We start from the raw sequence: 72,089 nt of genomic DNA on the forward strand, positions 1-72,089 counted from the left end.
ATGGTCGGATAGTATAACGGATGATAAAATTAACTATTAAATGAAAGTTAAGGGGGAAGGGTAAAAAACGTCTTCCCCTTTTAACGTGTTAGTTTGAGAAGTATTCTTAAGCCAAAATAATAGGTTGTGGGTATGTCTAGACCAATAGATGGATGGCCCTGCACTTGGGGGTCATTTGGCAGGCAATTTTTTTCTTTTTTTGGTTTCTCACCCGGTGTCCAGAGTTTGCATTGGAGCTCCGATTAAATCTAAATCGCACTGCAGAGCGAGTATGACCTGAAAAGGTAAAAGTTAAATATTTTTTACTGGAGTGTATGCAAAAACTGATTAAACTTTCAGTCATGTATGTCTACATTTTTTTTCATGTATGTTTGCACATTAGTTATAGATGACTGATATACAAATAAAAATATGTTGACCAGACATGTGCATATGTACAAAAACAATACTTAAGTAATGATTTTTGTTTTTCGAATTTCAAACAATTCAACACATGATTCAATACTTAAGTATACTCTAAATAAACTCTGCTTTGATATATAAATTTCATGTATCATATATAATAAAACACAATCAACAATTCATAAAAAACACAACAAATCTAGCAAACTCAGTTAATATCTTTTTATATTTTTTCTCAACTTTAAGCTTTATATAGTCATGCATACATGATTAAATTATATATTAGGTAAATTCAGACCATTAATGATATGCCTTAAAAATTCAAAATTAAAATTAAGATATATTTAAGCCTATTAATCCAAAAATGAACAGAACAAATCCTATTCGAGCTTATTTAAATTGTAAATAAAAAATCTAAACATAAATTTTCATATCCAATCTGAATGACCCGAATGCCCACCCTAACTACAACAACTACTACAATAAAGCCTTTGATTTAATGTATCCACTTGTAAATGCTTTAATCCTAGCTATTGTGCTAAACATGTACTAGTTACTTTGATGATCAATGTAAAAAAAAATAGTTACAAACAATCCAAATACCCAAGAACATACCATTTAAACTAGATCTCATTTCAAGTACGAAAATTAAATAAGAGTAATATTTACAAAAAGGTGATATGAATGAACATGGCATTTCACCTAAATTAGAGGCCAAGAAATTAAAAAAGTTAAAATTTTTTTCCAATAGTACAAGTTACAATGAGAAGTCAAAAAGGATCGTTTGTAATGGGAGCGTGCCCAACTCTCCACGTTAATTAGGCCATATAGGCGTGCAATATGGTGTGTGTGTTTTTAGGCGGGCCTCTTGCTTCTAAAGAAGCCTGATGGCGTGAGAAGGTAGTTTTTTTAAAAAAATTATATTTATCATTCGTGTTTGAAATTCGCATTAAAATTTCGATTAAATTTGGATTGCCATTGCAGGGCACATTCGATTGCACTCCCAAACCTAAAAAAAAGTTCATACTCAGAGCTTGAACTCGAAATCTTTGATTTAGGATGGAACAATCTCACCACCACATTACAACCCATTTGATGAGAAGGTAGTTACAATGCAACATTTCGAACAGAAATTTGGACAACAAATTAAAAGTTCTTTCTTACAAAATGGGAAGAGAAAGAGAGGAAATTCACTTGAAAGGAATTAAAATCTTTATATTTGAAACTCTAGGAATAGGTTTGGAGAATCGTTTTTTTTTTTTTTTTTGTTTCCTATTGATAGTTGTTTTGAGTTCTTACTACATCATGTAAGACCCATTAAAGGAAAATGCCAGATTTTAAAAGGCGGAGGCGTGAGGCGATACGTTTTAAGCAGTACAGGGCAAAGCGTAAGCCCTGAGATACGGGGCGTAAGTTCTATGGGTCTACGGGGTGTAGCCTCATGTATATTCAATTTTATAATTTTCTTACTAAGAAAATAAGCAAAAGTGAAACTTCCAATGATTTTACAACTACTTTTTTTTATAAATAACCTATAATATATAGAAAAAGTATTATGATTTTATTTAAAATAGGTATTAATAATCAGCAATGAAGAAAAAAATAATGATAATTACTATTTGAGAAGTATCATTACACCAATAATAAAAAATATGATATAAAGCAAAAAAGGTTTAAAAAAAATTAAAAACGCTCGGGTCATACATTTTTACGCCCAAGACTAACGTTTTTATGCTCGGGGCTTACGCCCCAAATTCTAGGACTTACACCTTATGGATCTACGTCTTCAATTTGCGCCCCGAAGCGCTTTTGGTACGCCCCACCCCGAGACTCGCCCCAAAAACGTTTTTGAAAACACCGGAAAATGCTTTATGCTAGAGTTTTTCTTTTTCATTCCTAGGCTTGATTAATCCGTGTGGGTGGTTTATGGAATAGTATTTGAATAAACTTAAGGTAATACTTTTCAAACAATAATTACTCCATTTGTTCCCTTTAAGTTGTCACGTTTCGCTTGTCGAGAATCAAACTGTATGGATTTTGATCAATATTTTAAGATGTATAATAAATATAAGAAGAATTGCACCCTATAATATTTTTGATATAGTTTTCGATCATCTAAATTAATATTTTCAAATTTTAAATTAATTTGATTCACTTTAGTTTTGAAGATGCGACTAGTAAAATTGAATAGAGGGAGTAAAAGTTTGTTTAATCCCACAAGAGAAGACGGAAGAGGGTACAATGTACATAAATGTTATCTTATCTCTATTTTTATGGGGATAGAGAGGTTGTTTCTGATAGATATCGACTCGATAGTAATTTTACCAACAAGATTATTTCTTTTAGTTTCTAACAAATTAGTTCTGAAATATTTTTAGAAATTTTTCGAAGTTTAGATTCCTTTTCCGGTTTCAAAATTTTGAATTGATAATCATAGACCAAGATAATTTAATTTCATCAATTTGATCTAATTTTATAGACCAGCTAATAAATTAAGAGTATTCATCATTAAGTAACTTTCAAACCATGAAAGTAAAGCAAACTCAAGTTTAAATCTTTATATCGTGGGATTCAAATGAAAAAGCAAAACCTTTTTAAGTTGAAAAGAAACTTAAAATTTGCTAGGAAAAGGGAAGCGTGTATTAGCTTGTGAATTCTCCATGAATCACAAATATATTAAGAAGATTATGGTGGAGTAATAAGATAATATCTGAGATGGTCATTTAATTAATAATATAATTTTCTTAAAAATAACTCAATTTTAGTTTATAATTTAAAAATTACTCAACTAAGGGTAGTTAACTAGTTATCTTAAAAAGTCAATTTACATTATATTTTTTAACAAAAAAAATCACTCAACTATTAATATTTTAATTAAAGTCATTCATCCAATTTAAATGCATGGATAAAGAGACCCTCTCTCTTGATAGGTCCATGTGTTGTCGACTTGTCGTGCTTCTGATATTTGATTGATGGCATAATCAATGAAAACTTTAATGAAATAAAAGAAAAAAGATGATCCCCAAAACTTGGGATATTGCTAAAATATTTTTGGAAATTAAATGCAGTTGCAATCAACCCGTCTATTTAACAAATCCTGTTTTAATGCAAACATTACTAGTCTATCATGTAAAAATGTCGTGTATGAGAAGTATTATGAGTCGTTTTTAAAATAAAAAAAGTTTGGCAATTATATATTTAATTCATGTAATTTTAGTAGGGTCTATCAAGTGAGGCGAATAATAGGCATATTTTTTTATGTTTAAAATAAATTTTTTATGTCGATAATTGAATGACTTTTGGTTATGAAATCAAATTGAGTAGGCGTTTAACCATGGCATCTTTAATTATTTGCTAGATATATTATCATCAAAATATATAATTTTACTTAAATTCTGTAACAAATAGTGGGTGTTTGATCATGAAAACAAATAAAAAAAATTACCTTTATTTAAAATTTTCGAAATTGGAATTGAAGTTAACATTATGTTTGGTCATACTTTTTGTAAAGAATATTTAGAATTTATATAATTTTTTTCTAAAATACATAAAATATGATTTAAACCTAAAATTTAATTTAAATAAGATCATTTTTATATAAATAAAATGATAAATTTTAAAAAGAAAAGTTCATAAAAGTGAAAACAAATTTTGGCTGCTTTCCAAATTCTAAATACAGTTTCAAAAAAATAAAATCATGACCAAATAGATCCTAATATGTGTTTGGTCTATGATATTATTTTAAGTCGAAAACAAGTGAATTTCTTACTTATTTTCTAGTATTTGGTAAGTAAGAAAATAAATAATATTCCAAAAGCGTTTGTAAGTAAACTACTAAAACATTACCATGATAGAATAAGGTGGAGAGGGGTGGAATGGTCAAGAGATCAGGCTTGAAAAGAAGACAATAAATTCAAGAATTACTTATAAAATTTGTTTTTTCTATTACCATTAATAAAACAATATTTTTCTCAGTTTTTAAAAGTGTATTTTTTCCTTAAAAAAATAAATATTTTGCTAAATATGGAAAAGTAGGAGTAAGTAATATTTGTGGAGATCTGATTCCCCATTTAATAATTATGGAAAGTATAGTTTCCTATAGAGCGAAGGCGAGGGGACCGGGTACGGTGCGTGTGATGTAAAATTACTATCACTACCCCTCTCCCCTCCCCCAGTACCTTCAAAACAAACAAAATCACGCCTCTCTTGTCTGAGTTCTCATTATTTTTTTAGTATTTTGTTTTTGGGAATCAGAAATCACAAAAGCGAATTATGCTTTCAGCTTAGCTTTCGCTTCACTGTCTCCTCTCTTTCAATTTGTTGTTGTAGATCGATCTTCGTTGTTGATTGATTGATTGATGCTATAGAGAAGGAGTTAGTGAAAGAGTAGGCGTAATTTATTAAGGAAGAGAAATGGAGGAAAGCAGGTTGTGTCAGTGGACTGTGATTCGATCCGTACTCGCCATTCTTCAATGGTGGGGTTTTAATGTCACTGTTATTATCATGAATAAGTGGATCTTTCAGGTTTGTTCTTTACATCTCCCGTATTTCTATTTACATATGTAGATTTCTTCGTTTTTTTTTTTTTTGATTAATTTCACTGTTATTATCTGATTTCATTATGCCGTCTGTATTTCTGTATGCCAATAACATTCACTTATGGTTCGGAATTTCCAAAAATGTTGCCGCACTCATGTTGTATTTTTCAAAAAGCACTACTTTTGGAGTATTTTACAATTATCTTTCAACATATTTGAAGAGTTCGAGCAATATAGCTTATGGTAGAAGTATTTTATTTTTTTCAAATTACAATTTGATATCAACTAAAAATCACGTGGGCCGGATTTGGACTCGGGAAGGTGGTTTTTAGGTTTGGGTTGTACCTTGGTGTTCAAAGCAGGAAAATTGTAGCACGATCCTTGCTGGCAATTTGTCTTTGTCTAGAGATTGAACTGTAGCTAACATATTTTTTTTTGTCTGTATGTCTTTTGTTGAACAAGTTTCAAACTTTATCTCTTCTAATTTTAGCTACAAAACAAGTTATTCTTCTATTTGTCGTTTGTATTCGCAATAAACTTGCTTTCCTTATTTCAAGTGCTGCCAATTTTAGGTTGATGAGCGATCTCCTCAGCATTTTTTGTGTGGTGGACTATCTGAAATTTATTTATTGATGAATTTGCTTGAGTGATGGCTGGTGGTTGGTAGAAAGTCCACCTACTTTTGACCCTTATCTGCAAATTTCTACTTTTTGCTTGCTAAAGAAAGTATCTTTCTCTCTAGATGAATATTAGGATGAGGTGGGATAGTAAAAACAAAAGAAAGTATGAATTCAAGAACAAATTCCAAATAATATTTAACTTGTAGAGATTTGTGCTTGAATGTGGTATATAATTTTACCATGACGAGGATTAAAACATTAAAAGAAGGACAAACACATTACAACATCTAGAGTGACAGATAGGATTGAGTTTCCTTAAGGGTTGTCTTTTATCATGCCATCCTCATTCTTCTGGTGATTCAAAGAATTGTGTAAACCTTATATTAGCTGCACTTTCGGGCTTAGCACCAAAAGAGGTGCACATGAATGCATTAAATATACTACATTCCCCTGGAATGGAATACAAAAATCTGATCCTCCTGAAGGAATAAGCACGGCAGAGTCATGGAGTGAACTTCCTGACATCATATCCATAATCATTGTCCCCTCAAATTGAAGAATAACTCAAGTCAAATTGAAAGGCACATTTTCTGTCTAAAGTTATTGTTTGCTTTTTCTCTGTGTCCTTTGCTTCATGAATGCCTGGATAGCATTGCTACTGGTACATTAACAAATTTTTGAAAGAGAATGTCAGGCCGCTAAGGTCCAACATGTTCACAAGATGGTGTCGCAGAAATAAAAATAAAGTAAAAAATTATCGATGTTAAGATGCATGTCCGGTCATACAAAATTAGACAAGCTAAAAATGATTGCATTGGACAAAAGGTGCAAGTAACATATCAAAAGGATAAAATCAGAGACTGTCGGCTTAGATGGATTGATCTTGTCCTATGCAAATATTGAGATGCACCAGTTCGATAATGTCAAACCATGATGATTGAACATGTTAAAAGAAGGACGAGGTAGACCTAAAATCACCCTGAAGGAAGTTGTCTCAAAGCATTTAAAATCGCTTGGAATCCATGCAGACTTTAGCCAAATATAGGGAACAACGCAAAAAAAAGAAGATTTATATATAGGTGGTACCAACTAGTTGAGAATACGCTTAGTCTTGTTGGCACACTTATATTAGTCCAATATATATATATATATATATATATATTTATTTATTTTATTTTATATTTTTTTGATGACAAGGGAAATCCGCATCCGCTACCCTTTGGGTGCGCACAGGGTAAAACCCCCGCTCCTATGCTATAGCTCGCAAACCACATAGGAGAGGTAACCTACACTAGGCAGGCCCGGTGCGACGAGCTCGACCCAGAAGGCAAACCCCTTGCTTTCGTTGGCAAGAGGTTTCGAACTTGAGACCTCCAACATGGAAGTCCCAAGCCCAAACCACTGGGCCACCCCGAAGGGTCTATATTAGTCCAATAATTTCTAGGAGTATTAATCTCGTTGGGGAATTTGCAAGTCAGTATAAACCTATGTTGCTCGGACTCTCTAAAAATTGTGATGGGTGCATGTTGGATGCTCCAAAAATAGTGTATTTTTGTAGAATCCGACAAGATTGTGGCATCAGTTTTGGAGAGTCCGAGCAACATGTAGTGTGGTATGGGATGAGTCTAAATGGAGCTACATCGATAGTAGTTGACTCCATCAACTTGGAATTGAGGTTTAGTTGATGTTGTAGTGTGGATATTTCAAGAATGTTCTTTGCTGTATTTATGATACTCCTGGATCTGTCTCCTGGTAGGGTCTTGTAGATTCGACGCCAAATGTCTCAAAGGTGAATTTTGTTCTGATTATTTTTAGGCTATGGTTATCTTGTAGTACTGATATGCAACTGTGAAGTCTTCCTCCATGCACTCATTCTACTGCAGCAGTAGCAATCTGTTTTTCTTGCCCCTTCTTCTTACTGTGTCGCTTGTTGTGAAGCACTATTCCTAATCAGGTATTAAGGACTTGAAAAGAAGCCTTTCCTGTGATAATGCATACTTCCTCTGAATATTTCCACTTTTCTTTGTTATGGAAATACATAATTTTAGAGAGGTATAGCCTGCATGATGAACATCTCCTACATGCCAAGGCAGTTTCTATCATAAGCTCCCCATTGTTATAACCATGCCAAAAGTTATAACATAAAATTCAAATTATCTTCATCTCAAGTTAGTTAGAGATGATGCATGTTTTACATGTTCAATAATTTGTACTTAATTATCTTTCTGCTGTTTGAGATATTGTTATCTCTATTATCACTCCCATTGTTTACTGTATGAAGTTATTATTACAAATAACTAATACTCTGTTGATCTTATAACCTTTGCAGAAAATGGATTTTAAGTTTCCTTTGACAGTGTCTTGCATACACTTTATCTGCTCAGCTATTGGCGCATACACGGTGATTAAAGTGCTAAAGCTTAAACCTCTTATTGTGGTTGACCCTGAGGATCGCTGGAGAAGGATTTTCCCCATGTCGTTCGTGTTTTGTATCAACATAGTGCTGGGCAATGTCAGCCTGCGCTACATCCCTGTTTCATTTATGCAAACGATAAAGTCATTCACCCCTGCAACTACAGGTGATTTTTGGGTAGAACTTTTATATTTTATTACTCCCTCCATTTCAATTGGATTGTCTTGTTTTGACTTGACACAGAGTTTAAGAAGGTAAAAAAAACTTTTGAATTTGTGGTCTTAAATTAAAGATATGTAGATTACTAAAGATATATAGGAACAAAGGTATGTAGAATGCTATATATACTAAAGATATATAGGAACAACAACCTGCAGGAAGTCAAGCTTAAGTGTATTGTGTTGTTCTGTTTTTGGTGTACAAATGTCTACTCCAATTAAACTGAGTCAATTATAGATGTTTTAGGGTCCATTTAGATTTGGTTCGGCTTTGGGGTAGATTATACTTCCTTTATACTTATTTGTAAATGTGTTTTTTCAGTACCACCTAAGCACGATCTTAAATACAAATGTTACCAGTTTTTTTTTAAAAAGAAGCTAAAGATATGTAGAATGTACCAAAATTTCCTTTAATCTTGTTGTCTTAAGCATGCCATGTGGAAAGTTTAAATTAAAGAGTTGTCAAAAAAGGAAAGAGACATTCTTTTTGAAATGGATTAAAAAGGAAAGTAAGACAAACAAATTCAAACAGAGGGAGTAGTAGAGAATTTATGAGTCAAGCTTGTTGCGAAATATGTAATAGCACACAACAAAACATCTTAGCAATTCTTCATGACCTTATCTTCATCTGTGTGCTTATATGTTTCGGGATATGGATTAGTGTTATTCTTTGTCAAGTCAACTAACAAACTCTTTAATCTCATTCTGCTGCTTTTTCAATTCTTTCTCCTTTAACAATGGAGGGCATCTGACTGCCATGTCTTTGTAACAGTTATTTTGCAGTGGCTAGTTTGGAGCAAGCACTTTGACTTGAGGATTTGGGCATCTTTGATACCTATTGTTGGAGGAATTCTCCTCACCTCCATCACAGAGCTAAGTTTCAACACGTTTGGATTTTGTGCTGCCTTATTTGGTTGTCTGGCTACATCGACAAAGACTATCCTTGCAGAGTCTCTACTGCATGGTTACAAATTTGACAGGTAGTAACCCCCCCCCCCACCCCACCTCTCTCTCTCTCTCTCTCATATACGTACTTTCCCCCTTTGTTTTGCTAAGAAGGTTGGGGTGAGAGGAGGTTTGCAACAAGTTTTAACTTCCTTTTCCACCAGCTTAGGTGGGGATTCCTGTGGTTCCTGCTAGCTTAATTGTCAGCATGAAAGAAGAGTTAAATATGATAATTCCTCTGCAGGGTTCATCACCTTGTTGATGGTTTTACCTTGGCATATCATCACAAAATAGTGAAGAAGCTAAAAAGGAGGAGAGAACTATTTTACTCCCTCCTATCTGGTTTCGACCAAAGATATAGGTTCTATGGCCAGTTTAGGCCATAATTTAGAGTGAAACAACTCAGGATAAAATTTGAAATGCATAATCAGAGAAATTATGTTGCCTTTACAAGGAAAAAGAAAATTAAATAAAAAGGAACAACAAAGGAACTCAAGCTCTTGATTTTTCTTATCTTTTTTCCCCTCAAATTCATCCAATTTGCTCATCTTAGTCTATTTTACTAGCCCTTTTAGGGATAATATTTGTACTGATGATAACAATACTTAAGATTATAATTTAAAGTTGCGAGGGAAAGACCAGGGAGTCTGCAGTTATTCTTAATTTATGTGTTTCATTTATCTTTAGAACTAGAATCATCGGCAGCTTTTGTATCCATTTCCATCGTGATAGTTTATTTTCAAGTTTCATATTCCTATTCATATGGAATATAGGTGTGTGATCCTAAACCTAAATCCTCATCTTTCCAGAAATCCTATGAAAAAGATCGTATGTGCTCCCGAGATAAAGTTGTGTATGTGTTCATAATCAACAAAATGATTGTATTATTTTGGACACTGCTTTTAATTATGGCAATATTATTTTTACACGCAATGTTGAATTACTTTTATGTTTTGTAGCATAAACACGGTATATTATATGGCACCTTTTGCCACAATGATCTTGGCGCTACCAGCCTTACTACTGGAAGGCTCTGGAGTAGTGGCATGGCTACAGACGGATCCTCCATTTCTTTCATCCTTCTGTATTATTTTTGGCTCTGGTGTGTTGGCTTTCTGCCTCAATTTCTCTATCTTCTACGTCATTCACTCTACCACTGCAGTCACCTTTAATGTTGCTGGAAACCTTAAGGTACGGGAGATGCTTTTAGTTTGTTTACTAATGCCTATGGTTATGAAAATAATGCTGTATATATTATCTGGTATTCATACATACAGAGCCAACAATTTTTGTGGCCGGTGATTTTACACTTCCAATAATTTGTTATATGTTAGCTCAATTGACTAGGCATGTTCAATTGCACTTCGGTGGTTTGGTGCCTTAACATTGTTAAGCAACACAAATTTATAGATCTCGTCGTGAATAAATATGCATTGTATACATGTGCCAAATTATCTCAGCAATCAACGTGAGCATATCTGATAGGATTTTGCTTTTAACTGATCTTAACGCTTAATCAGATGTTGACAAACTAAATATTTGATTCATTTCTTCAACATATGAAAGTTGAAATTACAGATTGATGTTCTCAAATTAAGCTAATGTTTAGATAGCCTTGATAGCATGTGAAATAAGACAATACAAACAAATCTCTCTTATGAGTGCACAGCTAAATCTGAACCATTTCAAACACGAGTTACCCACCTAACTTGTCCACTTCTGTTTTATGATAGTCACTCTATTCCTTATTATAATTAGTCACAACAACATCTAGATGTGTTAATTTCTTATTTATGAAGTTCTGCATTTGATTTATTTTGATTCATTACCTTTGCAGGTTGCCGTTGCTGTAACTTGTTCGTGGCTTATCTTTCGAAACCCAATCTCAATGATGAATGCAGTTGGATGTGCAATAACACTTGTCGGATGTACATTCTATGGGTACGTGAGGCACATGCTCTCACAACAAACACCAGGCACTCCCCGTACACCTCGAACCCCCAGAAAAAGTATGGAGTTTGTCCCTCTAGTAAACGAGAAGTTAGAGGATAAAGTCTAATGTCGGGTGTACTCGAAACATGAACTGGCTAAAAGTTTGGTATAGAAGAAACGAACCGTTCATTGTTGTCTAATTACTGTTTAGGCAAATCGAATTGAGAATTTCTTATTTAACTTATTTATTTTACCTTCATCCCCTGCTGCTAGATTTGGTTTTTATTTTGCCTATAGAAGAGTTGCACAGAAATGTTTCATTTCACTTTTGTCTAATGTACCATTTAGATACTTCCGATACCAAATCTTTTATTTGCCTTTCATCCACACTCCAAATTGGCTAGTATTTGGGTTCTTATGTTGCCCACAGCTTTTTACTGTATGCATCTTTCTGAAGCTAGATATAACACCTTTTTAATTATAGAAGCAAAATTTGCAAATAGATCACTCAACCTCAACTTCTGGTGTGGATCATTGTTGTTAGACCGATGTTTGTTCTGGGCCTTCTGCTTCTTGGACTACCTACTTTTTATGATTTAAGTCTAACGATTTTGACTTGATTCAAACTTGACCAGTCCATATATGATGTACCAAAATGAGCAATATGCCCACTCTTGCCATACACAAGGAAGAATGACTCTTAGGTGTTAAGAATTAGGGGCCAATGAAGTTGGGGTAGAATCAAGTAGTTGAGTCCCAAGTCGAGATCAAAAGTCGTGTTCTAGGTTGGGGTCGGGATAGAGAGTTGAGTTCAGGAGTTAGGTCCCATGTCGAAGTCGGGAGCGGGTGTTGGGTCTTCACACCAAACACACCCTAAAATGCCCTTTTCCCTTCATCCAAAAAAACCGATCTATAACTGTCTCATATACTCAGTGTTAAGTATTCAGCCAAGAGAATCAGAATTATTTGTTTACCAAACAGGCATGCCATTTAGCTAAAGCATGATACAAGCATTAAAGTAAGGAGCATAAACAAAGGTACATAACAATTTGGTTAATTAGCTGATAGAAATAGGGGAAACATATATAACACACAATAACAACTTCTCAGTTAGCATTTAGATATATTTATATATATAAAATTACACACCAGAAGAGTAATTTTTGTTTTTTAGGGAATGCTACATAGGAAATACTAGTACTGAAAGCTCTCTACACAAATTATTATCCATATTATAGTGAGTAATATTAATTCCTAAACTAAATTAAAAACTTAAGCCAAGAGCCAGAAATTCTTCTGCCATCTAGTGCTGATAAGGTATCCTCCCATGCCCTGGCTTTGCTTCCTTACTCCTATTGTCAAACAATCCAATGTGTTGATGCATTGTTCCACAAATTCCTCTTCACTGCTCCTCCCACACAGACTGTAGAGTAGTAGTACCAGAGTTGCAAAATTAATTAAATGAAAAATCCTCGTAGTTTGACTGAACACGAAATTTAAGAAATATGAAAAATGTAGTTACCAGCTAAAGAGAGAAGAGGGTTTTTTCTGACCCAAGACTAACACAGACACCTCCAGCTTCTTCACTTGGCTCATTACTGTTGCCATTTTTGGTCCTTGTATTACTAGTGCTTCCACTTCAACCTTAGAACAAAAAGTCAATAAGGTCATAAATGCTAAAAATGAATTTGTTTTGTTTATGGGAAAATAAAAATCAACCTTAGAACAAAAAGTCAATAAGGTCATAAATGCTAAAAATGAATTTGTTTGGTTTATGGGAAAATAAAAAATAAAAATAGGGAAATGTAAAAGCCAGTAAACGAAACTACTGCAATTTTGTTTGGTTGAGAGCCAAAAAAAAAAAAGATCTGAAAACTCTGCAAAGGAAAAGAAGAAACTGTCACTAGTAATGATTTCCCCTCTTTATTATTGCGTGCATCTGAAAGGAACAGAAAATACATTGAACAGTGAGCACGAAAGAGGCGTGGAGTTGGAAATTTTTACAAAAAATATTCAAAAATATTAAAAAAAAATAAACACATGAAGAAGTTGAAGGGCTTCAGCATCTGCAATGTAACATTAAAAAAATAGTGTAATTTTCCGTCAAGGTAGTTCAGATGAACCCTGAACCCTTCTTCACTCCGCGTAACCACCGGAAAATAAACGATGGAAAAACCTTCATCCTTTCACAGAAATGGCTGCCCTTAAGGATGCTTTAGCGTGCATTTGAAAACATTTTCTTTTATATATATGAAAAAATATATAGGCAAAGAAAAAAATAAAGATCAGATGCATAACATCTGCAGAATGACAAATGCAATTTGAGCGCATAATGAGAAGAAAGCCAAAAAGGTGTACCGGCGGAACTTACTTCAGGTTTACAAGCCTTGCACAGAGATCCAAGGGAACTAGCAAGATGAGCAGCAGATGAAGAAGATGAATCAGAAGAAAAGCCCTTATTATTAGCACAATGGGAAGACGAAGAAGACGAAGAATGAGGTACAATGTGAAGAAGAGTGAGTATATCTCCTTTATTAGTAACATGTGTAAGAGCCCACATCATAGCATGCTTCGTATGTGAACTTTGATCCACCACCACCATTACTCTCTTCCTCATAACCAACCCACCATTATACCCATTTCCTCCTCCACACATATTGTTAAAACCAGCTTCCATTTGCTTCCAATTTCCTCCACCCCCACCGCCCCATCTCTTCGACGTCGATTTCCACCCTTCTTTCCCACTCAGTTGCCTCATAAATGAACTCGAACTCATTGTCATTTTTCACTGTATACAAACTCAACCTCAAAACATGTGTATCAACTTTTTTTTGTTCATTCAACACAAGAAAGTGCTATAAAGAGTAGAATAATGAAATGGGGTTACGTTTGGTGATGATTTTAATGTTAATTTATTGTAGGTGTAGAGTTTAGTGGAAGGGGGCAAAAATGGGGGTCACGGCCTCACGGGTATGACTGAGCTAGTTATGGCTGTATACTGGTGAGTGGTGAAATATATTATTTTATTGAAGATGCTGACAGCTTTGATGATGAAATTGGTCGATTCTTTAAGGGGCCTAAAGTCGAATCTTTTGTACAAATGGCCCAATTACTACTGCCACTCTCTCGGCCGTTTCACTTTTGTGTTCAGAAACAAAACAAAGTATTTTATTTGTTCTCAAAATTAGGGTACATGGATAATCAGATTTCGATAATAAGATGAAAGTTTAGATAAATAATCAATCAATTAATAAGATTTTTAAAGAAAAACAAAATGTGTTTGGTAAATAAAAGTCAGTTGTAGTTATTGTTTAATTAACTACAAGAATGAAAAACTTTAAAATTCTGTTTGATCATAGACACTATTAAGGCTGCACAACGGATCGGAATGGAACCATCGGAATGAACCGGTACTGGAACGGGACGGTTTGATCGGTATCGGGATGAACCGGATCGGAATTACCGGGACGAATACTCGGTTCCGTCCCGTCCCACTATATACCGGGATGGAACCGGAATGGACCGGAATGAAACCGGACGACACATCTAGCTATTTCAAAAAATGATAAAAAAAAATTAGTTTTTTTTATTTTTTTACGAAAATATGAAATTTTTTTTTTATTTTTCTAAGTTTAAACTTTAAATTAATAGTTTTGAAATTTATAAATTATAATGTAATTTTACTTAAGTTTATTTTAAAGATATTTTTTGTAAAAATTTTAACTATTAAGTTTAATAAAAAAAATTAGCTTAGTTTTCAAATTTTAAGATTTGAATCTTTTGAAGTTTATAAGTTATTACTTATTAATATGTTATAACTTATAAGTTATATTTATAACTTGTAATTTAAATAACTTAAGTTTGTAATTTAAAAAAATAAATAAAAATAAGGATAAAACAATGACACAATCACACAAATTTTAAGAAAATAATAATAAAAAATTGAATCTTGTAGATTTAATTAAAGATATATAGAATATATCAAAACACATTTTAATCTTATAGTCTGAAACGTGTCATATGAATTGTTTTTATAAATTTATTTAAAGATATATAAAATATATCAAAATACATTTTAATATTAAAATCTTAAATATGTTATACGCAATTTTTTGCTAAAAACAAGAACATTAAAGGAAAGAAAAACAAGCCATTTTAAAACGTAGAAAGTACTACTTAATAAATATATTATTTCATGTTTCTCACTCAATGCGTTCGATATGTGTTTTGAAATATCAACTAATTTGAATTTACATTGCACAAACTCATTAAAAGTAAGGGTGGATCAATATCATTGATAATCTAAAGCCAAATTGCAATTTATTTTATTTTTTTCAAAGAAAAATTATATGTATAATTTTATTTAAAGTCTATTTTCTAACTTTATAAAACTAAAGTTATAAATAATTATTTTATAATCAACTTGATCTTCTAATATTATCTTTTCTTCAATTAGTAAAATAGTAGCAATCTATTCAACATTTTTTTTCAAACATTTCAAATATCAAACATTGGGAAAGTTATATATATATAGACACACTTTATATATATATAAATAAAATATAAATTAATTAATAAAAAATAATTAACCGGACCCGGACCAGACCGGAATGGAACCTGAATAAACCGATACCGGTACACCGGTATCAAATCATGAAACCGTTCCGTCCCGTGTACCGGTTCAAGGTGTCCCGTTCCGTCCCGAAGACTACCGAACCGGAATGATATTGGAATGGTACCGGTACAACCCGGTCCGGTGACCAGCCTTAGACACTATTAAAATTGAAACTTAAAATTTAAGTTTTTGAAGTTACGTTTAAATATGCATTTTACTTGATTTTTTTTTGAAAATTTTGTGAGTGAAAATTTTAAAATTTTTGAAGATGAGTTTTCAAAATTTGATCTAAACTTTATAGTCCAATAAATTTTCAAATTTGATCGAAAATATATGGTTAAAGTTGAGGAGTGTCAAAAATATATTAAAGCATCAAATATATGGAGTACTATGTATGTTAAATACAATGTCAGAGATAAAAAAAAAAATACTAAGAAAAATATTTTTGAAAAATATGTGATTACAACAATTATCAGATCGGTAGTTAGCTTAATTTATATCATTATATTATTTTGCATTATTTGAGTGTTGACTGTTGATATGATATTATTTGTTACCCACATTATATTCGGGCGTCGATGTGATACGTGATTAGGTGGACATATTTAAGTGCTATTTACTTCATCCGTTCATCAATACTTGTCTATTATATTAAAAATATGTCTAACAATACTTGTCTACTTTATAAAATCCATGGATAATTTTACACTTAATTTCTAATTTATCTTTATCACTAATTATAGTCATTTCCCTATTATAGTCAGCATGATGTATTTGTTATATTCAAAGGGTGATATAGTAAAATTACCCTTATATTTATAGTTTCTTAAGGGGTGTGCCAAGTTAATAGTGGACAACTATTGATGGACATGAAGTATATTACGAGGATTTGTCGCATTAATTGTTAGCTCAACATTAATTTAATTTTTTTTATCAAAATTGAAATTGATAATACGATAATACTCATGTAGACGGAGTTTGAAAATATATTTTTATTATATACAGAAATCTAGAAGCGAACACCTCTCATTCGACGCGTCTGCTTCTACCAAGGATATTTCTATTATTTTTGTACAATTTCATTTTAATATATTTTTTGAATTTTTTAGTATTTTGAATATTTCATTAAGAAAATTATTTAAATTATGATAATTAACAGCTTAAATATTTTAATCCTAAAAGACATAAATTTATTAATTGATTCTCGAAATTCTATCGATATCACCTAAACTAGGACATAACAAGTAACATATATAATTTGAAATTGACCTAAACCAACACTATAAATCACAATAATAAACAACTTAAAATATTTGAAAGAAATAAAAATTTGATCGACTCTTGAAATTCTATTTGACCCATGTAAATTGATACATACGAAATAATATATATTATTGAAAATTATATAAAAAAACACTATAAATCACCATGATTAATAACTTGAAAATTTTAAAAATCATAATAAAATTAGGATGATTTCTCTGAATTACAACTGTATCACATAAATTAAAATAGAAAAAGTAATATATATTGGATCAATGCAGATACGGATTCCCATTTCTAATATGTAAAATAAGCCACGAATTTAGAGGTAAATCTTAGAAATTGTGAGTTAGTGACAATAATCGATTCAATTGGTCAAGGTTTGTAGATGTCAGATCTATAATTTAAAGGGATTATGATCCCATCTAATATAATTAGAATATCACCTTCCTGGAGATTGTAGAGGAACCGAACTAATATTATTTTAATTAATGAGTTAAATGCTACTAAGTACTAATATATTGCAATTAATACTATGCACTATTTTTAGTTGCAACTAGGAAATAAAATTATTGATTTAAACTTAAATCAATAATTTTACATTATAGTGCAATTTAATCAAATCACATCATTTTTTCATGTTACCAAATCTCGAATAATGTACACAATTATGTGTAAGTGAGTACCTTTCAATTCTTATTTTCCTCTTGTAAGGGCGGAGCTAAAATCTCAGGTACGAGCCAGCTGAAGTTAGTAATTTTTGCTTAAACATTATAATTATATTAAGAATTTTATCAATTATATAAATATATTACGTTTAGAACACAATGAATAACATATGAAATTATCGTTATCTAATAAATAATTAAAAACAATTAATACAGATTATAATTCCTCTGTGTATCATAATTAAATTAAACACCAGATCATAGCCCTTTCTTTCCCAAATAGTTAATCAAAATTAAATGTCTTTAATTAATTTTATGCTATTGGTCTTAAGAATTTATGACAAATTTTACTTCTTGTTCAAAAAAAAAATCCTCTTCTTTTTTCAAAATTTTTCTAAAAAAACAATAAGAAAAGAAAGTACAGATTTGTTCTTATTTACAAATCCAAAAATAATTCTTTTCTTTTTTGTTTGTTTGTTCCTTTTATTTTCTTGTTGTGATAATGATTATCTTGACTATATTCTGATTAGACTCGTCCAAATATCTTTTTCCATGTTATCAAATCTGAATATAATAGAATTCTAATAGTTTGCAGCCTTTGCTAATTGCAAACTGAGAAAGTTGCATAAATAGTTAAGCAAGTAGTACAAGTATTTAACTTTTTGTATCAATTCTCAAAACGTAATCATTTCAATAAATGGGAAAAAGCATTATTGAAATTAATTTTTGATTCTTTTTAATTTTAATTTTTTTTAAATTACAAAAGAAAGCAGTAAAAATTAGGGTCAGGGCTAACCAGCTCGCATGGTTTATCGGTTCACCGACAACATTAGTAGGGAGTATATTTTTGAGCTATTTAATCAGTTGGAGAATTTTTTTTAACTAGTTAACTTACTATAAATATATTTTTAAATAAAAAACATAACAAAAGATATAGCTATCATATTCTGAATAGTTTTGAAATATTTTCCCCTTTTCTCTTAAATAAATGTATGCAAATAATAGATTTTAAACTTTATAAATCAAATAAACTATGATAAATTTTTAAATATAAACATTTTGTGTTCAAATGTTGAATTTGATTCTAATAAGAGCTACATGAATGATAGCCCATCTTCCCTTTTCCCTTAGTCACTCATCAATAAGAAAATTTAACAAGTCGATTGTTTAATTATCTAAAAATTAAAGTAGTTTGATAGGGAGAATAACATGAGAAATGTTCTTCATTTTTTTTGTGTGTGTTTTAATTTATGGATTATCGAGTAATTTTTATTTGATAAAGTCATTAAATTTTGTTTTGCAATGAAAAAATCACTCAATTTTGTTCAGTAACAGAAAAGTCACTCATTTATCATTTTACCTTAAGAGTCACTCTACCAAAATGCTATCATATTTTCGTAGATATTGTTGAAGTGAAAAACAAAATTAAGGCAATTTTAATTATTTTTTAAAAAAAACTAAAATTATTTCACTACTTCGATGTTCATACTTTCATACTTATAACATTAGGCTTTAATGATCCAATTGCAAATTAAACAAATGTAATTAGATTCTAATTGTATTTTATTAATACCTATAATATCATAGGTACCTCATTTATGCATACATAATATGCGTAAATCATGTTCTACTGCTTCTTTTTTGTCTTTGCCTTGGTAATTGTCATTAATTAACATTAGTATTATCAACACTATTACCAGTTTACCACATTCAATGTTTCAACAGCACCCCACAATAATTTTGTTCAATAATTTAATATTTGCTCGTTTTATGAATATAATATTTGAAAAAAGTTAATTATGTAAGTGTTTGTTTTATAATCTAGTCTATTGATGCAACCTTTAATGTTGAAAATCTGATTTGAGAATAGAATTTACTTTTCTTTCTAACCTTTTTCCATATAAAATTCATGTCCAAATGCGACTCAATTTTTAAAAATATTTTTTTCTCCGAACTTCAGCCATTTTTTTTAAATACTTAAATTTAGCTTTAATTGATAACTATAATCTTTAACTTTAATTGAATGAGTTAACACATGCATTCTTGGTGATATTCTACATGACAATTTGTGATCCTCTAGAACATCCTATGTGTATTATGCTACGTAGAACTTGTGTGCCTACTTATTCAAATATATACCAATAAATACATATTCAAAATTAGAAGATACAAATAACATATAAGACCAAATTAAAAAAATATATTTATATATTACGCCTATTTATACTGAAATGGGAGGAGAGAATCTAATTTTAAAGCATAGAGGAATTTTCAGAAAATAAAAGAGCTTTTTCTCACCAACCGAGGCTATATAGAAAAGTAGAGAATCTTAGAGAAGACATTTTTATATGGTTAGTACCCAACATATGTTCTTGCATTTCTTATTATCCCTTTTTCATGCTGTGTTTCATATTTATATTAGGATTTGATCAAATTTGAATTCGTTTATTTTTTTACGTGGCGTTCGATATTTATATTAGGATTTAAATTCGTTCATTATAGAGTTCATTTAAAAAGCGACCCTTCTAACAAGAATTTTCTTATTCTTTAGAAGTTCTAACTTCTAATCACTAATTATAACACCCCAATTCATGTGTAATTTTATTTTACTTTTGGGGTTTGAAAGAAGAAGATAAACAAATATTCGATTAATGTTTTGTCATTTTTGTTTTCATAAAAGAAAATAATTTAAAAAATCATGATTTTGATTTTTGATAATAAAAGGGCAAAAGTGTCAATTAAGAAACAACAAGTTGCATGATCTGACGTGTCATTGATGATTTTGGTTTTAACTTGTTCATTCATTGAGTCAGACATTTGAGTGTGGAAACTGCCATGCCAGCCTTTACTAAATACATAAATAAAACAAATTAACTCAGTAAAATTACTCACAATTTTTTTTACTTTTATTACTTACAAAACACCAACAGCAATAATCCAATTAATTTCACAACCACAAATGAGGTCGAGAGGGATGAAGTGTACGCAAATATTTTGTATCAAAAGAATATCTTTGAAATTTGTGTATATTATTAGTTTTATTTATGAACTATTAGTAATTGTAAAAGTATTTTTTAATTAATTAACTAAACTTAAATACACTTCTAATCTGCCACATGACATAATAAGTGGTCTTAAACTTTTGTAGGAGCATGATGTTCTTAGGAAAAGATTAAATAAAGTATTGAAAACACTCTTAAATTTGACAAGAATTTAAATGTGTATTTTACTCATATTATAACATTTGAGGTGTATTTAAGTTTAACTAGTCAAAATAAAGAGTATTTTTGAGACTGTCAATAATTCGAAGATGAAACTAACAATTCATGTCAAACTTAGAATATACTCAATACATCTCTTTTATTTTCATCTGAGAGACTAATTCTGATAAATTCTTGACTCAATTCACTCAAGGTAAATTTCGTTAACTCTTTTGAGTTTCAGTAGGTTTAAATAAGTGTGCGTAAACTTAAAATAATGAATTGTGATTTTAAGAATTCGACATCCTCCTTAAAGCATTAATTTTTGTAATCTTAATCATAAAATTAGGTAGTATTTGTTTAAGTTATCTTATATCTCCTCAGTAAAATTTGAAAAGGACGAGTGAGTATTTACTCATTAACCTAAAGTTGTCAGAAGTGGACCCTCGTGAATTTGGCCATTATTAAACTGAGAAATTAATGTGAACAATAAATTTTGATTGTACATTGATATTTTTATTTTTTTTGTAAAAGATAAATATTACTACTATAATTATCTTTTTTTTTGTTCTTGGCCTAAAATTTAACAGGGAAATTCAACTTTAGTTAAGAAATTTTCTTATTGGTAAATGCAACTAATTACCTCACTACTCCCTTTGTCCCCTTCCAAAAATATTGTTAATTTAGAAATTTAAGATTGAAGGCAATTATTTCTAGCTATATACCTTTAATATTAAAGAAGTGATTTTTTTAATTTGAATTTTTAAAGAATACTTAGTAAATAGGGGTAATTTTATAAATTGAACGCTATGTTTATTATTTTCTTTTTCTTAATACTTAATAGGCATGAAAAGTAATGGTGGGGTCTGAATTTAAAGCTTAATTATGGGTTCAGAATTGATTTTCTTTTAATTTACTTAGTTCTAAATAATTTAGATATATTCAATGGATTTTTAAGTAGATGTTTGACCATAGAAGTTGAAAGCACGATTTCAAGTTTTGATTTTATAGCAACGTTTGTTTATAAAATTTGCACAAAATTTCAACTTTTACTTCAAATCATGATTTGAAATCTCAACTTCTCTAAAAAATAAATAAATTGAATTCTAAATTGCGATTTCTTTTTCAAATATAAAATTGATTCATGTGTTTATATTTTACAAAAAAAAAAAGTTTATAATTTTAAATTTTGCAATAAATAAACAATAGACCATGCTCTATGTGAAAAGACTATCATCCATGGGGGAATTTTTTTAATCAAAAAGTACTTAGTCATTATAGTTGATTTATTGGATCAATAATGTTTTGTCAAATGTATATTCGAAAGTTTATAATACTTTTTTTTGTCCTAATTTATTAGGTCATGCCCCCAAAATTGTCATTTTCCTATAACTAAAAATAATCTAATTTTAATTGTTTTTTATTTTATCCTTAATAGAATCACTTATTGGTACGCAAATGTCAATGTGTGTTTTAGATAAAAAATTATTTATTTTTTCTTTTAAAATTTGTGTCAAGTCATCTGATGTTACTGTAACACAAATTGAGATAGAGAAAATTATATGTATTAATAACATTTATTTATAAAAAGAACCTAAAGACATCTGTTTTTAACTCGTAGTCTTAAAAATTTTTAAAACCATATCTTTAGATTATAATTTATTCATTTGATAAAATTATATAAGAATCAAATAAGTTATAATAGTTTTCACAAATTATAAGATTTTCATATTCATAAGAAAAATGTACAAAAATCAAAACTCAAATTATATGTCTAAATAAAATCCGAATAGAAATTAGTTTTAAGGGGGTATGAGATAAATATAAAATTTGAATCAAAATCATTAAATTCAGACAATCACATAATCGATATTTTAACTATGCTTGGGATTTAAAAAAACTAAAACTACATGTTAAAATGATATAGGAGACGTACACTAATAGTACTATCTCCGTCCACTTTTAATTTTCATATTTTTCTTTTTTTAAATTCAAACTATAAAAAATTTGACTAACATTTTACGATGTATTTTTTCATCATATTGATATGCTAAAAATTACAATTTATAGTATTTTTGTATAATATTTTAATATTTATTTTTTTATTTAAAATATTAAATCAATATAATCTAATTTAACTTGAAAAATTAGTTAAATTAACTTTCGAAAAGTACAGCTTAATAAATAAAAGTGGACAGAGAAAATCAGTAATTATATTTATTTTTACTTTTACTTTTACTAAGAAATGTGAAAAAGTGCTCCCTCGTGAATTGAGCTTATATTGGAAGATAGCGGTCAATAAGGAGCAGTTCCAAATAATTGCTCCCGCTGAACTCGCTGGGTCTACTCCTTCCTTTTACTACTTTTTATTTTTTAATTCGTTTGTTTATTTTTATTTGTCATTATTTGATTTGATATATTTATTGAACAAATAATTATTAATATATATATTTTATCAAGCTATCTCTATTAAATGATATTTCGAAAAAAAAATTGAAAAAAAATTATTTAATGTTAAAGGTAAAATATGATTTTTAATTTTTTTTTAATATGATATATCAAAAGTATTAAATAAAAATAAAAATTTATTTTAAAAATACGTGACAAGTAAAATGGACGGATGATTTTTTTTTTTGTTAAATTCTATAACTACTTTATTACACATAGAAATAAATTCCATTTTTGTCCTTTTCTCCAATTTTCCTTTTTCTTCATTTTCTCTAGTCTTGTTCCAATTCAACCAGCTTCCAATTTCCCTTTCCTGTTTTTTGGTTAAGTATGAATGTATGATATTGCGGTATTTATGGGTCGATTAGAATAGGCCAAACACATATATATCCCTTTTAACTTGTCCACATTTTTCATTTTACGCTTTATCTTAGTCTTGTTCCATTTTAACCCTTAAATTTCATTTTTTATTACCATTTTAACACGAAATACTATTTTTATAATTTTTTTATTTTTATATATATTCTTCAATTGCAACTTCTTATTTTAAATCGACAAGTGTCAGTTAATTTTAGTTAAAAAATAAAAAATTAACAAAAAATAATTCTTTTTAAAAAATAATAATTTCTTTTTAAGAGTGTTACGGATTTTTGTGTGAAAAATAACCTACGAAATTGTGTTGATTTTCTTTCTTTAAAATCAACGACAACCTAACAAAGTCAGTCGAATTTTAACATTGTTTAGTAGTGTTATTAGCAATGAACAAGAGTCTTTTTTTAGTAGTGTTATTAGCAATGAACAAGAGTCTTTTTTTAGTAGTGTTATTAGCAATGAACAAGAGTCTTTTTTTAGTAGTGTTATTAACAAAGTCAGTCGAGTCTTTTTGAAGATGGGTTTTTTTATTCGTATTGATTATATTAAAAATTAAAAGTGAGTATTTGCGTTAAATTTAGATAGCCTAGATGATAAGAAAAAATAAATAAGTAGTGTTATTTAATTTAATTGAATATTTAAGAAACAAAATCAAAGAACTTTCGTCAATTTATTTTCATGCAAAAATACATATAAATATCAAAAAAATAATATTATTGTTTGAAATTTTTTATGTTCGTTCACGAATGTTTAATTTTTTTACGAATATTAACAGGCACACGTCTATTTTAAAAAAAATAAGAAATTGCAATTGAAGAACATAAATAAAAATAAATCATAAAAATTAGTATAAATGTTTAAATGGTATAGAAAAAATGGAGTTTAAGGGATAAAATGGAACAAGGTTAAGTTGGAGTGCCAAAATGAAAAATGAGGGCAAGTTTGAGGGGTTGTGTATGTGTTTGGCCATTAGAATATGTTATCGGTTGAAATCAAAATCAAATCAATTCAGTTGGTTTTAAAATAATTAAAATCAAATTAAATATAATACATATTTATTGGTTTAGTTATTATTGGATTCGATTTGATTTAGTTATTAATTATATACATATAAAATAAATGATTCATTCAAGAGGAAAAAATACAACAATTCATTAAAAAAGAAAATAGTTAGAACAACCGACAACGTTCTGATCACTGAATTTATTCTAAATAATAAAGTTTTAAAATTCACCACTTTAACCTAGACAAGGATATTCTTAATCCCACCAAAAACTGCCATATACATTCATATTAATGAAAGCAATAAGATAAATGCTCTCATTTTGGGTGTTATGCTTTCATAAATAATTTATAAACAAATTTTGATGGAAGATATATATAATTGTTCATAAAAACTAATGTATTATGAATGTATAATTATAAAATATATTGTATATATAATTTATCAGTTCGATTAAGTTATTTCTATGATTTTTTTAATAAAATCAAAACCAAACTAAATATTGTCGACTTTTAAAAATATAAAACCAAATCATATCTAAATATATTTTTTTCAATTTGAATCACTTTTTATCCCATTCGTGAATCTCATTGTATCACATTTCCTTTCTTCCATATACACATGAAAATTGTATACGTATTAAATATAAAATATTGCTTTCAGAAAAGTTATTATTTTTTAAATGTCAACTTAATAGTTTACTCTTAAAATATAATTTAAACATTAAAGTTATTGATCTTCTGTCTCATAAAAATCGAAGGGATTACATAACTGAATTCGAAGGGAGTACATACAAAGCAATTAATGAAGCATAGTCATAAAGTTACTCCCTTTTTACTTTTCACTATATTTATTAAACTTACATAAAAGTATTAATATAGGTATTTTACACATTATTCCTTTTAACTAATGTTTAGTAATTCATCCGTCCAACTATAGTTGTCTACTATATAAAATAATTATCTAATCATATTTGTTCAATTTAAAAAATGAAGAGATAATTCACCTTTTGTACTTGCTTTACCCTTACTATACTCCCTCCATTTCATATTAATTGAAAGGTTGAGACATTTTTTAGTTGTCAAATTAACTTAATTGTTCAATTTTCAAGACTATTTTTAGATTGTTCTTTCAATTTTACCCTTCATTAGTCAGTATTGGAATTAGTTATTTATTGTCTTAAAGGGTGTGAAACACCTCAATAATTCAACTAATTTGAAATGGAGGGAGTACTATTTATCATCTAACACATTTTTCAAAGCATTAAATTTAATAAAGTCAAAGGATAATATAATAATATGGGTAACGCTAAATGGCAAGAAAACAAAATTTGGCCAGAAATTTTAAAAAATTATAATATTTTTTTAATTTTAAAATGAACTGATCTTTTTTCCATTTTTTGATTAACATGTATTAAAGTTAAAATGGTAAAATAATATAGGTAAAATATCATTCTGACCAAAAGGATTTTTCCTAATAATATTTTCCATATTATTTATTGTTTCTTAAGGAGTATGTCAAATTAATAGTGAACAATTATTATTGGACAGAGAGAAAGTATTAGGTGTTGGAAAATAATTTGAAGAATAAATATTTAATATTAAGAATAAAATATAAAAAAATAATTATTTTTTTTAATATGTCAAAAATAACAAATAAAAATAACATTCAAATAAATAGCAACTAAAAATGAAGGGAGGAAGTAATTAATCTGTTTTAGAGAAGAGGCATACTAATCCTATAATGAAAGAGACAAAATAGTGTTCAGAAACAGTAATCTTGCTTCTCGTGAACTTTACACTGATTTCTAGGGAACCATTCACTATTCAGTCTTGTGTTGTGTTGTGTTCTTCTTGCCATGCAACCAAAGCCTAGCTACGCTTTGGGAATGACATTTCATGTTTTCTTGGGTCCCCACCATCAAAATTCAAATTATTTTTTTGTTTTTTTTCGAATGTCAAATGCATTTGAATCTCTATTTCATTTAAGAAACTTTATTATAGTAATACTTAATAATTATTGAGACAAAGCAACATTATTATAAAGAGATTTGACGGTATACGAATACTGATAATGAGTAAGAGTAGTAAATAGCTCGTGAGTGCAACTTTTGTAGAAGAGACTCATGTGAGCGTAGTGTCAAGTAATTAAAGACCCCGCATGCAATCATTAACACTAGTTGGTTGCTTTTTCTGATCACAAATTCAATGGTATAAATAATGTTGGTAAATATGGCAGTGAGAATCGACAGGCTGATTAAAAAATTTTAGTACTTTTTTGTTTTGTTGAATTTTAGATAAATGATTTATATCCATTATTTTTTTTATATAAATATAAAATTTGAATCAAAATTATTAAATTTTACCAAATCTGTAACTATAAATTATAATAGTGAACCCGCCTCGAGGCTCGATTGAGATGAGAGCCTGAGTCCAAATTTGTCACATAGCTTGCACATAACCTGTTAATTTTTGTTAAATGAAAATGTTAGTTACACTTTAAAAAAGCACTGCTCAAATGGGGTTCGTCTCGTTAAGAGTAACCATATTTGTCACACATTAAAGTCTCTTCCTCGAGAGAATAATATGAAAGTCACCTCATGAATTATCATATAGTAAGTCACGAAACGATTTCAAATGTGCAAATATTGGGACCTTAATAATGTTTGTTTTTTACAAAAAACTGAAACAAAAGAAACACCTAATGTTCTTTCTTTTGTCTCATCTCACTTGACTTTGGTGCTTTACTTCCTGTTTTATTTCTTTGGACATTGGATGAGGGGAACAGAAAATGGATTGCCGTTGGAACATTAGAATCTTAAGACAAAAGGATGAAACATCACTACAAATTAATAGACATTGATACATCATCAAGAACTAATGATAAGAACGTCAAACTCGTGTAAAAAATGGACTCGATTTAAACCTTTTATTCCAACATTTTATTTTGAATTTACCAACTGTAAAACTGTATAGTTTTGACAGGGTACATGACTATGTATGACTTCAAATGAAGGAATAACTAAACTACATCTCCAGTTAAGTTAGTGTGCCTATTCCTAACCGTTATCTTTGACGTCCACGGTTTCAGGCAAACTAACTACTGCCTGGCCGTGGCTATTACCATAAACAACAATTGATTATACATTGCATCCCTCTCCCATTTCATTTGGTGGTGGGGGATCCATTTCTAAATTATATACATCAAGCCTCTGACCCTGCTAGATCTTTCTGGTAGCAATTATATTTGCCCAGTAATGAGATATCATCTTGAGACAAACCTAATCTACCAGAACTAAGGTAGTGTTGACCAGCACGTGCCCTGCAATTTTCAATTTGGATAGAATATAAGCATATCAATTCAACTGCTGCCAATCTGTTAAAGTTCTTTCGAGAAATGCACAAACTGTTTTTTTGTGGGATATGAAACATACCTTCTCTGTCTTCTCCTATCGATGCTTTCTGATAACTGAGTGGTTCCAAATCTTGAGATTTGGCTCAATGAAGACAGATATTCATGAAATGAATCACCTTTCATTGCGATGTGTGAGCGCAATGGAACAACAGACTGAAGTAAGTTGTATGCATTAGGGTCCACTTTGCTGAAACACAGGAACAATACAAGGCAACTTAGCAATATCACAGTAATTCTCAACTGAACATAGTAGCTAAACTAAAAATATAGTCCTAAAAGGAAGTCAGATCAGCTACATGTGTTGAGCAATCTTGGACATTTCAGATAAATAATAGAAATGGCCAAATTCAAAGCATGGATAGGGAACAATTAGTAGTGGTTAAAGCCAACAATTTTAAAACTGTACAAAAACCCTACCGAAAGTGGAAATCTTTCACTAACCACGCTAAAAATTCCTCGAAAATCGCCAATCTTCTGTGAAAGAGAAGATTTGAAGTTTAATATAATACATAACCTATAGAGACTCAATTTCCCTCAAAGAAACCCCCTCCGTTCTTCTGAGGTTCATCATCCATGACCTTTCACTCTATGCAGTTCTCTATCAGAGAAAGCAGAACTCCTTGCAAGTTTACAGTTCTCTAATTCTTGTCCTCTTCTAGTGGTTTCTACATGTTTCTTCCTGCACTCTCTTTTTAAACAGCATACAACTCTACGGTAACAGATTGAACATCTGTGGGTATAAACCCCAAGCTGAGCATATCTAAGCAGTGACAAGCAATAGATACATCTAAAGTTAAAGAACCCTTTCAATTTTATATGCAATTTACTTGGAAGATACACAACTACTTAGGACAAGCAATTTATGAGCAAAAATACAAGGGAAGAGGGGCATATGGTCCTATACCTTCTGAAGGAATGACAAATTCTCGGTAGCCTTAAATGCAAGCCCTCATGGTTTCCCCTGCTCTGTCCAACCATCTTTCCCAGTGCCATTGTACTGTTTGTGGATGTCAACATCTCCCAGGTCAAGTCCACCTCATGCACAGATGAGGTGCTCGGTCTGAGAGAAGTAATTTCTTTCGCAAAACAGCAAACTCCATGTTGAGCGAAAATTGAAAACATCTTCAACTGGTCATCATGCCAATTGTACGAATGAGATTCTTTGATAGGGATCATTGAAGCCTCCAGAGAATCCTGGATGAGCACTTACAATCATCAAAAACTGCACTTGCAGTAACATAAAGGTAACACCTGTGTCTAATAAACTACTTACAGGTAGGAGGTGTTTGCAATCAGTAAGTAATAAATCAGCCACTGAAATCAAATCACTCATTTCATGAGCAACATTAAGAATCTGAGAAGACTCTTTCTGCTCTGGGGTGATATACTGTTTCAAGTCTAGGCAACCTTCACGAAGTCTTTTCCATGTTTCCTGAACAGAAGTATTCAGGTTAAGCTGCACAGTAGTCTTAGAGGATGTAGAATTTTTATTGAAGTCCATGCGGCTACACTCATCCAACACCCGATATCCACTTGGAACATCCTCCATGCATTGACCGTTGAAATGCTCCATGACCTCTCCAGGAATTGATTTTGTTATTTTATCAGAACTACCAACTTCACCAGGAATTAATTTTGTTATTCTATCAGAACTACCAACCTCACCAGGAATTGATTTTGATATTCTGTCAGAAGTACCAACCTCACCAGGAATTGATTTTGTTATTCTATCAGAACTACAACCCTGCAACTCCTGATACTTGGAAGATAGAAGAACAGTTTCATCAAGTTTCTCAACCTTGAGTGGATACATACTTGGAAGGGACAGATTGCTACAATAATCAGCCTCAACTTTGACATCAATATCATTATATGACTCCGTATTTGAAATTAATTCTGAACCAGTAGTAAGCAGAGTCTCAGGGATGAATGATGACTCTGGCACACATGAAATGTTCACAGACTTACTTACGACATTCACAGTAGAATAATCAGTTGTCTCCAAATAATTTCTTTTCAACCTTTTAGCTTTGAAATGAAAATTCTCTGTCAATAAACTGCAGGAGATTTCAGTAGCAGAAAAATGGGAGGGAGAACTGCATGCTGTTTCAATCTCTTCATTTATGGCATCAGGTTGATCTAAAGACAAGGGAACTCTGCTGCATTCCTCCTCAGAATCTGAAGACATGACTCTATCAAGTTTTCTCAGCGTATTTCTTCGAGTGAATGCAATTGGTGATTCAGAGGCATCAGAAAATTCTGAGTGAGTACCAAATATAGTACACTCATTGTGATCCTGAAATGAGTAGAGCAAGCTCAACATTGCATCCTTTTTTCCATTAACATTGTTTGCACTCATATCGTGATTCCTAGAATTGTTCTTTCCTGTAATATTGTATAGCTCATCTTCCTCACCTATCTCGTTCATCAAGTAGCTATCTTCTTCTACTCTCATCGACTTAGTTATCTCCTCATCCACAAGTTCTGATAGTGGAGTTGGGAAATCATCGCAAGGGATAATTTTCGGTAGTAGCAGATGACCAGCATCTAGATCAAACTGAAGAGGACAATATCTTAGCTTCAGTTCATCACCTGGTCGTAGCAAGAACACATCTTGGAATTAAATGAGTTTAATGAAACTTTAGGATGAAGAAAACATAGGTTGTAGATTCAGTGTAGTCATAATTTCATCAGCACCTATTGAAGAACGAGAACTGTTCAGATATGGAGAGAGATTGTTCCTACATACTTAATTTCTTTTTACCTTCCCTTAATGTGTATACCATTAGATTTTGGCAATTGATTAATGAACATTCCCCTTAAGAGAATTTAAGAGTTAATATTCTCCATGGTCACTCAACTGAGGAGTTTTAAAACAGAAAGCCACTCAACTTTGATTTTTACTTCAAAAGACACTCAACTATAAGTGTTTTACTTACAAAGTCACGTAACTTTAAATGTTTTAGTTACAAAGTCACTCAACCTATTTAATTATTTTTTCCATTGAAACTTGCTTATATGGAATTTTTATTTAAAATCAAATTCTAAAGAATAAAATAATATCCATTTAAAGTCATTTGGTTGATTATTATTTGTAAACACTTTGAAATAACTAAATAACATATTTTATTATTAGGTAATTTCTTTAAATAAAAGCTAATATTTTCTAGTGATCAAAACTCAAATGTTTTTAAAGGAAAATACTGACAAGTAATTTTTTTAAAGGAGGTTTAAATGGTTTATTTTATAAAATAACTAAACTCATGTATTGTAAACATTTTAAAAGAAGTTTATGTGTTTTTTAACTTAGAATTTGATTTTAAATACAAATTTCATGCAAGGAAATTTCAATGAAAAAACAACTAAATAGATTGAGTGAGTTTGTAAGTAAAACATTTATAGTTGAGTGACTTTTAAAGTAAAAATCAAAGTTGAGTGACTTTTTTTTTTGAGAAAGGTAACTTGTATTATAAACAAAAGAATACATAGGGAGTATTCTAGTAATACTTGCATCCAAAAGTTGCAAAAAGCAAAGAACTCCTATGGAGGTCATAAGAACTCTAAAATACTAGGAATATCCTCTGCATCTTGAGGATATTCATGTTTACACCAAAAAAAGAAAAGAACCAGGCAATTTAGCTTCAAATTCTGCATAGAGCAGCTCTTGTTTTTAAAACATCTCTGGTTCCTCTCCATCCATATAGACCACCAAATGCAGGCAGGGACAATCTTCCATCTCTCCCTGTGTCCTGACTAATTCCCATCTCTGTTCCAGCAAGCTAGAGCTTCTTTGATGTTCCTTGACATAGTCCAACTGATGCCCCTTAAGTTGATGAAAATCTGCCACAACTTCGCAGCCTCTCTACAATGTAGAAAGAGATGATTTATTGTCTCGACCTCACATTCACAAAACCAACACCTGGAGCAGATTTGCATGCCTCTTTTCATGAGGTTGTGTTGAGTGAGTGCGGCCTGATTGGCTAACAGCTAAGTAAAACATGCTATCTTGAATGGTATCTTGACTTTCCAAATCATCTTCCAAGGCCATCCACCTATATGAGTACCAGGTCTTTGTGAGCTTCTATAAGCCGAGCCAACTGAAAATCTGCCTTACTCATCTGGATTCCAAAATAGATTGTCCTCATTTGTGTTTAGATCTTTGCATTGCCCTAGAATGTTGAGTAGCTCAACTATTTTATTGACCTCCCAATCATTTAGATTTCTTCTAAACCTTAGATCCCACCCTTGATTATCTCTCATTTCTCTGATTGTAGCCTCTTTTTGAAGGCTCATGTTGAACAAAATAGGGAACCTATTTCTCAAAGTCACCTGATCCACCCATTTGTCTTCCTAGAACAAAGTCCTTCCACCATTCCCTACCTTGATTTTGCATTTGTTAAAGAATTTGATCCATAAAATTTCTGATGGATCTCCATACTCCAGATCCATAGGGTTGTGTGGACAGGTTGGTGATCCACAAATTCTCCATACCAAACCTAGCCTTTATTGTTTCCTTCCAGAGAGCTTGTTCTTGTGAGGCAAATCTCCATAACCACTTCATAAGTAAGCTTTGATTCTGGATTTTCAGATTCCTAATCCCCAAACCTCCTTCCTTTTTGCTGAGAATGACTTGGTCCCACTTCACTAGATGGAATTTATGATTATTAGGATCACAATTTCCTTGCCACAAAAAATTCCTCCTAATTGCATCCATTTTGTCAATCACATTTGCAGGCATATGGAAAACATACATCATATATATGGGTAGAGCATCTAGCACACTGTTGATGAGTGTGACTCTTCCTCCCAAGGACAAATATTGACTCTTCCAGTTCACCAACTTCTTCTCACACTTTCCTAGAATGTTGTTCCATATACCTTTTGACCTGCTCTTGTCACCCAAAGGCATGCCAAGGTATGTTGTGGGGAGATCCCCTACCTTCCCCCCTAGAATATTTGCAAGCATGTTTATCCTAGGCACCTCATTGACAGGAAAGATGAAGCTCTTTCCCTAATTGATGTGTATGCCTGAGATGGCTTCAAAAAGGGTCAGAATTACTCTCAAGTACTTCAGTTGAGAGCTGTCTGCATCACAAAATATCAATGTGTCATCAGCATACTGTAAGTGGGAGATGGCCAGACCTTGTCTGTTATTCATATTAGCATTGAATCCTCTTATCCATCCTCTTGTTTGGGCTGTTCTGAGCATGTCATTTAGGCCCTCCATCGCCAGGATAAAGAGGAAAGGAGATAAAGGATGTCCTTGTCTCAGTCCTCTCTCTAATGAGAAAAAAACAGAGGGGGCACCATTTATCAAAATAGAGAACTTCACAGTTGTAGTGCAAAACTTAATCCATTTTAGCCATTTTCCTCCAAAGCCCATGTTTTCCAAAGACTTCCAGAGGAAGCCCCAATGCAAGTGGTCGTAGGCTTTTTCAATATCCAATTTGCATAAAATGCCTGGCACCTTACTGTTCTTTCTCTCCTCCACATATTCATTTGCAATCAAAATTGCATCCATGATCTGCCTACCTTTTATGAAGGCCATTTGTTGGGCATCCACCAAATTATAGACCACTTTCTTAAGTCTTTCAGTTAAAACTTTTGAAATGATCTTATATATGCTCCCTATTAGACTAATAGGTCTAAAATCCGTCAACTCCTTAGCCCCTATCTTTTTTGGAATCAATGCTATGAAGGTAGCATTAAAACTTCTCTCAAAAATACCACGATCATGGAAGTTTTGGACAGCTGCAACTACCTCTTTTCTAACTACCTCCCAACATGTAATGAAGAAAGCTATAGTGTACCCATCAGGGCCTGAAGCTTTGTCCCTAGCACATGCCATGACACAATCCTTTATTTCATCCCCAGTAAACTGACTCTGCAGCATGATATTGTCACCTTCACTAATCATCTTGCCATTTCTAGCAATGAACTGAGGTCTCCACCTCTCTGTCTCAGTGTAAAGATTCTGATAAAAGTTTAAGATTTCTTCTTTGATTATTGCTGGTTCTTGCATGCACACTCCATTAACAGAAATCTTATCAATGTTGTTGTATTTCCTGTGGCTGATCTTTGTCTCCAAGCTACTTCCTCTCTCTTTGCATTATCTTCAAATTCAACGGTGAGAACTGCTCTTAAATAGGATTCATCATCTGTGAGATGTCTTTGGTCTTGTATCCTCTCTAGGTCAGCGCTCTATTTTTGTAGTCCCAAGTTTCCCTGACTTGTTCTGCTCCACTCTTTGAGTTTACCCTTCAAGTATTTTAATTTACTTGCCAGGATAAAGTCAAGTTTTCCCCTAAAAATACTGGAGTCCCACCAAATCTTCACCATCTCCTTAAAATTTTCTGTTTGAAGCCACCAATTCTCAAACTTGAAATAGGAGTTTGGTCTCTCCCAATTACCACATTCCAATATCAGAGGGCAATGATCTGAAATGACCCTTTGTAATGTCGATTGTTTGATGTTCTTAAAAATGTTCTCCCATTCCTCAGAAATCAGGAATCTATCCAGCCTGGCTGCAGGATCATGGCCTTCTCCTTTCTTCCATGTAAAAACATCTCCCGCTAGCTGGATGTCAACTAGCTCTGCATCTTCGATAAAATCTGTGAAGTCCGTCATGGCCTTATTAAATCTGGTACAATTTCGTTTCTCTGAAGGGAATCTGACTATATTGAAGTCCCCCCCCCCCCCCCCCAACCACCCAAGGTCCTGAAAAAAGACCTCTCACCGAGCACAATTCCCACAAGACTTCCTCTCTCTCTTCTCTGTTATTAGGGGAATAAACTCCAGACATGTGCCAGCTGAAGTCCGGAGATTTGCTGGAGAATTTGCAAGTAATACAATATGCACCTGTTTCACATACTTCCCCCTCCCAAACTCTGCTGTCCCACATTAGAATGACTCCCCCTCTAGTACCGCTTGCCTCTAATTGAGCATGTTTTACCCATCTGTTGGCCCATAAATCTCTCACTAAGTTGTTTATATCCCCTTGCAATTTAGTTTCCTGAAAACAAAATACATCAGCCTTCCAATTGTGTATGAGACTTTTGATCACCAGCCTTTTCCTGGCATCATTTAGTCCCTTCACATTCCATGAAACTATGTTAATCTTCATGAGACTGCACGATGTTGCATCCCCCCCTACTTCTTGTGCCATAGCTAAAAAATTTGTTCCCACTTCCAGGTTTTTTAATTCCTTTGAGACTTTTGATTTTGGCGTCATCAACATTAGAGCCTTTGCTGCTTCACCGGTTCTTTGCCTTTTCCCATCTATCTTTATAAACAGTTCCTCTGCGATTTCCTCGCACCCATTAAAGTGAATCCCAAATTCTTTTCCCAGATTAATGATGTTCTGTCGGACCCATAAAGGAATTGTAGAGTCTGATGTTGGTTCGAAGTTCTCTGGTAACTCGGTGTAATTTAATGGAGTGGCTTCCTCAACATTCACGGCTCTAAGTTCTTTGTTTCCTTGTTCTGCATAAGTGTCAATCTCTAATCTACTGTCCATCTGAATGATTGACATAGCGTCATCATCCCTATGAGTTGCATCCTGGAGCTCTTGATCCAGCTCTTCTCCCTTGCTTTGTAAGTCTCCTGATGAAGTGTCAAAAATATTTTCTCCTCTGATATGTTGAGAGGCCTGCGCTTCTTTCCACTTATTTGCAATTATTTCATCTACAAAAGGGTCTGCTGGATCTTTTGCATTTTTCCCCTCCCCTTCTTTAAAACCGATTTGGGCCACTGGATCATGGCCCAAATTTCCCCAGCCCAAAAATCCCTTTTCTCATTTAAACTGCCTGCACGTGCTATCACACGTGTATCAAGACCCTCATCCCTTTCACGTGACCTCTGGTACGTTTGCCCATCTGTAAAATTCAAATTTTCCTGCGAGTTCAAAGTGCCCACGTGCCCCATCACCTCGGTGCACTCAAAACCCCCCCTACCCTCTATAAAGTAGGATTTCTTCACAGACTGCTGGGTAATACCCTTCTTCCCCCTTTGTCCACTGTTCACCAACCTCGCCGGAGCTTCAATCCAAATTTGGACCTTGAAGATAGATCCATCGTGTATCAGTTCCACCGTCTTTGGGACTGATTCTTCATCCCTTCTTACCTCTATTCTAGCCCATTTTAGGTGGTTTCAGAGCTCTGTTTCCTCTTCTGTTTGTATCCATTCACCGCACAGATTTCCGATCTCCCGAAGGATCTTTTGGGACCAAAACTGGAGTGGAAGACCTACCAGTCTGATCCAAACTTCCTTCAGGCTTTCCTCGATGGAGTTTGAGCATGGTGTCCACCAATCTAGATGGAATTTGTGAGATTTCCAGAACCATTCTCCCTTCCCCACATGGTCTGCTGCTGCCTTGGTTGGGAACTCAAAGAGAAACTGGTTGCGTCCAGGAACTATTTGCCCAGCGACGGATCTCAGCAAGATGGACATTCGAGATCTCCTCTGATAGGCTGCCTACCATGCTCCTATCCAGAAGTTCATTTTGTGTTTTCCTAGCATCTTCCGAAATAAATAGGGAATTTCCTTTCCCGTTTACCCTAGCATCATTCATCTCTCTGGTTGACCATTTATTATTCTTGACAGCCTCTGCGTAAAGGAGCCCTTCCTCCGTCGTACGATGTAAAAGCTTGACTGTCCTTGTGGTTTTGACATTAATGAAGTTGGTTATCTTAGTAGCAATATCCAACCACTTTGAATTAAATGACCATTCTGGAATAATAATAATTGTTTTCTTCTTTCCTTGCATATTAATGATACTCAAATAGCGACCAAATCTGTTAAAATTTCTTGAGCAGAAAATCTCAGAATAATGGTCGTGATTTTTCCATCTCTTCACCGAGTTCCCATTCGTTTTCGATGCTTCCTTCAAAAGGTGAACTATCCACTCCATTGTTTTCTGGCTGAAACTCGCCCAAGTCATCATGTTTCGGCCTCTTTCCACCCATTCATACCAAATCTCAGCCCTTGAGATCTTCCTTGTAATGTCAAATGATTTAAAACCTACCGCAAAATAGATGATATCGCTACCCATGATGAGAAGGAGATGGATAGAAGAAGAAAGGTTGATAGATAGGAGAGAGAATTCCGATGGAAAAAGTCCACCGGAATAGGAATCCAAGACCCAGAAGGGACCTCAGATGAAAACCTCGAACATCGTGCCTGGGAGCTTTATGTTTGTACTTCTTTTTCCTGGACAAAGTGACTTTGAAAGTAAAACATATATAGTTGAGTGACTTTATGTGATAAAACTCCTTAGTTGAGTGACCATTGGGCATATTAACTCTAGGATTTAAACTAGCCTTATCTCTTCTAGTTAACTTGTCTTCAATCAGTAGAGGTATGTTTCTTTACGGGTTGATACTTAGTTTGATAATCTAGGTTGTTCTTTGGTCTCCAAGGCTCAAGCAAAGATTTGGGTCCGACACTCAAAATTGTGTTTAAGATTCTTAAAAAGGTCCAACTTCGGTTCTCTTCCAAGATTTTATCTCTATCTTCCTTTCTTGTTTTTGCCCCCTTGTATCAACATAATTTCTTTTCCACTTGTCATTGCATTCAAGATATGTAAGGTTTCATCAATAATAAAAGGCTTGAAGTTTTGATTGGCCAAAATTTAGTCTTAAGCAAGATCCTAAACAGATAACACAATAATTTCTATGTCGGCATGCTGTATATGCATATTGTGGTTATCAATGATTTCGTTATTAGTAAGATGAAATAAATGAATGCATTCGTTTTAGAAGATTCACTTTACAAAATAACATGAAAGCTTCAAAAATTTTGCTTAACAAGAACTTTTTCAGTTAGCATTCTCTTTTGCTATGGCAAAAATTATTCACGCAATCAACTATCCTGAAGCATGCATTAATGTTGATATGTGGTGAATTACCTTTCTCCAAAGTTTGGCCTTGACACCAGAACTGGAGATACAAAATAGTTTTACGAATATCTCCATGGCAATGATCTACAAACCGCTCTACTAGCATTGGGTGAATTTTAACTTGTTCTCCAGCACATACCTAGAAAGGAATTTATTTGATTAGCCAGATTAAGACAGATTTCAGTGAGAAACTAGCAAAACAAGCTGTACCATGTGCACAAGCCCAAGGAGCTCCTCCAAAGATGGCCTCATAAAGCACACGTGTAGCCTATCTAAATTATTTGGGAGCACCGGATTGTCACCTATCACATCAAGGAATAATACTTAACTTGTGAACCATAAGCTTGACAAATTATTGTATTTCAACCTTTTAACCCCCTTACTGTTGCTAGTTAATATCATGGGCCGCTTTGCAGTCTCTGCAAGCTGTTGAATGGTAGAGACAAAACCACGGTCTTCACAAAGAGCAGTATCCACATCCTCAAAAAGAATTAGAGTCTTAGTTTCACCCTGATAATTAGCAGTTATCTCCTCCCTGAAGACTTGTTTTCTTTGTACTCCAGTGGCATTTGGAGCATTTTCCTCATCAGACAAAGGTATCGCTTCAATAACTCCACCGCCAGACACTAGTTTGTCCTCCAAATACACTGGATCTTTTTGCACCCTGAAATAAGAATCGAACAGACAAAGGGAAGTATTGTGAGTCAACTCATTTAAGATATACTGTAGTCATAATTTGGTGCTTACATGAAGTGAAATCCCATCACAGAGAAAAGAAATAAATAAATAGGCCATTTTGCACGATTTTCACTCAATTCTTCTGTGAGCAGCGAATTTCTATATGAAAATTGGTAACAAATATAAACATTTGTGGAGTAATTCAGCTAACTTTTCTTGGAACAAGCATGAGACACCGAGAAATGGTCAAAGTACATGTTAAGAGGCCACTAAAAAGCCTAAGGTCTTCCCTCCCTGATCACTGACTAATGAAAAGCATTTCCTGAAGGAAGACCAATCTCAGAAGTGTGTGCCAGCATGCATGACTTGGAGGTTTAAGAATTCTAGATGAATGTTAAATTAGTCTTTTAATTTATGTGTAGTACAAATTTAAGAAAGCCAGAACTAAATGTGAAAGATCATATGATAAGGGAACCCACAAGTAAAACCACGAACCATCACAAGAGAAATGTTTTTTTCTTTAAATGAAAATGCAAAAACTTCAACTGTATACCAAACAACAAGGTACAGTAAAGAAAACAGCAACTGCTCTCAGTATTTAGATTTTATATCTTGATAAAATTTTATAATAATAAGTCAAAATAGAAGAACAATCATATAATAAAAAATTTTCACAAAAAAGTCCAAGAAACAAAAGAAAACTAGCATCCAGACATAGACAAACCGTTGAAGCCAGTGGGATTCTACAGCCTCCCCAAATCTCTGTTTTACAAGAGCTCCGTTTCGCCAATCTGATGCATTAACCTAACAAGACAACAAACCAAAAAATAAGTTATATAGATTCTTGATAATTTGAAGAATTCTTTTTAAGAATTTGGTCTGAACACGTCTGAAATCAAATCTTAAAATGCTCCAAGATTCATACTGTAACACATGCATCTACATTGTGCAAGTGCAACATAACATCCATAAAATAGCGAATTTTTAAAGCCTTACCTCAATCACTTGAAATCCCTGTTCTTTGGCACAAGCGTAAATTGCAGCCGACTTTCCACTCTGCATAGTAACAGTTAGTACAATAAAAATCACCAATAAGAGATACTTCAACATATACTGAAGCAGGCCTGATTAAGCCTAGTCAAGACAGCATTAATAATAGAACAATGGCAGAAGAAACTGCAAAACTTATTTGTGTTTAGTTTGTCAGGATAAGTATCTAGTTCCTACTGAAATGACTATGAAACTAAATGCCGAAAATTGATTTAACCCGTTGGGCCATGAAAATTCCAAATCCAACTGGAAGTTGTATTTCAAATTTACAAAAAACTTGTAACCTGTTTTCCAACTCACTTTTCTCTTTTGAAGTTGTATTTAAATACATTCAAGCATGAACATTATTCCAAAGATTTTTTGTAAAAAGTATAGCCTAACAACACTCTATATTCAATTCCAACTCAGACATTCCAAATGAAGTGAAAAGTATTTGGAATCTATGGCCAAACGCCTACTTAGAAAGTGTAGCTGAATGATTTGACCCTAATATTATTGGGAAGTACTCCACCCTCTAATCACCAGGTTTTCTACTTACCTCCACTTAGGGGTGGCAAATGGTTGGATTGGATCGGATTTGGATTGAATATGGATTGAGTCAAAATGGATTGAATTACAATCCACCCATGTAAAATATGGGTAAATATGGATTTGGTCAAATATGGTTTGGGTAAAATGGTTCTAACCCACTTTAATCTCTTACAACAACAAAAAAATTCAAAGCTAAATTGTTAATAACCCAACCTCTACCACCCCCACCCCACCCTAAATTATTATTTTTTTAGAAAATAATTTTTCATACAAATAAAGAACATTAATTATTTTTCTACCCCGTACCTCCATCCTCCCCCCCCCCCACGCCTCCACCACCCCCAATTCTTTTATAAAAAAAATATCCAAAAAAAATTCACCCACCCCACCACCAATTTTTTTTTAAAAAACAATTAAAATAAAAATAAAAAATTAAACTTGTAGAAGAGTAGAAACAAGCTACATACCCCAACTGGTCCAGATACCAGCAGGACATTCTTCAGCCGCTCTTCATTTGAAGAGTCAGCTTCACTTTCATAAAGGCTGTCGGAGAAGTCTTGAAGAGTATCACAATCACTCTGAATGCTTGACTTGCTTGTGCGAGAAGCTTTTTCATGCCAAAGATGCAGCCAATCACTTAAAAGTTTTACTGGCTTGCTATTACCACACACCTGCAAACAAAATGTTGGAGAACATTTATCATACTGCATATGGAAAATGTCAACATATGAATGAATAACCCTCTTTTAAGACGTGTCTTCACATAAATATTGACAGTCCTGGTATCCAAAATGAGATATTCACCTGAAAAGCTCTCTCCGGCTGATATTTGTTAGTCCACAGACAACTTTTAGGCTGACTGGGACAGTTCTGGTAGTCAAACACTATCCTAAACATGAAAAAATAGTTGGGAGTAAATCAGCATTACATAAAAAAGCAGCACCCATAGTGATAACGGAAAATTCAGACAGCAGGCAAGAAGCAACATCTATTTCAAATCAACAATCAAAAAGTTTTTTTTATCCTGTATTCAGGGAAAGAACTATGATGTGCACCCATGTACAAAATCAGAATGTGATGGAAACGACCTGAACTACACACCGCATACCAGCACTGCGATATAAAAAAGTTCATTTTATCAACTCCCAGAGTTTTTGTCAAGGAGTAAAAGGACGGATCGCAGTTACTATAGCATATGCCGTGCGAAAGTAATTGCCAAGGAGACCAAAAAGGTAGGCAGGTTCAGCTCCATCAGCATCATGTATGGTTCTCTTCTCATTCTTTATATTGGATTCCTATCCCATACCCGTGAATTACAGTCACAACTGCAGTTTGTTAGTCAATCAGTTTCTCACTATGTATTGTTTGATGTATCTCACTGTTTTCCCCAATGCAAAATTTTCAATAATATTAAATGGCTCTCTAGAAGGGTTTTAGTCCTCAAACAAGATTGAAACAGATCCCTTTCTCCCTTCCTATTTTTGCTAGTGATGGAAGTTTTCAGTCTAATTTTAAGGACATCAAAACTGGGATGGATTAAAGGACTCAAACTGGAAACAAAGAGGGGAATGATACTGAAATTTCACGCCTATTATATGTTGATGATACCTAAGTACTATATGAAAGTGTTGAGGAACAATTGCTACATTCAAAGGTGAAACTACTAGCCTAAATCTGACCAAAAGCAGCACTTGAAGGCAAAATGAATCTGACCAAAAGCAGTATATATTTTTGGCGAATGCCGACATCCACCTACCTGATGTTTTTTGTTATCCATCCCTTCTGAAGTTGAAGAAAATAAGAAGTGACTTGTGGGAAGGAAAGAGAACATGTTTCATGAGATGGTCCACAATTGTTGAGGCAAAACGGAAGGTGGGCATCAGAGTCAAAACGCAGAGGTGTTTATGAATATTTTTGAATGGGTAATGCTAGGAGATTCAAAGTGAACTCCCAATAGCTGGCAAGAAGAGGAATTGGGGAAGAAGAAACAAACTTGCAGCAGTATGCTTTTGTGCATAATTTGGACAATATGGTTAGAAAGCAATCTGAGGTCTTTTTTTCTTTTAATATCAGTGGTGTCGGGGCCAGCTTGTATGTACCTTGACTATTCAGCTAGGTATCTGTTACTTCTCACCAGAAAAGGTACTGGGTTACTCTGCGTACCAAGGCCTAGACAGATGGGAAGAAAGCACCTAATATTTTGTCTCTGCTGGAATTTGAACTATGATGTCCAAAATTTTCAACCACTTCATTGACCACTAGGACACACCCTTGGATGCAACATTTTGTATTTTGAACTGGTAGGTATATTATTGAAATAAACAACAAGGCACTAAGAAAGTGCTAGCCAGGTGTAAGTTAGAACCCTTGGATGCAACAATATTATGCATCTTGACGGGAGGAAAGTACATATATATATATATATATATATATACAGATGCCTTGATAATTTATACCTTTGGAGCAAGGGAAAACATTGTAAATGAGATGGGGAATGTTCTGCACTTGATAGTCTCCTTAGCATATAGTAGGAGCCAAGTCCAGCTTTTAGTACATACTCGGTATGTGTACCTCCTGGATACTATCTATCAACTTAAATTATATCAATTATCAAACAAAAAAAGAATGGCTTTCATTTACACTACTTACCCCCTCAACCATCTTGTCACTTCGGACAAAACGGTGCAAGTCCAAAAAAGTTAGAGATGTCTCGTCTTAATAATATGGAAGTTGAAACAGTAAACTATCTTTGCCCCAGAAGAATCTTAATATAATAACTTGAGAAAAGTAGAGGCGTGATATTGCATGTAACAAAACAAGTTGGAAAACCAAAAGTCATCAGACAGGAGCATAATTTTAACAAGCTTCACAACTGTTTGCTCCATCAATATCATAAACATCCTCACCTTTCTTGAAGAAATTGACCTTGCTTCTTGGTATCTGAACTGCTAAGGTTATTTTGGAGGGAGTCCACTACATTTGCCTACAATTATCCAATCCACAAAGGTATTATCTGATGATCAGACAAAAAAGATAGGAAACATACGCTCACTTATTGACTAGAACATAAAGCCTTTTACTTTTTACGTATCTCTAAAAGCAGGATTGTAGCATGACACAATAAGTCAAACCAACATACCCACTTATAAATAATTGCCAACTCAAAGTTATAATGCTCGCTAGAAAGAGATATATTTTCCACACTTCGGATCATAATCAATATGAGCATCGAACAGAAAAATTTCAAAACAAGGCTATGTCAGAGCGTACCACTCCCACATTCTTTAGCTGCTCAGAGTGGCTGACTTGTTCCTCAGCAACTACAGATAATGCTGGATGATATAATTTTGTTTCTCTAGACGAATGATCAGAGACCACTTCATCTTGTGGAATAGCATGTTGATTCAGTGCCATCTTGTTTAGTTGTGACAATGTTCTCTTCGAATAAGAGATGCAAGAAAAGTTGTCAAATTGTAGAGAGGTGGTGGAACCTTCAGAGAGTGAAGAGCTTCCACATTCTAGCACAACATCAGCATCGAGAAAACAAGCTTCAGAAAAAATCCAGTGACCCCAATCAAAGGCAGTTTCATCCTCCTGCAAAGGGAAATCTTATATATCATACAAGCAAGAGAAGTGGACAAAACTATTAGAAGAGTAGTTTAAGAGACAGCCATGTTAATACAATGTATAATTGAGAATGAAGAACATCATACCGTAACTATTTCAAATACATGAATAGGGCTGAAAGTAAGGCCTTTTCCCTCTCCCTCAGAAGAGTACCAGTTACTCTCCACATCAACCACTTCTTGGCTCTTCTTACCCATTTTCAAGGATTGAAAAAAAGGATGTATTTGTTTTCCTGCATATCTGCGGGAATCCTCCTGTTGAAAGGAAAGAAAGTTATAAAGAACCAAACAAAACAGTGGCTTCAGTTGTGTGATACTATGAAATGAAAAGGAACCTTATTCTGCAAAATCTGGAAGAAAGCAACATCAAGGAAAACTATGCCAATATCACAGAAAATAAAAGAAAAACATTTACAAGAAGCATAACAGGATCCAGCATCAAGTGCTAAAGAAATGAAGAATCTCAAGGATCAGAATCATCATAACTCAACCACATAAAACATCATGCTTTTGTTTTTTTGAGAAGGATCGTGCTTTTTGTGTCGCAGAAGAAACTAAGAAAAAAAAAGTTCTAACTTAATTAAGGTAATGCACATTTTGTAAGTAAACAAAATATAAGAACTTCAATTAACCTCAGCTGTCTTTTTAGCCTCCATTCGGAGATCAGGAATTGAGTGTAGCATTGATTCATCCTCCATAAGGTTGCGTGGAACCAAACATGCTTCCGTCGATCCACTGATCAGCATGTTTTTTCTTGCTTTAATATCCAGTTGGCGTTTCTCTGGTGTTGATCTAGCAAGCTTCTTCTTCGACCGAGGAGTCCTCTTATCTTCCAAACAGTGTTCAATTAAAAGCAATAAATTTCCAGCAATATGTAAAGCATACAAATTAGTAGGCGTTTGGTCATAGATTCCAAATATGTTTCACTTTATTTGGAATTTTTGAAGTTGGAGTTAATGATGGAGTTCTGTTTGGTTATACTTTTTGCAAAGAAGAGAAGAGAGCACTTTATTTGGAATTTATGAAGATATAGTTGGAAAACAAACACTGACTTAGAAATAAAATAAAAAATTATCCAGAAAAAAGTGAATAATTCTCATGGCCAAACGGCCATCTGAGGACAAAACCTCTGAAAACAGAAAAGTTTATAGCACGAGTGTCTCATGAAAGGACCAGACCCTTAATCCTTCTGTTTATTGAGTTTAGAGCTAGAATTTCAAAGTAAATTCACATAGAAAACATGAATTTACTGATCTCAATAGCACATAATATCAGATATGATTAGGAAGTTCTTCAGAAACAGACTGGATATTAAGAAGTTTCCGGACTTTATAATGTTGAAGATGGGATTCAAGGATAGGCGGTAGAAGTGGATCAAGTTTGAATATAACAGTCAAATTCTCAGTCCTAGTGAATGGCAATCTGTGTGGTTCTTTTGCAACTCGAGGGACCTGAGATAGAGCAACCCAATGCTATTCGCTTTCTTTTAGTAATGGTCGGGTTGAGCAGAATAATGGATAAATCTGAGGCATGCTAATACTTGACGGACTTTTTTTGCAACAAAAGCAACATATAGTGAGGGTTTCAGGTTTCTTGTTCCCAAACAGTACTTTAAATTTTCTGTATGCGGATATTAGTTATTACCCATTGAATTAACTGAGACAAGTTTTTACATGGCTCCAAGCAGTGTCAAGCCTCAAAATAAATCTCAGGAAGTGTGAGACCATTTCGTTGGGTGAAGTGGATAACAATAAGGATTTGGACAGGTATTACAAGGGTATCAAGTTGCTAAGCCATACTATAGAAGTTTGGGAGATAGTGATGGAGTTGTGAGTGAGGAGGAATGTGTCCATTTACAAGAATCAGTTTGGATTCATGCCAGGGCGATAGACTACAAAAGCCATCCATCTTGTGAGGAACTGGTGGAGAGATACCGGGAAAGGAAAAGGGACCTACATATGGTGTTCATCGACCTTAAAAAGGCCTATGACAAAGTCCCAAGGGACGTCCTCTAGAGATGCCCGGAGGCTAGAGGGGTACGATAGCTTACACTAGAGGGATAAAAGACATGTATGATGGAGCTAAGACACGGGTGCAAATGATGGGAGCAGACTCTGAGCACTTCATAGTTGAGATGGAAGTGCACCAAAGGTTAGCTCTTAGTACATTCCTATTTGCCTTGGTGATGGATGAATTGATGCAGTCCATTCATAATGAGGTGCTTTGTTATATGTTATTTGTTGATGACATAATACTGATTGATGAGACGCGCAACAGTGTAAATGCTAGGTTGAGGTGTGGAGACAAACTTGTGAGTCTAAAGGATTCAGGTTAAGCAAGACTAAAATAGAGTATTTGGAGTGCAAATTCAGTGATTTGATACAAGAGGCAAGTGTGGAAGTGAAGGTTGGCACTCAGGCTATCCCCAAGAAAGATAGTTTCAAGTACCTGGGTTTATAATACCGGAAAGTGGGGACATCGATGATGACATCACACACACGGTATTGGTGCAACGTGGATGAAGTGGAGGCATGCATCCGGAGCCTTGTGTGATAAAAAGAAACCAACAAAACTTAAAGGTAAGTTTTATAAAGTGGTGGTTAGACAGACTTTGTTGTATGGGGCGGAGTGTTGTATAGTCAAGAACTCCCATGTTCAAAATATGTGTGTCGCGAAAATGAGGATGTTAAGGTGGATCTGTGAGCATACAAGGAGCGATAAGATTAAGAACGAGGAAACTGATCTTTTGGACTATCATATGTATAAACCCTTAGGGCCTCCCTGTCTTGTGCAGATGACGTTATTAGTGGATAATTTTTTATCTTTTACTATTCAGAGAAACAAAACAGGAAAAAGAGGGGAGGAAAGAAAATTCCAGATATTTGGCAGAAGTGGGTGTTCTAGCCTTCTAGGAGGCCAAAGAATGAGAAACAAAGAGAAGGTTGTGGAATCATTATCTTGTATTCTCTCGTATAAGACATGGAAGTGGCTTAGTTATTGATTAGGGGTATCAAATGATTTAAGCCTCTACAATATAGAAAAACAATTAACTACACATTAGAAGTCAATGCAAAGTACTTTATCATATCCTAACAGAAGCTGGGAGCTTGCAGAACTGTTTGCACAAGTTATGAAAGGTTAAAAGAATTCATACTAAACTGCCGGTTTCTTTTTCCATGAATGAATAAACTTCTAGCACTCTGTAGAATGATCTGTTGCAGACAATATAAGATTTTATGAAACGGTAAAAGCATACTTCAAACTTCCCTTATTGCCTTGTTTTCTTGTCATACAGCGTCTGACTATGACTTCAGTCTTCTATACAAGATTTTAAACTGGGATTGATGCATCTACAATCCGATATCATCTTTATATGCCAAGGAAAAATTCATTCCAAATTATTACATGATGTTAAATGTACTCCTATGCACTTCATTTGAATTTGACAGGAACAATGAGAATTGAAGCATCAAGAGTACATGCAACTTTCTAAAGGACTACCTTTTCCTTATCTATCTCATACCTAAAAAGAAAAACATACCATACCTAGTGTAATCCCACAAGTGATGTTTGGGGAGCGCACGATGTACGCAGGCCTTAGCCCTAACTATACCTCTTTTTAAAAAATTATAGACACAAGATTATGCTAGAGTTTCTTTTTCTTAATCAATATATGATGACTTAGTTGACTGAAAAATAATTATAAACGACATGATTGAAGGAAAAAAGAATAAAGCATACTTGCAGCAAACTCAGGAGGTGAACAAGATGTTTGGATCTTTTCAGGTGACTCAGTGTATAGCTGCTCATTTTGCTGTCTTTTCTGATTCTTTCTCTCTGAAAGCTTTAGAAAGAAATCATTTTCTGCAGAAAAAAGAAGTATAAATAAGCAACAAAATGCATCATTTTTCCATTAATTAGCAAGAAAACTCTCATTATTTGCTTTCAGCATTCAAGAATTCAGTAAAGGAGAAAGAATTGACTTTTTCTTTGATTCTCCATATATTATCTATAATCCTCTCTCCCCTTCCCAGACCCACTTTATTGTAGTACGGACAAGACAAAGAACATCTTTTTAAGTAATTTACTTACTGACAACAACTGAAGAGTCTCCATCAGGCATGTCCTTGCTTGAAGTTTCTCTACTGTTTAGAGCAACCTGAATTATAAAGTAGACAGATAAAATCAAATCTACAGTATCATACAGCCCTTTCTATGTTATTCCTATGCCAGATTTTACTCTTCTCTCTACTTAATTGTACAAATAAGTAGACTGATATTGAGAGGTAGATGCAGAGAGGGAATGTTGATAGTAGGAGACCAGTATATGCAAACAAAAATGGACAACACAGGCATATGTCACTGGGAGGACACAACTACTGGGGAAGATTTATTTATTTTTTGTGATCATGTTGCAGAGATATAGAAGAAATACAAATTATTTATGTGGCCAAGGGTGTGACCTAACAATTGATGAAGCTGGAATGAATATATGCAGGACAGAGTAGTGGTAAAAAAATCCAAGTAATTTCATCCCATCTGCTTAGTTGATGAAGTACACCAATACACATATTGGTGGTAGGATGTAGGTATCCAGTGGAATGGTCGATATGTTAACAAGCTAGCTCAAACATCAAAAAATAATACATAATTATACGTTTTTCAATATAATAATGGTGGGATTGAAGGACTTGGAACAGGACTTCATTACTTAAGAGCCACATTCGAGCTAGAAAACTAACTTCTAAAGAGAGTTCACCTTTCTTAAACCTAGCACTTGCAAAATCCTAATGCTAATCCGATCACATTGGTCTAATCAAACGCAATTCTCATAAAAGTATCTTAACTAGCACTGTAGGTAATGAACTAGCAACAAAACTCACCTTCTTAGAAGCTCTTGAGTTAGTCTGCGGCGTTGTTGTCTTGGAATTTCTCTTCTTTCTCTGTTTTCCTTTCGTCTTATTCCCGTTTTCTTGGCTCGCACACCACTCTTCCTCCTCATCTTCTTCTTCTTCATCTACTCTCTTTTGTTCAGCTTCCTCAGTTCCTCCTTTAACTGGAATCTGCTTCGCACTGTTCGGAAACAGCGTCGACTGAACAAACTTTCGCCTGCTACGAAGTCCTTCCTCCACTGCTTCAACATCCTCCATTGGATCAGCTTTGGTTAGGGTTTTTTGCAAATTGGGAATTCCAATTGAATGAAGAAGGCTCCCCAGAATTTCCCCTTTGCTTTTTTTTTTTCTTTTTCACCTTTTGTTGCTAGGCTGTGGGGCCCACTTGGTTATATGAAAACAAAGGATTAGGTAACCGGTATAGCCGGTAACAGGTTACCTGTGGTTGCTATTTCCCGCGATTTTACTCGGAATTCCGTTTAGATTTCCCGCGCTCAATTAAACTGCATTAATTAATTAATTATGTTATATATTAGTAGCACTTTTTTTAAAAGAAATCTGGACAGTTTTAACTTTTAATTAAGCTATCTACTTTGCTACAATTAACTAAATAGTTCTAAAAAAATATATTATTTTGTATCAATCATACAATAATAGACTGGTGCATTTTGCTCACCTCGCAAGATATAAAAAGCAAAAAATAATTGATTCTACGTGATTAATATATAAACTCTAGATATGCAATACCTTGAAACCAACTTGAAACAAAAGCTAACTTGCACTTGTGAGATAGTGGGTAGGATGTCATTGTTTAAATAATGATTCAAGCATAACTCACAACTCAAACACTGATTATTTGTTATACGTATGTATGTATATTATACACGCCAAATATTATCTGCGATACGAACATCTAGACATCACTTATTTCTACAAGTTCCCATTTAGGCATGCAGCACTTTTGACACACGAGAAAAAAACATTGCGAGTTGTCTCACAAGGACAATCCTTAATAACATACAATATACCTTTTCTACCATCATCCAACAATCACTATTCACTACAAAACATTACCATCGATGAACACATATACTACGAGCAAGCACTAAGGGTGTGTTTGGTCTGGAGAAAAATACTTTCTGAAAAATGTTTTTAATTTTCTAATATTTAGTTGGTTAAAATATTTTGCCTAGTAAAACATGTTCCTTAAAAATGAGGAAAATGATTTTCATAATAAAAGTAGGGGAAACAAGTTTCATAAGTGAGATTTCAAGTCTATTGTCTCGATCTTCTTCACCCATTCAATGCCCCCCAAACCCTCCCCTTGATCGTTCACCCTGCCACCCCTAACCCATACTGCCCACCCATAGTGCTTTAATAGATTACATAGATATGTTTTTTCGCCAATGTATGAGAGCCCTATGTCACGGATTTAGAGTGGCGGGACATGACACCTAGGCCCCCAACCAATACCGCAAGAACACCCAAGGTGCCTCCAACCCCTTGATTCTCATTATACATGTCTCATATATACTTTAAGGCATAATATTTTTTTTGTTTTAACATTATATGGTACATCAAAATGGTGTTGGTCGCCATGAAAAAAGTTCATTAATTCGAAGTTTGTCAAGAAGAAACTGCTATAGATAGCCTTAATGGGATAAGAAACGTTTGGAAGTTGGAGATGATAATTAAATTAGCAGTTATATATTGTAGCCCAATACAATTTAAATTACGAATTTTAATTGAAGGGGTTTTTTTTCGTTTAATTGAAATAGTAATTGTATTGTTACGTTAAATGGTAGGTAGGTATGATATTTTTGTGGTTCTGATGAAGCGGATGATGTGTGAAATGCAAGGAAAATTAATGTGTCTTTTTGTTTGTATACATGTGTATCAATTGTATATCATGTATATACCTGTATATCTATGAAAGTCTATACATGATATATATTGATATACACATATAGAAGCGTGATATACATTGTCGCATTGACGTTTTTCAGGTCGATCTTTTCTTTGAATTTTGACTTCACTCCATTAATGTCTCAAAATTTGTATAAAGTCTCGTTCAAGTGTTTTCAAAAAATTCACGTCATATAAAATCTAATATGTCCTCCCATAAAGGACTTTATTTCATGGCTCAAATTGCGAGTAAGGTAAACTGCTACCATTTCATCACACCCCTTATCGGGTGTACTTTTAAACTAAGAAATTAATTAAATAGAAAATCATGAAGGAGAGTGCAAACAACTTTGAATGAATTTAAAGGAGGTTTGAATTCTTATTAGAAGAAACTACACATAAGTCATACACACAAAAAGTACTAGTACTCTATATCTAATCTTCTTCCTCATCGGTGATAAATTTGCCAGTACCAGGATTAATAGCAGCAAAGAAGAAGAAAGCAATGTTAAACAACAAAAGAGGCTCAATCTCATTGATTGGGACACCTGTCTCAAAGTTCAATTGTGCCAATGCTCCTTTCCCTGTGATAATTTCTCCTATAATGGAGAATGCAATTCCCAATTGTGCCAATCTTCCTACAAACAACTCATTTGCCTTTGTGAATCCAAAAAGTGGACCTGCAATATCCAATCAAACAACGTCACATAATTTTTTTTATTTTTATACCGACAGTGCATAGAACTTAAAAATATAAAGTTATAATACCTCGTTCAGTGAGTCCCAAAGCAGACTTCAAGGATTTGCCAGGAGGGATGACAGCCTTTTCAAGGCCAGTAGCAGGGGCAGGGTCATCAATAAATTTGCCTCTGTCTCCCAAAGCTCCAATGGCTCCAAGAAGATTGAATAGGATGAAGAACAATAGAAGTGGTTCTGCTTCATAGATTGGAATTCCAGTTTCAAGATTCAATTGTGCCAAAATACCCTTTCCTGTTATTGCTTCTCCCAACAAAGATGCCTATACATCAAAATTAAACATTCAAAACATCAGCCTCGTTATAACTGATAAAATTGTTATGTAACAAAGAGTACACATGTCAGTGTTATTATTTAACTATTACTGTTAACTAATATGTATATTTTTTTCCCACTAGTTACGGTAGATGTTACTAAATTCATAATCGTCATAATTATTGATTTTTAATTAAATATTTATACATATTTACTGAATTCTCTAATATGAATAGAGTATCTACATAAAAATTATTGAGTTGCATTATCCAATACATGTTCAATAGGACAATACATTGACCTTGGGATTTGACTCAATTTGTCTATCTATGTAGTACTACTAAATTTCATTTAATATATTAAGCCTTTAATAGAATAATGAAAGTATTCTTTTTATATTATACTTATTTGTGAAAATCATTATAAATAATTATTCTAAGAGTAATTAAGGGACTTAATTAATGGTAATACTCACAGCAAAACCAATCATAGCAACACGGCCAACAAATAGCTCATTTTGCTTAGTGAAACCAATTCCTCCTGAGGTACCAAAAATCCCATCCTCCACCTTTTGCTTTTCCTTTGGTGGTGCAACCTGTCGAAATTCAAAAATAAATATTTAACAAAGCTATCGACATTTTATACACGTTGAATCTCACTTATTTGACAAAAAGTCTATAAAAGTGTAAAATCATTTTGAAATACGTATGTGTTCAGTCAAACTAAAACGTCAAATAAATTGGGATAGTGCGAGTATTACCTTTTTGGGAGGAGCTTTAGCTTTTGACTTGAATAGAGCAACAGTAGTACTAGTGAATTTTGAAGAAGAAACATTAGTAGTAGAAGAAGAAAATCTCAAAGGAAGAGAAGGCAAGAATAAAGAAGACAAAGGCTTAGGCTTTAGTCTTTCAACTAAAGATTCTTTACTCCTCAAATCAACTTTGGCATTGGCTGTTAACAACATTGTTTGAGCCATTGCTTATTCTTAACAACTTCAAAATTCCCTTTGAGTTTTGATGAAAAAGAAGAAGAAATGTACGAGAATTCCACTTCAATTAATTTCTTATAAGATATGGTGGTATTTTATAGAAAATGAATGGTGTCCATTAATTTTAAGGCTAGGGATCTTTTGTATTATCATCACTGATCGTGGATAGAAAGTGAGAGTCTATAGAGCAACCACGTCTACCTATGTACTTTATGCGTTTGTGAAGAAAAATGTCCCCTATTCTTCTAGTGTTTTTGGTTGGTTCTTGGTTCTCAAATCATGTCAACATAGATTAGCACGCACCTCAATTAGTTCTACGAGTATTTGTTATTTTTCACTAACATAAATATATCGAGAAACTATATATGTTCACTAATGCTAGGATAAACATAAAAAATCACTTAATATTTCTTCGGAAAAAAATAACTAATTACATAAATATTATTCCATTCTATAGTTTGAAAATAATTATATATTATCTTGTTGATTAATAGTTTCGTAATAGAATTCATGTCAGACACACTGGTCCTTCAGATTTCAAGTCAGATACATGTGTCAAAGATTCTGTCAAAGATTCTACATATATGTATCCTTGATACCAGATACATTATGAAATACAAATACATAGTGAGAAAATCAACATGTATCTTTTGATACTCGATACATGTATCTTTGATATAAGACAGATACATGACAATTGAGAGAAGGAGAGAGGCGAAAGATAGATCAGTGTATCTCATATACATATGGATCACGATTGGATACAATGTATCTAGAATAAATTTTAAAAAAATTACCTAAATACACAACTTATTTTACTATAATTTCTAAAATTCTCTACCATTTGAAAAAATTACAAAAATCCCTACTCTTTCATATTCTCATATACATCACTTTACGCGATATATCGGTCGGATACAACATTTTGCGCGATGTATCGGAAACCGAAACGTGATATATCGGGACATTGATGGATGTATACGAAATTAAAACGCAATGTATCAAGACATTTTGGAATGTATCCAGACTCCACCAAATTTAAAGAATTTTTGTAATTTGAAAAAGAATAGAGATATGATGTAATTATCTCTTAACACTAATGAGATTTTTTGTAAAATTCCCATAAATTAAACCTAAGTTAACTCACATATATCTAAGTGTACCATATAAATGTTTCTGAAGAAATAAATATAATACGAAAGGTAAATTCAAATTTAAAATGAAGGCACGTAATCACATCCTAACAAAAATAGGCATTAAATGCATCGTAAAAATAATGTAATGAATTTTATGTAGAAATATTTGTTATCTCCTGTATTCAGGTTAGTCAAATATACAGAAACAGAAAAAAGATGAATTTGACAGAATGATTTTTTTAATCCGAGTTCATAGAAACCACTGTGTTTCCTTAAGAAATTTAATCCCCTCACTGTACCCGAGGTTGTAGATTAATTTCTCCCAAGATAAAACGGATTAACCTGTTAAAGAAGTAGCGGTACCTCAAACTTCAATAACTTCAGCGAACGCAAGAACAACAACAAGAGCACACACAGACTCAGTCGATCGACAATTTTATTTATGTAAGAAAATGTATGCAGAGAGGAAAAAATTTCAGTGTTTGAAAAAACGAAAAAGACCTCTTATTTATAGCCATTTGCAGCAAGGAACGCGTCTGTTTAGAAAATCTGTTCAGACCCGTTTTTTCCAGAACATTCTGTCCTTTGGGAAAAGTAACGACTTTTCGGAAGGATTACCGTTTGGGAAAAGTAACGACTTTTTGGAAGGATTACCGTTACACGTGAATTTCAAATAAATTCAGTTGCGCCAAATTAATTATGTTATTTAATTAACATTCTGAATTAATTTATAAGAGAAAGGAAGTGATTTAACAAGATTGATTAAATAAATTTTGTCCAAAAATATTATCAATCAATCACATCATTTGCCAAATCCAAATCCAAATCCAAATCCAAATCCAAATCCAAATCTGAAGCCGAAGCCGAGGCCGAGGCCGACGACGGCGCGAGGGGGCACCTTCTTCTTAACCCTTTAAGAACTAAAGGAAGTGTTTCCTAATATAATGACAACAATTTCCTTTCTTCTACCGATATGGTAAAAATGACCTTTCATTTACACTTTTGCAATGATGACTTTTCATTTTCCCTCCAAAGTTGGTTCTCCCACTTTCATTGGTTCTTCCACTTTCCATTTTCTCTTTTATTTCCCATTCACACCTTGCTAAACCCAACACTCCCCCACATGAATGGGGAATGGCTATTGTTAAAACATATGCATGAAAAACTTGTGTGTCTTGTAAGTAAAGGTTAATCGCATCTGGATAAGTAGGTTTCCCTTTAAACTTTCCGTAGTGAACATATATCGGATATACTCGGTCAATCGGTAGATTTTATATCTTTGAACCGTCGAGCTTTAGTGTATACCTAGACAACATAAGTCACACAATCAACCCTTGAACTGTTTTTGGTTCTCATTGTTTTGTTCGTTTTAGCCATGAACACATCTCGGTTAATAAGTGCTTAGAGAACTGGCCTTACCTGATTCTCCTTGAAGCGGCTTACACTTCACACTTACATAGGTGGTTTCTAATTGTGTTATCCCGTAGATACACTATTTGATATATCCTGTATCAAACTTAGAAACCATTAAAAAGTCCTTATGCCTTTATCCTGGTTACTGAACATTGTCTCATCATGAGAATGGACCATCAAATATGTTTTGACAATGTTGAATCGTCATCTATGACTTTGTTTTATCTCCTTGAACCTAGATCTTGGGATCTCCAGTCTTCTAGGTAGAGTTACCGCCACGATGACTTGTTCTCGGCCATAGTCCCATTCCCGTCGATGATCTCTCAACTCCCTCTCTAGTTAGGCCTTTTGTAAGTGGATCCGACACATTATCCTTTGACTTTACATAGTCAATTGTGATAATTCCACTAGAGAGTAGTTGTCTAACAGAGTTATGTCTTCGTCTTATGTGACGAGACTTCCTATTATACATAATGCTTCCAGCCCTTCCTATTGCAGCTTGACTATCGCAGTGTATGCATATAGGGGCCATTGATTTGGGCCAAAACAGAATATCTTCTAAGAAATTTCGGAGCCATTCAGCTTCTTCACCTGCCTTGTCTAAGGCGATGAATTCTGACTCCATTGTAGAGCGAGCTATACATGTTTATTTGGATGATTTCCAAGAAATTGCTCCTCCACCAATAGTGAAAACATATCCACTCGTGGATTTCGTTTCAGTTGACCCAGTAATCCAATTTGCATCACTATATCCTTCAAGAACTGCTGGATATTTGTTGTAATGCAAAGCATAGTTTTGAGTATCTTCTAAGTACCCCAAAACTCTCTTCATTGCCAACCAATGATTTTGATCGGGATTACTTGTGTATCGACTCAGTTTACTTATAGCGCAAGCTATGTCTGGTCGTGTACAATTCATGACATATATCAAGCTTCCCAATACTCTGGCGTAATCCAATTGAGATTGACTTTCACCTTTATTCTTAGCAAGATTAAGGTTCACATCAATTGGGGTCTTTGCCTTTTTGAAATTCAAATACTTGAACTTTTCAAGTACCTTTTGAATATAATGAGATTGAGACAATGCTAGACCGTTAGGAGTTTTGTGAATCTTTATTCCCAATATCAAATCGGCTACTCCTAGATCCTTCATATCAAACTTACTAGCAAACATACGCTTAGTAGCTTTTATATTGGCAATGTCCTTGCTCATTATCAGCATGTCATCCACATATAGGCATACAATGACTTCCTGACCCGTAGTGTCTTTAATGTAAACACATTTATCACAATCATTGATCTTAAATCCATTTGACAACATGGTTTGATCAAACTTTGCATGCCATTGTTTTGATGCTTGTTTTAGTCCATAAAGTGACTTAACAAGTTTGCATACTTTCTTTCCTTTGCCTGGAACTACGAAGCCCTCAGGCTGTTCCATGTAGATTTCTTCCTCCAACTCTCCATTTAAAATGTTGTTTTCACATCTATTTGATGGATATCAAGACCGTATACTGCAGCTAGGGCAATTAACATCTGAATTGATGTAATCCTAGTCACTGGCGAGTATGTGTCAAAATAATCAAGACCTTCTTTCTGTCTAAAGCCTTTGACAACAAGTCTTGCTTTATATTTGTCAATAATTCCAACATCTTTCATCTTCTTTTTGAAGATCCATTTAGAACCCAAAGGTTTGTTCCCTGGAGGAAGATCAACCAACTCTCAGGTATGATTGCTTAAGATTGATTCAATCTCACTATTGACAACCTCCTTCCAAGAGGTTGAGTCGCTAGACAACATCGCTTCCTTGAATGTTTGAGGCTCACTTTCAAGAAGGAATGTTACAAAATCAGATCCAAATGAAGTAGCTGTCCTTTGATGTTTACTGCGCCTTGGACTCTCTTCATTGGTTTCATTCTCTTTTGGTTCTTCTCGAGGTTGTTTAGACCCCCCACTAGATGACTCAAGTCTAGTTTTATACGGATAGATGTGTTCAAAAAATTCAGCATTATCTGATTCCATTACCGTATTATCATGAATATCCGGATGTTTGGACTTATGAACCAAAAATTGACATGCCTTACTATTTGTGGCATATCCAATGAATACACAATCCACAGTCTTAGGCCCTATTTTCATCCTCTTAGGTATAGGAACCTGGACCTTAGCAAGACACCCCCACACTTTGAAATATTTCAAGTTGGGTTTTCTACCTTTCCATTTCTCATATGGAATAACATGTGTCTTCGTATGAGGCACTCTGTTGAGTATTCGATTTGCTGTAAGGATAGCCTCCCCCCACAAGTTTTGTGGTAAACCTGAACTTATAAGTAAGGCATTCATCATTTCCTTTAAAGTTCGGTTTTTTCTTTCTGCAATTCCATTAGATTGTGGAGAGTAAGGAGCAGTAGTTTGATGGATTATTCCATTTTTCAAACATATTTCTACAAATGGAGATTCATATTCTCCACCTCTATCACTTCTGATCATTTTGATCTTTCTATCCAACTGATTTTCAACTTCAGTCTTATATTGCCTAAATGCATCTATTGTTTCATCCTTACCATTTAGCAAATAGATATAACAATATTTAGTGCAATCGTTAATAAAAGTTATGAAATACTTTTTCCCACCACGTGTTGGTGTTGACTTCATGTCACAAATGTCAGTGTGAATAAGTTCTAAGGGATATGAACTCCTTGCAACAGATTTATAAGGATGCTTAGCATACTTAGATTCAACGCAAACTTGACATTTTGATTTATTGCACTCAAATTTAGGCAACACATTTAAGCTAATCAGTTTTCGCAAGGTTTTGTTATTAACATGTCCCAAACGTTCATGCCATAAACATTTAGACTCAAGCAAGTAAGAAGAAACAAAATCTTTATTCATATCAACTGCAATTACATTGAGTTAAAAAAGGCCCTCAGTGAGGTAACATTTTCCTACATACATCTCATTCTTACTTACTACAACTTTATCATAAACAAATACACATTTGAATCCATTCTTAGTCAGAACTGGTAGAGAAACTAGGTTCTTTCGCAATTCCGAAACATACGAGACCCTGTTCAAAGTCACCACCTTGCCTGATGTGTCATCTTTAGGAGGATCTTGCCAGTTCCTTCCACCTTTGCAACAACGGAATTTGCCATAAACAACTTCTCGTCTGTAGGTGCTGGAGTATATGATGAAAATAATTCTTTGTTGGCACAAACATGGCATGAGGCACCAGAATCTATCCACCATTCTCTTGGATTTCCAACCAAGTTGCATTCTGAAAACATTGCACAAAGATTGTCCATCTCTTCTTTAGATTCAGCCAAATTTGCTTGATCCTTCTTCTTGTCCTTCTTGGGACCCCTACATTCAGTAGCCTTATGACCACGTTTGCCACAGTTGAAGCAGCTTCCATTGAATTTCTTCTTAGGAGAATTGCTCTTTGGACCAGATGCTTTCTTTCTTTTCTTTGATTTTGTGGGATCTTCTTCAACAATATTTACTCCAGATATTGCTGAATTACCACGCGATCTCTTTTCTGCGGCCTTGTTATCCTCTTCGATTCTCAGCCTTACCATGATATCTTCAACAGTCATCTCCTTGCGTTTATGTTTCAAGTAGTTTTTGAAGTCCTTCCACAATGGAGGTAACTTCTCAATAATTGCAGCCACTTGAAACGTATCATTCACAACCAATCCTACATTAAAGATTATGTGAGTATTAAGAATAAACTTAATATTTCCAACATAGGTATTAAATAAATTTATACCTTCAGCAAGGAGATCATGGATTATGACCTGTAATTCTTGAACTTGGGTGACGACGGTCTTACTGTCTATCATCTTATAGTCCAGAAACTTTGCCACAATAAATTTCTTCATTCCGGCATCCTCTGTTTTGTACTTCGTTTCTAAAGCATCCCAGAGTTCTTTTGAGGTTTTCATATTACTGTACACATTGTACAGATCATCCTGCAGGCCACTCAGAATATAATTTTTACACAAAAAATCAGAATGTGTCCATGCTTCTGTTACCAAGAATCGTTCTTCAGGCGGAATTTCATCCGACATAATCGGAACGTTCTCATTAATGAACCTCTGCAGACTCAACGAAGTCAGATAGAAGAACATCTTTTGCTGCCATCTCTTGAAGTCGACTCCAGAAAACTTTGCAGGTTTCTCAGTCGGTGCTAGGGCAGCATTTGAACGATTGTGTGCAACCGATGTTGTTGCAGCACTTACTGTTCCAGCATTTACTTGACTTGAATTAGTCATTTTTCTGTCACAAATGGCAGACAATTTAGTATGTGAAATACTACCAGTAAAGACTAAATCCTTACACAGACTGTTTCTGATTTAACGATAAAGTTTTTATGTTCTTTAATCGTTAACCGAATGAATTTTAAAAATTCAAACAGAGTAGAAAACCATAAAGGTTTTAATCTCCAGAAACTTCAAATACAGAAACTAATAAATTTCTTAAGATTGTTATCTCCTGTATTCAGGTTAGTCAAAAATACAGAAACAGAAAAAAGATGAATTTGACAGAATGATTTTTTTAATCCGAGTCCACAGAAACCACTGTGTTTCCTTAAGAAATTTAATCCCCTCACTGTACCCGAGGTTGCAGATTAATTCCTCCCAAGATAAAACGGATTAACCTGTTAAAGAAGTAGCGGTACCTTAAACTTCAATAACTTCAGCGAACGCAAGAATAGCAACAAGAGCACACACAGACTCAGTCGATCGACAATTTTATTTATGTAAGAAAATGTATGCAAAGAGGAAAAATTTTCAGTGTTTGAAAAAACGAAAAAGACCTCTTATTTATAGCCATTTGCAGCAAGGAACGCGTCTGTTCAGAAAATCTGTTCAGACCCGTTTTTTCCAGAACATTCTGTCCTTTGGGAAAAGTAACGACTTTTCGGACGGATTACCGTTTGGGAAAAGTAACGACTTTTTGGAAGGATTACCGTTACACGTGAATTTCAAATAAATTCAGTTGCGCCAAATTAATTATGTTATTTAATTAACATTTTGAATTAATTTATAAGAGAAAGGAAATGATTTAACAAGATTGATTAAATAAATTTTGTCCAAAAATATTATCAATCAATCACATCATTTGCCAAATCCAAATCCAAATTCGAAGCCGAAGCCGACGATGGCGCAAGGGGGCACCTTCTTCTTAACCCTTTAAGAACTAAATGAAGTGTTTCCTAATATAAGGACAACAATTTCCTTTCTTCTACCGATATGGTAAAAATGACCTTTCATTTGCACTTTTGCAATGAGGACTTTTCATTTTCCCTTCAAAATTGGTTCTCCCACTTTCATTGGTTCTTCCACTTTCCATTTTCTCTTTTTATTTTTTATTCACACCTTGCTAAACCCAACAATATTTGCAATCACTAACTAGAACGAAAAAAAAAAAAAACTAGACAAGAAATTAGATGATGACACGTGTCTAGTGACATGTGGAAGGTCCAACGATTGTGGGAATATCCAGAACTGAGAACCACAGCTTGTCGGAGGAAATTGTGAGGACCAAATGTTTCCACTTGCCAACGGACAGTGATATATATATATATATACTTTTTGTTTAATAAAGGGATAAGACATAATTATCCTTAGATTATGACTGAGATTCTAGAGACATATCTTAACTAAACTAAAGCCTTATTATCCTCAAATTCATTTTTTAAAAAAAATTGTACACTTTTTAGTTTACGTAGCACACTTCGTGACTCCACGCAATTGAAGCGCGTGAGAGATATTTGAATGTCATGTAAGCCAAAAAGGGGTACAAAATTACAAAAAAATGGATTCAGAGGGTAATAAGACCTTAGTTTATTAAGGTGTGTCTCTAAAATTTCGGTCATAATCTAGTGAATACTTCTACCTTTTCACTTTAATAAATGATTCATATATATTTTTGTAATTTTACAAATGGTATAAATTTATCTTTTTTTTATTAACACGTAGAACTATATTTTAAATTCCAAAAATATCACGTAACTTTAATAAACCACAACACTAATTTTTTTTACTCCTCTGACCTGAATCAATGAAACAAAAAATAAAATTGAATCTCTCTTTTATTCGACAGTCCAAATCCATTTATGATCGAGTAGAAGGGAGATTAGTTTTTTTTTTTTTCATTTGGTCGGGTTCGAAGGAATAAGTAAAAAAGGTGGAGGTAATTTTTTAAAACCACATGAAATTTTTGGAATTATTAACAAATTTTTGATTGATTTTTATTAATTCAATGAGTATAGTTGTGTTAATGAAAATGATAAACACACACTATTTTTTTAGATGACGGGGTATATACACTCCGGGGTCGTTTGGTAGAGTGTATTAAAAAAAAGAATGCATGCATTAGCCTTGTGTATTACTAGTACCTTGTTTGGTACTCTTTTTCAACCTATGTATTACTAATGCAAGCATTAGTTATACACCCTATTGTGTATTAAGGTGTGTATTGCTAATACCATGGATTTCTAGGTATTAGCAATGTAATGGTTTTAATGCATGCATCAACTCAATTAAAGACCCAATTGCCCCTCAATACCTTTTTTGTTTCTTTTCCACCATAATAGTGAAGGGTACCTTTGTAAATAATTTTTTTAATGCAATGCATTCTATTTTTAATGCATCAAATCAAATAATGCATAAAAATAATCTATGTATAATTAATGCATGCATAACTAATATGCATAACTAATATGCATTACTAATGCAAGCATTACTAATACACCCTATTTATCATTATTTTTATACACTCTATCAAACGACCACAAATGGTGTATTTGCTTTAAATCTCCCAATTTTATCCCTTTTCCTTATAATAGATTTCAAATTTAAAATTTTATTGACAATAATTAACTTTTTTTGATCCAAAGCATTTCACGAGGGCAGGGGCGGACCCACCCTTAGCCAAGTCGGAAAATAATATTGTATGTAGAGGTCAAATTTTGGTTTAATAAATATATATACAATTTTGAAATTTTTTGAGACAAGTTATAGGTTTAGTCTAGTGGTTAATGTATTGCAAAAATTCCTTTAAATTTTGTGTTCTAGTCTTACTAACCTCATAATTTTTTATTATTATTATAATTGTTGACACCCCTTAATTACAATCATGACATCTGCTATGCACGAGATAATTCATCATTTTTAATAGGGTGAAAATTATTTCCATTCCCCAAACTTACTTTAAAAATCAAACATCCCTACCCCAAGTTTGAGAAATAGTCATTCTCCCCCTCTTCCCTAATCGGCTTTTTAAAATGTCCATTCTTACATTATTAGCCTTTATCTTTTTTTATACTTCTTTAAAATCATAATATTTTATAATTTAAAGGGATAAGGGTTTGAAAAATATCCTAACTTTGATCGAATTTGCTGTTGTGATACTAAACTTTCATGGCGACCTATTACCTCCGTAGACTATTTAATACCATATTTGAAACATATATATTTGCCCACGTGAACATAAAAAATAATGCAAAATTATAAATAGTAATGTGTCCACGTGGGCACATATATACCTTTAAAATACACTATTAAATAGTTCAGGGGGTAAAAAATACCGTATTAAATAGTCTAGGGAGGTAATAGGTCCTTATGAAAGTTTAGTATCGCAACAGCAAATCCGACCAAAGTTGGGATATTTTTCAAACCCTTATGCCTAATTTATATAACAAAGTTTTAGTAGATTGTAAATTAAACAATAATAATGTATCTAGTGTAATTTCATGAGTGAGGCGTGGGGAGGATAAGATGTACACAAAATTTACTTGTTTGTAGAATAGAACAATTATTTTTTATAAGACCCTAGGCTCGAAAGAAATAAAAGAATTTGAAACATGCAGGTAGCAAGAAAATATGACAACAAGATAGTAAGGTATAAAACAAATGAAGAAAAGAAATAGCAGAAAAAGTTATACACATTATTGAAGAAAAGGAAACTACATTCTGATATCTACTAACATTCTGACCTTATTATTCCCGATCTCCACACCTTTCTATCTAGGATCATGTCCTCAGTTGACTGAAATTGTGTCATGTTCTGTTTTATCATCTCTCTAGTTCTTTTTTAACCTACATCTACCTTTCATCAATCTACATGTTAAGTGATGATGTCTCTCACCATGAAACATTTATTATGCATAAAAAACATATTTATCTTTGTCAAGAATTGTCACGCCCCGAGCCTACACCTTGGACATGATCGACACTCGAGAACCATTATTGGCCCCAAGCGAACCCTTGGTCTAGCTCAACTCTCAGCGAAAGTGTCATGCCCCGAGCCTACAACCTGGACGTGGCCGACACTCGAAGACCATTGCTGGCCTCAAGCGAACCCTTGGCCTGACTTACTAACTCAGCGGAAGACTTAACTCATCACATATACATTTATGAAGTAACTATAATGTTATAAAGGAACATTCAACTGTCCATTAAGGCAAACTCAAGTCTTTAACATATGAAATGAAAAGTAAAGACAACTGAATTAGCTAACTGACTGTCTGACTAGCTATGAAGCCTCTAAACAACTGAGATGGATGTCGGGACAAGCCCACGACATCCTAATGAACTAATACTAAAACTGAAAGCAATGTAAATGAGTCCTCTGGAATGCAAAGAGGCTCACCAACAGACTCTGAACTGCTCACTGGATCAACGAATGCGCTGGATGCCGATCCTAGTTACATGTGTCTGCATCATATTACGATGCAGGCCAACTGACATCAGTACATTGAATGTACGAGTATGCGAGTTGGAATGCTAAAACAACATAGACTCGAAAGACATTATGAAAGAAACACTTACCTTGGCTCTTCTAAACTCCTGAATACTTAAATAAACTTATTTCATTATAAAGTAGTTTAAAACAAGCGCAATATAAAGAAAATTGTTGAAAACATATTGTCAATTCATAATCATAATATCATAAAAAGACAAATCATGCTCCCTCTCAAAGTCTACTTGTGCAATGCATGAATGAAGTCCTATACCCCCATTCACACTAAGCAGAACCCCTTGAGGAACCATGCTACTATTGTTGTGGGAATTTCTCTAACCGACAACCATCACTTAAGAACTATAGTGATGATACAACGCTTTACCTCACGCTGCCGAGGCCCATCTTATACCTTGCCATAATATAGGAAGCTAACTCACTAAGTGGATCCACTAGTCTATGTGAAAAAGATTCATCTAAAAAGTATGACCCTTTTCTACCCATGATGGCTACATGGTTTATGGAGACTTGAGTTAATATGAACTCGCATCCCCATATCGGTGCTCAATACTACTCCCAAAAATATACTTAGTTATTTATGTTTAAAAACATACTTCTTCTGTGATTTGAGAATAGTGCTCAAAAACTTAGCTCAAAGGCTATCTTAGAAATCTCAGTTTCCCTGCCTGCTTCATTTAGAAAGTTATTTCTCTTTTCTGAAAACTAGCCCGAAGGCTCTTTGAAAAATCATAGTTCCTTTCTTGCTCAAATGTGAAAACATTTATAAACTTCTTTGGGAATACTTAGTTCCCTAACAACTTTTGAGAAATGAACTCAACTCTTTACTCTTTACTTTACTTGAAACTTAAGCCTTAAAACGAAGTTAAAACGTTTGTTAAAGACTGTTGAAAATTATAAGAAACTTGGTTTTGACTTGCTTCTTAACTTCTAGACTTTGACTCTTAACTTCTTTGACTTTGATCTTAACTTTCCTTGAATTGCATTATGGATTCAAGGTTCATGATCTCATGTTTATGGATGATTTCATGATGTTTAGATGTACCTTAGAGTGTTGGAAACAATTAGAAAACATAGGTACATCGCTTAGGAACAAGTACGAAAAGATGGGGGAAGAATTGGTGAACTAGCGTCCTTGGCGCTTTGAGAGGCGTGGGGCGCCAGGCCCCAAACTTCAGAGAAGTCTGTGGGGCGCTCTGGCTGGCACGGCGCCCCAAGGCCAAAACTTTAGAGGTTTCTTTGGGGTGCAATGGCTGGCGCGGCGCCCCAGCCCCGTTACCCAGGTGTTCTCGATTTTTCTTCTCCGTTTTTCATCTCTAAGCCCTCCAATCTTCCCTAGTTCCTTCCCCAAACACTTAGGATCAATTGAAACCTCAATACACAACCAATCTAACTCGAAAATAGCTCAGAAACATAAATCAACTCAACGCCCAAGCATCAACAATTCAACCAACAAGAACTTAACGAATTTCAACAAAGTACTTCAAGAACTCCCTAACTTTTCATTCAATCAACAACCATTCTCTGAATAGAAATAAGATGAGAGTGTGGGTGAACTAAACCAACACGAAAATATCTCACATACCTTGTAGGGATCACCCCCGACGAATTCCACAAATTAAACTTTGACAATCTTAGCGATTTTTCTTCTTTCTCCTCTTCTTTTCTCTTCTCTCAAAACCCTAACCCTTCTTCCAAAAGCGTAAAGTGATCTAATTTAGCTTAGGCCCCTAATTAATTACAAAAAAAATGAATTGAAATAAAAGGGTAAGGAAAAGACCAAACTACCCTTTAAAAATCCGAATTGGACTTTCCTTATTCTAACAGCCCAACTTCCAAAGGGCATAACTCACTCATACGAACTCGGATTTCTGCAAACTCGGCGAGTTTGGAAAGATCCTTCTAAGAGCTTTGTAACCATAACTGGAAGTACACGTAACTCATCTTGAGCTAGGATTTATGGCCGTTTGAAGTTGACCAAAACTCAATTTTTCCTTGACAAATTTCCAGATTTTTAATTCTTTCCAAAAATGACTATTTCCAATTATAAGCTTCTTCCTAGTTATTTCAAATTGCGAGATGTTACAGGAAGACCTACTCAATACAAGATGAACTCAAATGTAAAGCTTTAACTCAAAAGTCTCAAATGAATAACTCAGAATATAATATAATATTCAGCTAGCCAGAAATAAGCAACTCAAGTCTTTAAAACATTTAACAAAGAAATGGAAAAGACTTCTCAAAACTCTACTATCTATATATGAAGCCTCTAAATGACAAAGATGGAAGTCGGGACAAGATCCACGACATCCTAACAAAACTGAAAATTAAATGGAATCCTCTGGAAGCAAGAAGGCTCACCAAAGCAAACTCGAACTGCAAGTGGTATCAACAAAACTTGTTGATGACCATGATCTCCTGTATTTGCATCATGAAACGATGCAAGCCAAATGGAATCAATACATTGAATGTACGAGCATTTAAGGGAAACACTGAACATAACATAAAAGCTTAAACTTGGAAAAAAGGAAACATACCCACTTCAACTCAACCTCAACTCAACCTCAACTCATGGATACTCAACTCAATACAGTACAAAAACAACAATAAAGATGCAGTTTATGTAAAATATTTAAAATAATAGCTAAAAACTCAATGTATTTAAAAATACAATAATAGCTCTTATTTGAATGTAAAGATGCAAAATAACTTTATTTGGGAGATTTTCTAACCGACAGCCATCACTATGAGCTATGTGATGATACAACGTCTCGCCCACGCTGCCAGAACTGTCCAATACCTTGCCGGAGTATAAGACATCCTCAACTAAGTGGATCCACTAAGCGATGCTTAAAAGCAATAAGGAATCATCTAAAAAGTATGACCTTTTCTACACACGTTGACTACATGGTTTATAAGGACTTTGAGTTATTTGAACTCGTCCCTATATCGATGCTCAATACTACTCCCAAAATATAACTCAACTCATATGTTTAAAAAAACATTTCCTCATTCTCAAACTTTGAGATTATTACTCAAAATATTTCTCTTAAAAGAGATAGAACTCAAAACTCCTCATGAACTCATTTGGAAATCGATGTTTCCCTTCATTTTAAATGTAAAAATATTTACTCCTGGGAATACTTAGTTCCCATATATTCATTTTGAAAAATGAAACTCAACTCTACTCATCCTTATACTCAAGTCTTAAAAACAAGTTTTAAAAGATTGTAAAAGACTTCTCAAAATGACTCGAAAAAACTGTGAAGACTTTACTCTTAATTCTACCTTGAATTTGAATTATGAATTCAAGGGTTATGATCCATGTTACGAAGGATCTCTCGATGTTTAGATGTAGTTTAGAGTAATTAGAATCAGAAGGGTGTGAAGGTACACTTTAAAAGAACTTGAATGGAGAAAACGACTGAAAACAAGAAGGGGCGGGTGGCCCTGGCGCACTGAGTGGCGCGGGGAGCCAACCCTTAACTTCAGAGGTGCAGTTCTGGCGCGGTGCACCAGCCCCTGCCCAGGAAATCTGACGAATTTTGTTTCTTATTTTCTGACCCTTATTCGCCTAGAGTCGAATGGTTTTCTCAAATTTTCCTTAGATTCAATTACCCAATACAAGTACACGAGAATCTACTAAAAAACAACTATCAAACTTATAACAATTATCTCAAGAACTCATCAAACCCATCATAAACGATTTAAAAATGAAACTTCAAGAAAAACTCATCAAAAACTCAAATCATTCAACCTCAAGAACAAAATTACGGATAAAATCACCTGATTGACCTGTGGTGAACGAACCCAACACTATGAGAACTTACATACCTCAATCTAGCGAAACAAATCCTCTATTCGCAAGAAATCTTGATCTTTCTTTATTTTCTCCTCTTTTCTCTTCTTCAACTTCTCTTTAAAACCCTAAGCGTATTTTAGGATTGTAAAAACTGACCCAAATCAGTTTAAACCCCTAAAATAATACTAAAATCGTTTAAAGCTTATAGGGTAAGAAAAAAACCAAAATACCCCTCATTAAATCGGGTAAATTTCCTTGACTGGACATGCTGACTTCAAACGGGTATATCTCCCTCATTCGATCTCAGAATTTAGAAAACTCAGTGGCGTTGGAAAGAAGATTCAAATACCTTTCATTTGATATCTTATGGGACACTTAACTCATCATGTATTGAAAGTTATGATTGTTTGAAGTTGACCCAAAACTCATAAATTAAGCATAACTTGCCACATTCTCAATTTGGATCTTTCTAAATTTAACTCTTTCTAATATCGAGATGTTACAAGAATATTGTGCATCCAACTACTACTTGAGGAAAACAAGAACGAAGATTGTTCTTTTACAAATAGATAAGGGTGTCAAAATGAGCCTAAATATAGATAATCCGTCTAGAATTTTATGGTTGGGCTCAAGATAATTTGAATTGGGTTCAATCTCAATTCATTCAAGTTTTAACTCATTTAAAGAATCTTCATGTGACACCCCTAAAATTTCTAAGCTAAGACCCAAACCATTCTTTATTTGCGTATAAGGTTGTATCAGGTGATTCTTAAATTATTCTTATATGTTAAGGTCAATTATTTGGTATGAGAACGTATTTGGATATGAATTAGGGTCATTAGAACCTCCTGACACAAAGTTGAGTTGAAAGCTTCCTAAACGATTAAGTTTTGACATAAGATTCTACTTAGTCAACTTGAAATGATCATATCTCTCATAATATAATGAATTAGGTGACTCATGACCTATCAAAATAAACATTTATGAGTCCTCTTTCCAACGACACCAAGTCTGGCTTATTTCAAGTTCGGAGTAAAAAGGTTATGATTGTTTTACTAGAGACTATCATATCAGAGTTTCTTGAACACAGTTCCTACGACTTGCTTTTACGGGTCATGGAAATTCCGACGACCTGTATTGTCAACTCGTCAAAAACTTGAGAGAAGTCAGATTTTAGGGTTCAACTCCTATGATTCCATTCTATGGATCGTAGGAACTTCTACGGGTCGTTGGTTGGACCCGTATAATGATATTTTGAGCCATAAAATTTCATAGAAATTTCATGGATGTGATCTACGGTCCGTAGAACAAACCACGAACAGTAGATAAACCCATATAATGTTTTCCTCAGTTCTTAAGAGGGGTAATATAGTCTTTTCCCACTCTTTCTAAACATAAACCACAACATTTTTACACCTAGTTAAGGATTTAAACAATGTTAATCAATCATTTTACATTCATTAATGCTTCCAAGTCTTAGAGCAAGTATCCAAGAGGAGAAATCTAGGGTTTTGAGTGTTCTTCGAGTTTTCACTGATTTCGCCAAGAACTTTGTTCTTCCAGGTATGTAGGACTATCATAGTGATGGATTGAGTTCATCCTCACACCCTACATCTACTTTCTATAAGTAAAGAATAATCCAGTGTTACATCCTTAGTTTTGATAATTCTTGGGATGAGTTTCGTTGTTGAGTTCTGAATTCTATTTTCTGATTATTGAGTTATTATATCTTGCATTGAGATTCTTGAGTTGGTTGTTCATTTCAATTTTTTAGTATGAACCATATGATTGAGTTAGTATTGAAAATCCTTTTAAGTAAATCTTTTTGTGTTAACCTGTTTTTATGAAAGAAAAAAAATGAGATTTGAGAAAAAGTCTTAAACATAATTTGAGTAAAAGTATAAGGGAACTAAGTATTCCCAAAGGTATCATACATTGAGAAAAGAAAATTTTTGATTTCTAAGAGAGTTAATTAGTTAAGAGATATTTCAAAGCAGTTACCTCTTTTAAGAGGATATTTTGAGCAATTATCTCAAGTTGAGAAAGAGTATGTTTTATACATTTGAGCATGATTATATATTTATTAGGAGTAGTATTGAGCACCGATATGGGGATGAGTTTAGAAAACTCAAATTCCTCATAAACCATGTATCCAACATGGGTAAATTTTTAAATGACTCATTATTGCTTTCGAGCAAAGCTTTAGTGGATCTACTTAGTTAAGATGTCATATATACCGATAAGGTATGAGGCAGTGGGCGAAATGTTGTATCCTTAGGTTGCTCATAGTGATGGTTGTCGGTTAAAGAATCTCCCAAATAGAGTTAAACGTGTATTTTATCATATCACTTATGATATTGAGTTTAGAGACGAGTAAGTGATTTATTTAACGCATAATCAAAGACACGACTTCCTATTCATGTGTCAACGATCGCGTCCAGTTATATAACCCAACCGAATGGGTTGGGGTCGAGTCCCAAGGGAGTGGTTGCAAGAATTAATAGAAAAGTAAATTCAAGTTCTAATCAATCATAGCTATAAACATTAACGAATAAAAGCATACTAAATTTAAAGGTAACACGAATGTCAATTATCAATGGGGGGTATATATTCAACTAATAACAAAAATAGCGAAAAATATAAAGATACGAGATAGGGAGACGGGATTCTTGGGATGTGATAGGAATATGGGACAAAATATACTATTGGGTAAATGCTATTGATAGTAAATCGCTGAATATTTGTAACTATGCTAGACTTTAGTGGGGGTAAATTCTCTCTCGACCCCGAATCAACTCGATTTCTCTCGAACACCTAGTTGCAACACTTAAGCATAGCCTCCGCCTTAGCCCATTCACTCTTTCGAGCTAAATATGTGGGAAAAGATCTAGGATTCACTCTCTCGAGTTGAACCCACGATGATCCAATAACCACGGACTATTGATTTAGTAGTCTTAGTTTTAAAACCTCTCTCTCTAGCATGCCAAAGACACTAAGATGAAATCGTATTTGCAACTACAATCCCATTAAGTTCAAACACAACTCCTAAATGAAATCACATTTAAACAACAAATAGACTAACAATAAACAATACCCAACAGGAAATTTAACCCATATTCACAAAATCACACCCCAAAAATGGGGGTTTTAGCTAGACATGAAAATGAGATAGAAATCAATACCAACAAGTGTTTCTATCAAGTGGGTACGATAGAAAATGTCTTTAAGCACGTCTAGGATGAAGATTCTTGGATACCAACTTTCAATTTCTTGGAGTTGAAAACCTTCAAGTTCAAGAACAATGTCTCCCAAAAACTTTAAGAACTAAAAACTGAAAAATATTCGAAGTCTCAGTAATTCTCTACAACTTCATTAATTTCTTGATTGATACAAAGCTACAAAATTAAATAGGTATTTATAGTTTTCAAAAATTTGTGCTGCGAAGGACCACTTAACGCAGTTAGTCGGGATCGCCGATACACTTGGCGATCTGTCCTTTGATTTGGTTCATCGCCTTTCAGCTTTTGCCTTCAGCATCTTCGCATTTTGAATCATTGGGCGATATAGTACAGCTTTGCGGAACTGCTCGGTGATACGTCGACTGCTCTTTTTCACCGCTAACTTGATTTTTTCCTTTAGGGCTCAGCACGCTGGAACATTAGGCGAGATTAAGGCCATTCGGCGACTCGCTTAATGCTTTAGGCGATCCTCAAGGCCTTCTTTTCTTCATCTTTTCAGCCGCCCTGTTCCTTTTTGCCAAGTAGTTTCCATGCTTTGCCTCAAACTCCAAATTATTGAAACTTAAGGATTTACATTAGTTATTGAGACAAAATATGCATTTGAGGACACTAAATCTATCAAAATAAAGCCCTAAATAAGTCCAAATTGTGGACTCATCAATAAGTACTTGTAAAGTTTAAATGATTTTACTCCTTTATCTCTTTACATTCGATTGAGTATCTTGCTTCAGCTTCTTCAATTCGATTATTTATTTTCCTCGGCTATATTACATACTCGTACGATCAATGCAGTGATGTCATTCGAAGGTGTTCATGATCATCAACAGGCGCTCCGTTGATATCACTTTGCACTTCTTGCTAGCTTTGGTGAGCCTTTCTTGCATTTGGGAGGACTCCACTCTTGTCTTTTAGTTTAGTAGTTTCGAGGTGTCGTGAGTCTTGTCCCAACATCCATGTTGAACTATAAAGGCTTCATAGATAGTTAGTGTTGAGTTTTTCAGTATTTCCTTTGATTTATTTTGGCAAACTATTATTGTTTTCAGAGTATTTTCAGAGAGTTTTGAGTATACAATTTTGAGAAGTTTTGAGACTTTTGAATTTAA

General features: G+C 33.6%; 4 protein-coding genes across 6 annotated transcripts; 1 reads left to right on the forward strand and 3 right to left on the reverse strand.

Moving 5' to 3' along the window:
- Positions 1 to 4,569: 4,569 nt before the first annotated feature.
- Positions 4,570 to 11,326, forward strand: LOC125838079 (UDP-galactose transporter 1). The gene is made up of 5 exons (XM_049517135.1): positions 4,570 to 4,926; positions 7,890 to 8,139; positions 8,964 to 9,171; positions 10,096 to 10,327; positions 10,974 to 11,326. Exons 1-5 carry the CDS (start codon positions 4,816 to 4,818, stop codon positions 11,193 to 11,195), a joined length of 1,023 nt encoding a protein of 340 aa, XP_049373092.1. The 5' UTR covers positions 4,570 to 4,815; the 3' UTR covers positions 11,196 to 11,326.
- An 847-nt stretch (positions 11,327 to 12,173) lies between these two features.
- On the reverse strand, positions 12,174 to 13,969 carry LOC125838096 (uncharacterized). The gene is made up of 3 exons (XM_049517152.1): positions 13,440 to 13,969; positions 12,591 to 12,712; positions 12,174 to 12,491 (listed from the first exon to the last, which is right to left on the reverse strand). The coding sequence occupies exons 1-3, from the start codon at positions 13,848 to 13,850 to the stop codon at positions 12,341 to 12,343; spliced, it is 684 nt and encodes a 227-aa protein (XP_049373109.1). The 5' UTR covers positions 13,851 to 13,969; the 3' UTR covers positions 12,174 to 12,340.
- Positions 13,970 to 27,567: 13,598 nt separating this feature from the next.
- LOC125838039 (uncharacterized) lies at positions 27,568 to 49,072 on the reverse strand. Of its 3 annotated transcripts, none has more exons than XM_049517093.1 (19): positions 48,715 to 49,072; positions 47,924 to 47,990; positions 47,573 to 47,695; positions 44,464 to 44,660; positions 43,919 to 44,086; positions 43,476 to 43,799; positions 43,112 to 43,188; positions 41,010 to 41,094; positions 40,673 to 40,876; positions 39,621 to 39,680; positions 39,349 to 39,428; positions 38,330 to 38,610; positions 38,157 to 38,248; positions 37,956 to 38,085; positions 29,754 to 30,643; positions 29,325 to 29,627; positions 28,956 to 29,245; positions 28,071 to 28,238; positions 27,568 to 27,958 (listed from the first exon to the last, which is right to left on the reverse strand). In XM_049517093.1, exons 1-19 carry the CDS (start codon positions 48,979 to 48,981, stop codon positions 27,841 to 27,843), a joined length of 3,924 nt encoding a protein of 1,307 aa, XP_049373050.1. In that variant the 5' UTR covers positions 48,982 to 49,072; the 3' UTR covers positions 27,568 to 27,840. The 3 variants fall into 3 exon arrangements, with proteins under 3 accessions (XP_049373050.1, XP_049373049.1, XP_049373048.1); XM_049517092.1 differs by having other exon boundaries at positions 29,325 to 29,711; XM_049517091.1 differs by having other exon boundaries at positions 29,325 to 30,643.
- Positions 49,073 to 50,959: 1,887 nt separating this feature from the next.
- Positions 50,960 to 52,737, reverse strand: LOC125838094 (photosystem II 22 kDa protein, chloroplastic). Its single transcript, XM_049517150.1, has 4 exons — positions 52,400 to 52,737; positions 52,115 to 52,234; positions 51,397 to 51,646; positions 50,960 to 51,308 (listed from the first exon to the last, which is right to left on the reverse strand). Exons 1-4 carry the CDS (start codon positions 52,613 to 52,615, stop codon positions 51,064 to 51,066), a joined length of 831 nt encoding a protein of 276 aa, XP_049373107.1. The 5' UTR covers positions 52,616 to 52,737; the 3' UTR covers positions 50,960 to 51,063.
- Between the last annotated feature and the right edge of the window lie 19,352 nt (positions 52,738 to 72,089).

Source organism: Solanum verrucosum, unplaced genomic scaffold (genome assembly GCF_900185275.1).
Source record: "Solanum verrucosum unplaced genomic scaffold, falcon-dt-bn FXZP01000079.1, whole genome shotgun sequence".
In the NCBI taxonomy this organism is placed as follows: Eukaryota; Viridiplantae; Streptophyta; class Magnoliopsida; order Solanales; family Solanaceae; genus Solanum; species Solanum verrucosum.

Bases quoted from the DNA above. Each gene is read 5' to 3' on its own strand.
- LOC125838079 (XM_049517135.1), top strand. From the start codon at position 4,816: ATGGAGGAAAGCAGGTTGTGTCAGTGGACTGTGATTCGATCCGTACTC. The intron at 4,927-7,889 runs GTTTGTTCTTTA...TAACCTTTGCAG, and splicing joins TGAATAAGTGGATCTTTCAG to AAAATGGATTTTAAGTTTCC. The intron at 9,172-10,095 runs GTAGTAACCCCC...TATGTTTTGTAG, and splicing joins CATGGTTACAAATTTGACAG to CATAAACACGGTATATTATA.
- LOC125838096 (XM_049517152.1), bottom strand. From the start codon at position 13,850: ATGACAATGAGTTCGAGTTCATTTATGAGGCAACTGAGTGGGAAAGAA. The intron at 12,713-13,439 runs GTAAGTTCCGCC...TTTTGTTCTAAG, and splicing joins GCAAGGCTTGTAAACCTGAA to GTTGAAGTGGAAGCACTAGT. The intron at 12,492-12,590 runs GTAACTACATTT...ACTACTCTACAG, and splicing joins CCCTCTTCTCTCTTTAGCTG to TCTGTGTGGGAGGAGCAGTG.
- LOC125838039 (XM_049517091.1), bottom strand. From the start codon at position 48,981: ATGGAGGATGTTGAAGCAGTGGAGGAAGGACTTCGTAGCAGGCGAAAG. The intron at 38,086-38,156 runs GTACAGCTTGTT...ATTCCTTTCTAG, and splicing joins TCCTTGGGCTTGTGCACATG to GTATGTGCTGGAGAACAAGT. The intron at 29,246-29,324 runs GTAAGTAGTTTA...GTGCTCATCCAG, and splicing joins ATTGCAAACACCTCCTACCT to GATTCTCTGGAGGCTTCAAT.
- LOC125838094 (XM_049517150.1), bottom strand. From the start codon at position 52,615: ATGGCTCAAACAATGTTGTTAACAGCCAATGCCAAAGTTGATTTGAGG. The intron at 52,235-52,399 runs GTAATACTCGCA...GAATTTCGACAG, and splicing joins CTAAAGCTCCTCCCAAAAAG to GTTGCACCACCAAAGGAAAA. The intron at 51,309-51,396 runs GTATTATAACTT...TGGATATTGCAG, and splicing joins TTTGGGACTCACTGAACGAG to GTCCACTTTTTGGATTCACA.